The 71,490-nt window shown below is 45.9% G+C and overlaps 2 protein-coding genes across 3 annotated transcripts in view; both read left to right on the forward strand.

The window, feature by feature from the left end:
• Positions 1 to 8,038, forward strand: part of Ppp1r21 (protein phosphatase 1 regulatory subunit 21) — a 61,141-nt gene extending 53,103 nt beyond the window's left edge. Inside the window, exons 20-22 of the mRNA XM_027418002.2 lie at positions 2,428 to 2,526; positions 3,770 to 3,898; positions 7,314 to 8,038. Of these exons, the coding sequence (XP_027273803.1) occupies positions 2,428 to 2,526; positions 3,770 to 3,898; positions 7,314 to 7,343 (258 nt within the window). The 3' untranslated portion in view covers positions 7,344 to 8,038. The remainder of the gene's footprint in view (positions 1 to 2,427; positions 2,527 to 3,769; positions 3,899 to 7,313) is intronic.
• A 9,197-nt stretch (positions 8,039 to 17,235) lies between these two features.
• Ston1 (stonin 1) lies at positions 17,236 to 56,528 on the forward strand. Of its 2 annotated transcripts, XM_027418004.2 has the most exons (5): positions 17,247 to 17,383; positions 40,137 to 40,295; positions 48,686 to 50,650; positions 54,864 to 55,066; positions 55,965 to 56,528. In XM_027418004.2, the coding sequence occupies exons 3-5, from the start codon at positions 48,733 to 48,735 to the stop codon at positions 56,037 to 56,039; spliced, it is 2,196 nt and encodes a 731-aa protein (XP_027273805.1). In that variant the 5' UTR covers positions 17,247 to 17,383; positions 40,137 to 40,295; positions 48,686 to 48,732; the 3' UTR covers positions 56,040 to 56,528. The 2 variants fall into 2 exon arrangements, with proteins under 2 accessions (XP_027273804.1, XP_027273805.1); XM_027418003.2 differs by lacking the exon at positions 40,137 to 40,295 and having other exon boundaries at positions 17,236 to 17,383.
• The last annotated feature ends 14,962 nt before the right edge of the window (positions 56,529 to 71,490 follow it).

Here is a 71,490-nt window from a genome sequence, read left to right on the forward strand (position 1 = left end):
CATGTGCAAAGTGAAAAGTAAAATGCACCTGACCTTTTTGGTTTTACATTTGCTTACTGTGTCTGTGTGGGAATGGCAGCTCATGTAGATACTAGAGAACAGCTTCCAGGAGTTGGCTCTCTTCCACCATGTGGGTTCCAGGGATCAAACTCATTAGGCTTGATGGCACCTTAATCCCTTGAGACATCTCACCAACCCATCTTTAAATTCTTCCCAATGTCTTTGTGTGTTTGTGTGTGTGTGTGTGTGTGTGTGTGGTGTACATGTGCACACATCTGTGCATGCACGTGTGGAATCCAGAGGTCAGCATCCCATACTCCTCCATCATTCTCTAATTCTTCCATACACGGCCTCACACTGAACCAGAGATATTGGTCAGATGGGCTGGCTGGCTAGACCCCAGGCTCCTCTTGTCTCTGCCCTGCCAGATCTGGGATTACAGACATGTGCTGCCATGTCTGGTTCTTTGCATGACTGCTGGGGATCTTAGGTTGCTATGCTCGGCTTGAACAGCAAGCAGTTTACCAATAGAACCATCTCTGCAGCCCAGCGTGATCCCATTTCCAAGAGAGAAGTTTATAGGACTGAGTTTAAATGAGAAAAGGAAAAATTTCTCCTAATTTAACTTATAAGAAATATGAAATATAAGAGATATCTTTTTCATCTTTTCTTCTTCCTTTACTCAATAATTCATATAATTAAAACCCACTATTCACAGCCAGGTGTTGGTGGCACATGCCTTTAATCCCACCATTCGGGAGGCAGAGGCAGGCAGATCTCTGTGAGTTCGAGGCCAGCCTGGTCTCCAGAGTGTGTGCCAGGATAGGCTCCAAAGCTACTCAGAGAAAACCCGGTCTTGAAAAACAAAACACAACAAAACAAACAAACAAACAAAAAAAACATTATTCACTATACATAGAGTTTACAAAGTTGAAGGGGAAGTGAATGAAATATGTACAAATATTAAAGAATGAGGAGGAGGGGCTGGAGAGATGGCTCAGAGGTTAAAAGCACTGACTGCTCTTCCAGAGGTCCTGAGTTCAATTCCCAGCAACCACATGGTGGCTCACAACCATTCATTATGAGATCTGGTGCCCTCTTCTGGTGTACAGATACACGTGGAAGCAAAATGTTGTATACATAATAAATAATTTCTTTTAAAAAAAGATTTAGAAAAAAAAGAATGAGGAGGAAAGGCGGCTGGGTGGGTGCATGCAGGGTCTTTTAGTCTTTTGGTTCACACTTTATAGTAAGAATTTATTAAAGAGACAGGCAGAGAATTCCACCACTTAAGCTGTTACACGGAAAAGGAAGGGATGGCGCCCATTGTGAGATGAAGAGGTTGACAGGCAGCTAGTTGCTAGAGGTAGAACAGGACTTTGTGTTTTTCCGTGTATAGGGAGCTACGGCGCCACCTCTTTTGGTTGGTCACTTGTGACTGCTTGTTACAGCGTTGAGAGTGGGGTCAGCAAACAGGCTTGCTGATGGGGAAACTGTTGTTTCTTGAGCTGTGTGTGCAACTGGCACCATCATTTCTGGTTCCCTGTCTGCACTGGGTTCGTGTTCCAGATGTGACTGTCATCTTCCTGCGGACTGTGCCTTTGTTGCTTTCTCCCTCTTGGTCAGGGTCAGTGCTGAGCACAGAGGGAAGAGGCTGATGTGATCGTACAAAGTGTCCTGAAATTTTCTTGAGAACAAATGAGTAACGAGGGGAATTTTAGGCTGTCTCATTTTCATGAGATCTGCCTATTTTAGTAAATGTTTTCGGCACAATTATGATACGAGAATTTTTAGACTGTCCTAGTTTGTTCTCTGTAAACAGGAAGTAGTGCCTCCCCTCTGTGACTTTACTGGAAAGGACAGTTGGAGATCCTGATGTCCACACAGCATTAAAATGTGTGTCTTGAAATCCTCCTTGCCTGAGCAATAATGTGAAGTAAAATTTCCTTTTTTCCTTCTCATTGCTCTATATTGCATCTTCTGGGTTTGATAAAACTAGAGAAAATATTCGCCTTCCCTGCACAGACAGCGTAAGTCTTTGGGTGGAATTTTAAAGACGTGGCTTCTGCATTGGAGTCTCTAGTGTAGAACTTCAAACCCAGAGCAAGTATTTTAGGTAGGGCCCAAGGTTGGCAGGCACCCTGGAATCGCTTTTGAGGGTAACCAGTGTCCTCTGTCCGTCGGGAGTGTAACTGGAGACTGTTCTTACGTGCTTTGCAATCACTGGAGCTGAGAGAACACTGATGAACTTGGGCTGCTGGCTTTTTTTTTAACCTCATCAAAATAAGGGCGGGGCCTTATCATTCATCCTTGTCCTCGCACCAGGTGTATTCAGCAGAGAGTGAGTGAGTGAGTGATGGCCTTTGGCTTTGGTGACTGTAACGTACTAACCTTCCCAGGGTAAAGTTGGATGTTTTGATTATACAGTGCCGAGCGCTGTCCAAGAGACTAGCCATGGCGGAGAAGTGTAAGGAGACGCTGGCAGAAGAGATGAAGCTAGCCAGTCAGAACAGCAGCAGGCTTCAGGTGAGTTCTTGGATGTGACCTCAGCACTAACATCTTTTCATTGACTGTCCTGAGGGCAGCAAAGCCAGCCTTCCCTTGGCAAGTAGTGATCCCTGGCTTTGAAAACACAGCTTTTTCAAATCACTTGATTTCTGACTCATCTGAAAGTAACATTCCTTACACCAGGCAAAGAGTGGCCATCATCCTTGTTTCTGATTTGAAGTTCATTTCAAATCCTTCCGTGGTCTGCATTTATTTGTACTTACCCATAATTCTTCTTTCTCCTCTTCCTTGTAAACACTCCTCATCACTGCCTATAGGCTTGTTCTATACACATTATTCTGTCTTGATTTAGAAACTGACCTAAATAAACCTAAGAGTGCGGCTGCAAAACATTCCTCCTTCCTCACTGCTGGGTTTCACAGCTTTGCTTTTGCTGGTCATAATCCCAGCACTCAGGAGGCAGAGGCAGAGGTGGTGGATATCTTGAGTTCTAGGCCAGCCTGATCTACAGAGTGAGTTCCAGGATAGCCAGGACTACATAGTGAAACCCTGCTTCAATATGTTTATAAATACATAAGTAGATAAATTAAATTCCAGTTTCAGACCTTGCCTTTCAGGAAGCCTCTGTTGATATCAACATGAGGTAGGCACAGGAAAACCCAGGAACGCAGAAGTCCGTGTTTCAGATCAACTTCTTAGATTACTGAGGAGACATGCAAGAGACTGAGAGCATGAGGCAGGAGTCCCTGGGAAGGTGCAGAAGGCTGGAGTTTGTGCAAGGCCTTTGAAAACCAGGAGTGCTTTGAATCGTCAGTTCACCTCAGACTTTTGACAGTCCTGTGCCCAGCCAAGGATGGAATGCTTATATGTAGTATGCACGGGTACATTTGTGTAAGCACGCATGTGCATCAGACTTGCCAAGTAGAGATCTCCCTGTCTTTCCCCCCCAGTTCTGGGATTCCTAGTGTGCGCCACCTGGCCCAGCTTCTCATTATGTGGGTGTTAAGGATACCTCCTGCTTGCAAAGCAAACACTTCACTGACTAGACAGCTCTCCAGCCCTTAAATAAATTAGGAACGGATTCTTTGAAGCCTGATACATTCCCCCCACCCCGCCCCCTCGTTTCTTTTCTCTTTGTCCTTCCATTTGGCCTGTGCCTTAACTTTGTGTTTGCTGATGAGCTAGGCCATCATGAGAGGTTTCCAGATGCTTGTAATAAAGGAGTGTCTTTGATAGGCCTCTCTTTGCTCCTGCTCTTCAGGATGAGCTGATGACCACCAAGAGGAGCTACGAGGACCAGTTAAGCATGATGAGTGATCACCTGTGCAGCATGAACGAGACCCTGTCCAAACAGAGGGAAGAGATTGACACACTAAAGATGTCCAGTAAGGTGTGTATGGGGAGATGGGGGTTCAGTGCAGCTGTGTGTGAGGACATGGCGGGGTGTTCAGTGAAGTTGTTTGTGGGGGGACATGGGGGTGTTCAGTGCAGCTGTATGGGGTGTTCAGTGCAGCTGTGTGTAGGGACATGGGGGTGTTCAGTGCAGCTGCGATGTGTTTCAAGAGGAAGATTAGAAGTAAACACTTGTGAATCATCTTCTTCACTTCCTTTTTCTGTTCAAAAAGAAAAATCATTTCTTTGATTGAGTCTGAGCTTTGACATTTTTGCTTTTGTATTAGAGTGAGGGGGACAGGCAGATAGCCTCAGGAGGGAGACCACACTGTCTGTATAAGATCCTAATGGTCTTTGGGAAACCTTTGGCAAATTGTTTCATTCAGTAAAATCATTTATTCTCGTTAATTCACAAACAAAAGCCTCACACAGCTTAAGGAAGCCACTGAGACCCTTACTCAGTCCCCAACTCTGCCCCTCTCAGTGAACGTCAAGTTCAGAGACCCAGGCTTCACTTAGGGCTCTGTACTTTCACTGTTACAGTTTTATTCAGTTATCTACACAGCCACACAAAGAAGAGACAGACAGAGCTGAAATTGGCAAAAACAACAACAAACGAAATCAGCTTAACATCCTCTTCCATGCCCCATGTGTCCCCTTGCTGGCCTGTGTCCTCATGTTACCCTGCCTTGATTTCTTTTCTGAGTGTTGTTCATATCCACACGCATACCTATTTACTACAAAGGTGTTCACATTAGAGGCTAGGATCCGTATATGCGGGGAGCATGTGCTGTTTTTCATTTTCAGTTTAGGTCACCTCTGTTGTTAATATTATGCTTCCCAAACCCATCCATTTCCCCGCAAATCTCATTTTTCTTTACAGCTGAATAATATTGTATATTATATATCTCCCAAGTTTTCATTAACTCTTCATCTGTTGATGGGCATCTAGGCTGGTTCTGTTCCCTGGCTATTGCGAATAGAGCAGCAATAAACATGGCTGTGCAGATGTCCCTGCAGCAGGAAATGGCCTTCTTTGGGTACTTGCCCAGGAGTGGAATGGAGCCCTTTATTTATTCTTGTAACTGCCCAGATAACCGAGGAATGCTAACCATCGTATCTCCAGGATTCCTGTTATTTCGTTTCCATAGAGCCTGTGTTGGAGCCAGGAGTAGATACGGGGTAATGTGCTTAGGTTGACATGCATGTACCATGTCTCTGTTAGTGAAGGATAATATGAAGCCTCTTTTCTATGAATGTAAGCTAAATGGCACTGGGCATTCAGTTCTCTCTGTCATCTCAGACAGTCGGTGCATTCCTGTAAGCCAGGCAGTCCGTTACCACCCACTTAGAGCTGAGGAGGCAGTGGAGAGTTGCAGCTGCAGTCTTACACTGGTGGAGTAGGCCCAATCCCTGCTCAGCCAGGTTTACTTGGAGACCATGGCGGGTCGCTACACTGGAGCCTGCATTACACAACCCTCCTCAGCACCGTTTCAGGATATTCACTGACTTTTTCACCATGTGGGGAGGCATTACTGGTGCTTGTCTAGGCCATCTCTGTGTGATGACCAGCCAGTATGTTTCTCATTATGGCTTTTCAGCTACTGTGCTTCAATGTGACCTTGGAGGCAAGAGGTACGGTCCTTCAATACACACACACACACACACACACACACACCACACACACAACACACACACACACACACACACCCTGAAGAGATCATCTTTGGTTTTCACACACACACACACACACACACACACACACACACACACCCTGAAGAGATCATCTTTGGTTTTCTATGACTTCATTTATTGCAGCAGACAATGAGAAATCTAATTGTAGCACCTAGTATTTAAGAAGCAGTGACAGCGACTCCAGAGAAATGCTTTACCCCCTGCATTGCACACATACTGTGTGAGGTGAGCAAGGTGGACTGGAGCTATTGCAGAAATTCTGGAATTTTCAAGTTTTCTCTAAACATGATTCCCTAAAATACCTGGATTATTACATCCAAGTAAGAGACCTCTCTTCATCTTCAGAGGGGTGTTCTTAACCGTTTCTTTGGTCATTCTGTAAGCACTATGTTTTGATTCCTCCTTGCTTTAGTCAGGGTTTCTATTGCTGTGAAGAGACACCATGACCAAAGCAAGTTGGGGGAGGAAAGAGTTTACTGCACTTCCACTTTCATATCACTGTTCATCACTGAAGGAAGTCAGGACAGGAACTCAAGCAGGGCAAGAACATGGAGGCAGGAGCTGATGCAGATGCCATGGAGGGTGCTGCTCACTGGCTTGTTTCCCCTGGCTTGCTCACTCATAATGGGCTGGGCCCTACCCCGTCAATCACTAAGAAAATGCCCCATAGCCTTGCCTGCAGCCTGATCTTATGGAAGCATCTTCTTAATTGATGTTCCCTCTTCGTAGATGACTTTAGTTGTGTCAACTTGACATAAAACTGTTTGGCACACTCTTCTACTTATTAGTAATTTATATCGCTGTAGTGCCCTCTAACAGCCAAGTGAGCACCGTCTCCACTGGATACGGAGTAAACATCTCCACTGTGTGTGCCATAGTCCTGCTCTTAGTATCTGTACTCTGCAAGTGTTGCCCACTTATGGGAAGAAGTGGCTCGTGGGCCTCATCATTTAGGCATGTAATTAAAATGTAGTTCTAAGAAGTGAACCTCTCCAAAGAGAAGAGAATTATGCCAAACCCCATGTTGGAGAGTGTTGTGTACCGATATTCTAAGCACTAAAACAACTTGGGGGTCTCAGAAAACATGGATATTTACATTACAATTACAGTAGCAAAATTATAGTTATGAAGCAGCAGTGAAAATAATTGTATGGTTGGGGTCACCACAGCATGAGGAACTGTATTAAAGGGTGTAGTGTCAGGAAGCTTGAGAACCACTGCTGTCAACCCTGTTTGTTTAAACAACAAAAGCCATATTGGGGCTAAAATTATTTTGCTTCATGAACTCTCATAAGAAAAGGAATTTTGGCCGGGTGATGGCACACGTCTTTAATCCCTGCACTGGGGAGGCAGAGGCAGGCAGATCTCTATGAGTTTGAGGCCAGCCTGGTCTGCAGATTGAGTTCCAGGATAGGCCGGGCTACACAGAGAAACCCTGACTCAGAAAAACCAAAAACAGAAAAAAAGAAAGAAAGGGAATTTTGGTAAGCTGCTTTTCTTTGTTATCTGCCCTCGGTACTGAGAAGGATTGGGTCCATGGAAGTTGGGAGCAGGGAAAGTCAAAAGGTGCAAACAGCTTTGTGATAGGGAATATCAGCTAACATGCAGGTTATCTGTCAGCTGCTCTCTCTCCATCTGGGAAACCAGAGTGTTCCACGGGAGACAGCCTGCTTTCCCTGAAGCTTGTGCTCTTACACTGGCTATTGTTCTTTGCACAGGGAAATTCTAAGAAGAACAGGAATCGATAGTTGGTGAGGAGCTGGATGGTGACTGTGCCCTCCAGACCAGCTGCAGCTGCCGCCCGGAGTCCCAGGGCAGACTCCATGACCAGCGCTGGCCTCTGGGAAGCTGAAGTATCGTTGGACCTAGTAAACTAGCTAGTGTTGTCCGTGACCTTGAGACATTTGAAGTACATTTGTAAACAGCAAGGCAAATACAGAATTTGATGTTGACAGTCTAATGGAAAACAATAGACATAACCATGGATATTGTAGGTTTCCTTATGCTGTTTTTACTGTGCACTTTTTGAAATTAGGATTTAATTTCAGTATGTAAGAACAAATATTTTGTATATTTTCAAACTCAATTATATGGTAATGGATTTGGTATCTATGGAATAGATATATGTTTCTGGATAAAATGCTTAAATTGTCAGATGTCCTTATTTCCTGTATTGCCATCTCTTCTTATAATTGAAAACTGAAAGATGTCTCAGATTCTTTTTAAACGATTCTCTCCCTCTCTCCAGCTCCCCCTTCCTTTCTTCCCTCCCCCATCTCCTCCTCCCTACTTCCCCCTCTTTCCCTCCATCCCTTGGAGGTGACGAGCCTTGAATCCTTTAGAGCCCTTGGGTTTGCTGTCATGTCTGCAGCTGTGCAGTACACTCTGTGTTAGAATAATTGCTAAAGGAAACTCATGTCAATAAATTCATACCCACACAAACCTCTCAGTCTGTCTGTGACAGTGTGATAAAGGAAACTGAAAACACATCCAGTCCCACCCGACCTAAAGGTAAACTTTCTGAGCTCTTGAACAGTTCAGCTTCGAATAGAAGGCCCTTGAATTTTTCTGGGAGCACCCTTTCAAGCAGGGACCCCTTGATCTCTCCTAGACATGTGCCATTCAGTGCAACCTCCTGGATGCCTGTCCCTGAACCCCACTCCTAAGGCCACAAGCAGATGTTTTGTGCTTAGTGGCTTGTCACTGTCTAACAGATAGGAAAATGAAGGTTTAGAAGGCCGAGGCAAGCTGGCCCCAGCCATCTGCATGCACTCCTGAGCCTGCTCGTCAGGTGGACTTTTGGATGGGGCATTCCGATCCAGGTGCTATGTGTCTGCAGGGTAAACTTACTTCTCATTAACCCCATATTTCATCTTCATTCAGAGACCTGTAAAGCTTTAAGTTAGCTTCTCAGAGTCATTGAAAGGCAGGATACAATATTTGCCTTTGACATAATTTTTTTCTTTTTTTTAAAAAAGCCTGGTCTACAAGAGCTAGTTCCAGGACAGCCTTGAAAGCCACAGAGAAACTCTCGAAAAACAAAAACAAAAACAAAAAGTTTTATTTTTATAATAATGTAGGTGTGTGTGTACACATGAGAACAGAGGCCGGAGGCATTGTGTACCCCTGGAGCTGGAGCTTTCGATGGTTGTGAGCAACCAATGGAAGGGACTTAGGTTCTCTGCAAGAGCAGCAGACGCTCTTAACTACCACTCTCTCTCCGGCCCTTGGCATGATTTTTTCTCCTCTGGCTTAAAAGAAATTATTTATTTTTTATGTGTATGGCTGCTTTGCATGCATGTATATACATGTACTACATGTGTGTCTGGAGAGGCCAAGGAGGGCATTGAGTCATTTGGAAGTAGTCATGGCCTGTTGCAAGCTGTCGGTGTGGATCCTCTGCAAAAGTAACAAGTGACCTAAGCACTGAGCCATCTCTCCAGCCCTCTGCCTTCTCTCCGATACAGACCTTGCCAACTCCCAACAAGTTTAGTATACTCATGCCATTAACTTGGTTGTCGTCACTTATTTATAATGAGAGTTTCAGAATGTACACAGATAAGGAAAAAGAGATCCGTATCCCTGTCGGTTATTAGAACTACTTTGCTGATCTTGCTTTACCCCATTGCACACACATTCTTTCTTCCTTGGAGTGTTTTAAGACAAGCCTAAGACACTGGGTTGGCTTTAGTTCTTCTACGTGTGTCAGTGAGTGTGGTAAGCACTGGTTTCTGAAACATCTTATTCATATGATCATTTAGTGCAGGGAATGTGTGCGCTCAGGTGCTGTTCAGTGTGTGTGTGTGTGTGTGTGTGTGTGTGTGTGTGTGTGTGTGTGTTGGGGGAGGCAACACAACAAACAGCTACATCAACTGCCTGGAGAACTGAGTCATGACATAACCATGACATGAACTGACGGGCGTTGGTGGTGCACGCCTTTAATCCCAGCACTTGGGAGGCAGAGGCAGGCGGATCTCTGTGAGTTCGAGGCCAGCCTGGTCTCCAGAGCGAGTGCCAGGATAGGCTCCAAAGCTACACAGAGAAACCCTGTCGACAGAGAGAGAGAGAGAGAGAGAGAGAGAGAGAGGGTGCACATGAGTGCAGGAGGTCAGAGGCGTTAGGCCTCCTGGAACTGGAGTTACAGCAGTTATGAGCTACATGATACGGGTCTGGGAACTGAACTCCGGTCCTCTGCAAGAGCAGTTTATGTTCTTGACTGCTGAGCCATCTTTCTCAGCCCCCAGATTGTCTATAATCAAAGCTATGAGTTTCAGTTTGAGTCAGGCTTTTCTTTTTTTTCTTTCTTTTTCATTTTATATTCCAACCACAGTTCTCCCTCCTCCCACCCCTACCCCCGCCTCCTCCTATGCCACCCTTCATTCACTCTTCCCAAAGGTTAAAGCCTCCCATGGGGAGTCAACAAAACCTGGCACATTAAGTTGAGGCAGGACCAAGCCCCTCTCCCCTGCATTAAGGCTGAGCATGGCATCCCACCATAGGGAATGGGCTCCAAAAAGCCAGCTCATGCACCAGGATAGATCTGGTCCCATTGCCAGGGGCCTCTTAAATAGACCAAGCTATACAACTGTCTTCCACATGTTCAGTCTCACGCAGGCTCCACAGGTGTTCGTCTAGAGTTCATGAGTTCCTACAGCTATCTGGAGTCAGACTATTCTAACATAACAAAAAACAGTCCCCTATTTCACCCACCTCCCACTCTGTAGAGAGAAAACCACTTTCACTCACCTTTTGATCATGCTGATATTCAATGTAAACTTCCCTGTTCAAATGCACATGGCAGCCAAGTCACATAATGTATGACTTTTCCTTTCCTGTATAAATCTGTTTTCTCTGAAGCCAATAAAGACCTTTAAAAAGTGTATTTATTGCAGGGCATTGGTGGCGCACGCCTTTAATCCCAGCACTCGGAAGGCAGAGGCAGGTGGATCTCTGTGAGTTCAAGGCCATCCTGGTCTACAGAGGGAGTGCCAGGATAGACTCCAAAGCTACACAGAGAAACCCTGTCTCGACAAAAGTGTATTTATTGTGGTGCCATATGTTCATTCCTCACCATCTTCCCCAGGTATGTATCTCTCTTTTCAGTGAAGCCAAATTCAGTTGAGCATTCTGTCAAATCATCTTCAAGAAGCCTCAAGCTGGGGATGATGGTGTGTGCTAGAGTCCCAGCTGCTGGCAAGCTGAGGTGGACGGGCCTTTGGGGCCAGACTAGGTGACATGTGAGACTCCATATCAACGAAGCAGGTCTCTCTTGGAGGCTCCTGACTCACTGGGGGCTGTCTTGGTTGCTTCCTGGGCTAACAGATCCGCTGTTCTCCCAAGATTGCCTCACCTTAACATTCTGGACAGTCACTATCTCTCACTCTCAGTTCCAGAAGCCCCTCTCATGACAGCCCTCTACTTACCTCTTCATCCTACTCCCAGAAATGTTCTCTTGTGGCAATAGGCTTCCCTGATGCCTGGAGGCACCGTGCACACTGAAAGCCATGGAAGCATGGAGAAGAGCCTTCAGGCACAGCTTGAGAGACTGATGAATACATATGTGTCTTGTCATGTCGTGTGTCAACGTCACCCTCCATTAAGTTGTCAGATGCAGTGCTGCTGGCTTCTAAAGCTGATAAACTGGACTGTCATATAAAATGGGATTTAACATGAAGATGGCAACATCATTGGCAGATAATGTCTGGGAAAGCATGTGAGAGCCACTCTGACAGGGGTGGGGGGATAGTTTGTTCTGCATCCAGAGGAAGTTTCCATTCTCCAGGCAGCACTGTTGCTTCTGATACCATGGTAAGACACTGTAAGGTTAACTGGCATGACCTTTGACATGACTGCTTCTGGGTTCCTTTTCTGTTGTCACTGTTTATATCTGAAATGCCCCTACATAAAGAGGTTTTCAAAGTGGAGTCAGAACTAGATTGACAACAGGTAGTTTATGAAGGAATAGTACTCACACAAGGGAGCCAGTGACCAGGTTTGCACCAGAGCAGGAGTGACCCACAAGATGCCTCCTAGTCTGCTCAGCCAGGCGGAAGAGAGAAAAAGGGCCGGTGTACACACCTCCCTACTACTTAAACCCTTCTTACATCACTCTGACCACACCCAAGAGGGCGTGGTCAGCAGTACCTCTAAACAGGATTTCTCTCTACTACTACAGGCTCATGCTTTGGATGCTCAGTGCCCATCTTGTGGACCATTTTCAAGGCTGTAGAGTATGAGGTGTAAGACTTACCTGGTGGGAGTGGGTTGCTGGGGTGGGCCCCACAGTCCAGTCTATTCTTTCTGCTTCCTGGACCACAGAGAAATGAACAACCCTGGCACATATTACTGCTGCCAGACTTTCCCTTGCAGGGTGCACTGACATCTCTCCAAACCATTGGCCAAAGTAAAACTTTCCTTTGTTGAGGTTTTTTCTTCCAAGTATTCGGTTATTTCAAGATAGAGGTAACTTAACACCTGCAAAAATAAATAAATAAACAAATAAATAAATAAATAAATAAATAAAACAGCAAGTGAACCAAAGAACCCAGTCTGCAAAGAAATTAAAACAAGCAGAACCAACTAGCGTAAGGCCACAGAATGAGTTGCAACCAAAAGCTTTCTTTGGTTGATGGAAAGACTTCTCCATGGTAAAAATCCCCAGACAGAAAAGGTGCAATTTATAGATCTGTTTTATGCATCATTATCCCTTGGACTTGGTCCTGGTCTTTAAAAATAGTATTTTTAAGATTTATTTATTTCCTTTTATGTGCATGTATGTTAGCCTGCATGCATGGGTGTGTGCACCATGTGCCTCATGATTCTCCTAGAGATCAGAAGATCAGAAGAGAGCCGAGTTATAGGTGGCTGTAACCATGTCAGTGCTGGGAACTGAACCAGGGTCCTCTGCAAGAGCAATAAGTGATCTTAACTGCTCAGCCCTCCCCCGTTTTAAAAGCCCTTAAAAGTCTCTGTAACTTTAACAAGAAGAGAACTATAGACAATGGTAGATGATTCGGAGAAAACATCTGAGAGCCACGCCAACAAGGGTTGTCTATTCTGTGTTTGAAGAGGAAGTTCCTGTTCTCGGCTGAGAGCCATGTCCTCAGATACCATGGTGATGAATGGGGGTCCTGTCAGTAAGCAAATTCCTCTGCCTTACATTTCTGAGCAGTTTGGTAATTAGCTCCAAATTAGGAGGCTAGCTGGCAAGTGTAGTTCTGTTTTTCCAAATCTTTGGAAGAAAAGGCTAGAGGACGTTCGAACAACTTCCCATGAAAAGACTAGGAAAACCCAGCAGAGAAGCATGGTGGAGCCTTCCAGTGGAGGGGCCTCAAAGGGAAGCTAGCCAGGTGGAACCTTATGGTTGGTTTTACTGGAGGCTTTAATTATTCCCGAACTCCACCCCCCTGCTTTCCTAAACACTAGGGAATATAGTGGGATGCCCAGGAGGGAAATCTTCAAGGCCCAAGAATAAAAATAATCCAGCTAACAGAATGTCAGTCACATCCTGCTCAAATATTAAAAAATATTCTCCCTTGGCCTCTCCCTCCCTCCCTTTCTTCCACCATTCCTTCCTTCCTGCTAGGCTTTGGATTCGTGATCTTCCTTCCTCCCTCAGTCTCCTGACTGCTATAGGCATGCATCAGTGCATAGTCTTTCTTATTTAGGTCACCTCTTTAATTGGGTTAGACAGACAATTTTCACATTGTATTTTAATCTATATCATCTACCTCAACATCTGCGGGTACTTGAAACAGGAAGCAGACCTTAGCAGGCAATAGATGCTCATTGGATATTTCTTAGGCATTGGATATTTCTTAGGCACTGAGCCATGGGCCACCTGTAGCCACCAGTCAGTGTATCTCAAGCCATACCAGTCATTTATCTTTATGATAAATGACTGTCAGTTGCTGTCTGGTTGGAATCTATATGGTTGCTTTTGGTTGGCATTCTCAGTGAAGATGTAGGCTTTTTAGCTCAGTAAGTCTGCATCTGAAGTGTAGTTGAATTTCCTTAGAAAAGGATACTTAGCAGTAACTCAGGTCAGCTCAGAATGTTTCATACATGTAAAAAATTTGTGTACCAAGTGATTTCTTCTTTAATACGGTTTCCCCAGAGCTATCACTTTGCCTTGAACGGTTTTTGAAGTCTGAGAGAGGAATAGTGTTCTCATTAACCATTTGAGACTAAGCCTGACCCTTCTCCTGAAGGTCTATTGATCCCAATAGCTTTAGCTGACTTAGGTTTGAAGAATTTTAAAGTATCCAGATGAGTTATCCCCAGGTCCCACTACAGAAACTTTGAAGATCTTGTGATTCTTTTAATCCTGGTGGTCGGGCAGACTGCTTCAACATCTTTTCTATTTACTAGGTTTTGCAAGGTCACAAAGACGATACCAGAAGTGTTTATAACAGAATCCCACTGCTGTGTGAATTCTGGGATCTCCTGGGCAGTTCTCAGTGGTTCCATGAAAAGGCTGTCGGGAAAAGGAAAGCTCTGGATACAAACTAGAAGACTGTTCCTGTTCTCGGGGGGGGGGGGGTCTGTTTATTGTGCAGCAGGGGAAAGGAGCTGGAATAAAATAGGGTCCCAGCTGGTGACATGGCTGTGGTGGCTTTGCTGTGGATAGGCTAAGCTGTTTACCACAAGATTTTAATACAAAAAGGATGCTGCCAGAGAGGCTCACTCCTAGGCAGATACGTGCTGGAGTCTGAAGAAAGAAATCTGTGTTTATGAAAGTAGCAAGCTCCAGAGAGATGCTGAGTCACAGAAGGGGAGGACTGCTCCTAGTTAAAAGATTGAACAGGTTTCAATGAACTGTGGTAGTCTTTAGAAAATTACATGCCCTTTTGCTCCTCAGAAATGTCAAAAGTTTCTGTGAGATTTCTTTCACCAGCTGGGCTACTCCACTAATCAAGGCCATACTGCTTATTTCAAAGATGACGAAATTAAACTGTTGTAGTGGTAGTGACCTTTGCAAGTGTGTTGATTTCTGTATGCCTCTTCTCTTCAGTTAGCCATGGCATTTCTGTGATGGGCTGGCCTCCTTGGAAACTATTGGCAGAAGGCACAGGGACAGCATAACTTAGACACCTTTCTTTCTATCTATCTATCTATCTATCTATCTATCTATCTATCTATCTATCTATCTCTGTCTGTCTGTCTGTCTGTCTGTCTGTCTCTATCATCTGTCATCTGTATCTATCACTATCTTCTATCTCTATCTACCTATCATCTATCTCTCTGTCTTCTATCTCTATATATCTACCTGTCTTTCTATTATCTATCTTGTCTATCATTCTTCTGTCTCTATGTGTCTACCTATCATCTATTTTTTTTTTTTTTGGTGGGGGGTTCGAGACAGGGTTTCTCTGTGGCTTTGGAGGCTGTGCTGGTCTTGTAGACCAGGCTGGTCTTGAACTCACAGAGATCCACCTGCCTCTGCCTCCCGAGTGCTGGAATTAAAAGTGTATGCCACCAACGCCCAGCCTATCATTTATCTTCTCTATGTATCTATCTATGTATCTATGTATCTATGTATCTATGTATCTATCTATCTATCTATCTATCATCTATCTATCTTGTCTATCTATAATCTATCATCTATCTTTCATCTATTTTCTATCTCTATCATATCTATCTACCATCTATCTATCGTCTATGTAATTTGGTTCTCTGGTCTACAGAGATGGTTCTGTGGTTAAGAGCGCCGTGTTGCTCTTACAGAGGACTGGAGTTCAATTCCCAGCCCCCGGGCTGGGAAGCTCAGAACTGCTTGTAACTCCATCCCCAGGGGATCTGATGCCATTTTCTGGCCTCTCTAACTACACACACATGCACGCACCCACACATGGCCATACATATACACAGAACATGGTGCTGCAGTCAAACTCCAGGCTTTGCATGGTAGGAAAGCACCACAGGGCCATATTTATCCAGACCCCGCTTTTTTTTTTTTCTTCCCATCTTTCTCATTACCTCTGCTCTTTTTGCTCTTCAGTCCCCTCACCTCCTTACTAGAAGGCTGACCAGTTCCTGTTTGCTTCTGTAGGAAAATCCCCACCAACATTACCAGGTTTTTACTTCCTATGTTCTGGGCTCCTGCTTGCCAGACCTCAGACCTAGGATCTAGGATGAGGGGAAATGAGGAGGTGAGGGGCACTCCTTCTGCTGTTTGTTTATTTATGTTATTTGTGTTGTGCTCCCAAGTGTAAACACAATTAGAAATCTTATCAGAGAATAGCATCATCCCAATTGTGCCTGACTGTGTGGCATCAGACACACCTATGCCCTCTCTGGAGATCTATTTCTTCCCTGGATCCTGGTGGCTGGACGGAGTACTTGAATATCTTTTCTGTTTTACCAGGTTTTACCAGGCCACCAAAACTACATTTGTAGGAGGGGTTCCCATGTAGAGGGTTTCTTTATGGGGAGGAGGGAGCTGCAGAGCAGTCTTGTGGGAAGAGAGACAGAGGAATAGAGAAGCAGAGAGCTAGAGAGAGAGGGAGGGAGACACACACACACAGGGAGAGAGAGAGAGAGAGAGAAGAGAGAGAGAGAGAGAGAGAGAGAGAGAGAGAGAGAGAAAGAGAGATTGGAGGGAGAAAAGAGGAAGAGGGAGAAGAGGGGGAAAGGTAGGTGTTTTTAAGGGGAACCCCACTGCTGTATGAGTTCATAGAGATGCTCCACCAGGAGTCCCAGCTTCCTCCCACCTGGCAGCCCAGTGCTCAGGTTGAGATGCCCTCTAACTTACACAGTCCTCTTCCCAGGCAGTCCACCCTGTGGGCCACTAAACCAAAATTTCTTAATTGCCATTCTGGGTCCACGCACGGGTATTCATTGGGTGTCCCACTGAGTGTCCATCCCGGGGAATGTAAAAAGAATGGGAACCCACTCGAGTCAGAAGGCCCTGCTTAGAAACCTTTACGATTTCTTTTACACTTCACACTCCATTACATCATTTCCCGCCCTTCCAAACCACCCTAGGGCCTGGAATGTCCTCTTCCTGCACACCCTAGCCAGTCCAACTCAAGTTTCCATTCTGGGATTGGGTGACCTTCCAGGAAAAAGGGTGCCCTACTTCCATTTTTGTTGTTGTGACTGGTTCAGTCTCACTTGGGAAAGAGGCCAAGATGTGCTGACAGTCACCTGTTGGCAGGCAAGGAGTAGAGAAAGTGCTATTCTGGAACCAATGCTTCCCTGTCTCCTGCGCTCCCCCAGAGACGTGCAGGAAGCACTGTGGTATTCCTGCCTTCGGCACAGCCTGGTCCTTCGCTCACTCACCTGGTCATCTGTGAGTGCTGATTTCACCCAGGAAAGAGGGATTTTTAGCATGACCACCCATCCTTTCCTGTGGACCCGGCATAGAGGCTTCCAGAAAAATTTGGTGACCAGTCAGTCCCCCCACCCCCACCCCGCCTCTTCCAGCTTCTGCGGGTTAAGCTACTTCTCTTCCCTTTGGAAACTACAGACTTGCGCGGGACAGCTGGCTCGTGGAGAGGAGAGAATGTCCAATCTCACACTAAAAAAACTTTGTGGGATCCAGGGTGGAGGAAGGACCAAGAAGGGAGGATCCCGCAGGGGAAACGGGGCGGGGACTGAAGGAATGCCCGCGCGATGCCCCCCTCCCCGCAGTCGCCAGGGCCCTCCCTCCCCTTCTCCCTCCCCTTCTTCCTCCCCTTCTTCCTCCCCTTCTCTCTCCCCTTCTCCCTCCCCTTCCTCCCCTCTCCTCTTCCCTATGTGGATGGCCATGGCCGCAGCCAGAGTCGGAGCCCCAGCCGCGCTGCCCGTGAGTGATCAGCCCCAGGGACGGGCAGGAGGAGGCTTGGCGGGAGCCCCTTTTCAGGGTGGGGTCGCCCCCCAGGGTGGGGTCGCTCCAAACGCCTCTGGAGTTTGGGGGCGGGGGCAGAGGACATCTCCTGGGTTGCCCATCCTCGACACCCTACGGGGGCGTCCAGGGCCAATGAGGTTCTGGGCCCCGCAGCAGACTTCTCTCTGTCCTGGGCCTGACTATAAAGAAAGGAAAACCCAAGTGCACGAACAGTTAGGTTCCCGGGCAGGACGGGGAGGGGACTGTAGGGACCCATGCATGGTCTACCCAGACCTGAGCCACAGACCCTGTCCGCCAGAGCTCAGGATCCTCACCCCTAAGATACCCCCCACCACACACACACACACACACACACACACACACACACACACAGCCTTCCTGGCTCTTGCTCCTGGGTCCTGTTCCACACACACACACACACACACACACACACACACACACACACACACACACACACACACACACACACACACACACACACACACACACCACACACACCACACACACACACACACACACACACACACACACACACACACACACACACACACACACACACACACACACAGCCTTCCTGGCTCCTGCTCCTGGGTCACACACCACACACACACACACACACACACACACACACACACACACACACACACACACACACACAGCCTTCCTGGCTCCTGCTCCTGGGTCCTGTTCCTTCTCGCCACTGGGTTCACTTGCATCCCCTCTTGTCCTCTGAGATGACCAGCCAGGCCACGCCATCCAGGCCAAGGGGTCACACAGGTGTCGACACACTCTGCCCTAGTATTTGCTGCAGCAGTGACCTGCTCCGGGACTAGGCACGTGGACCTTGTGGGTGCAGGTGTGAATGAAAATATATTCCTTTTAGGATTCTACTATGTGTATGGCTCAGTAGCACCCATCCTGGATATCTAATTGTCTGTCGTCTGTCTCCTTACCTTCCAACTGAACGTCCCCCCAACAATGACAGCTAATCTAATTGAATGGCAAAGCTCATAAAGAAAAATAAAATGCTAGCCAAAAGATTCTGTTCGGGGCCCATGAGCTAACTCAGGGGCTAAAGGTGATTGCTGCTAAGTCTTGACGACTTCAGTTGGATTGCTGGGGATCCTAGACAGTGCATAGAGAAAATCCACTCCCTCACATTGTTCTCCACATTCAGCCCATGTATGTAGCACACGCTCTGCCCCCTCTATATAAGTGAAACAGACAAACAGACAAAACGCAACGAACAGTAAATAAAAATACCATGCAAAAGGTGATCTTCCAAAAGTAAAGGTTCTGTGTTAGTGGGAGCTTGTTTTTAGACTGCTCTAACCCAGCTATTACAGCCTCCCCCAGGCTAGAGGTTTTAATTTGCCTGACATGCTTGGACAGGAAGGCTGTTGTCTTTCCCATCTGCAGTCATGCAAACAAGTGAAAGAATAATGGAAGAGGCTAAAATGAGGAGGACCACAAACAAAACAAAAAAAGACAGCACACTTATTCTAGCCCCGAGGCTGTAGCTTTAGCTGAGTTCTGATTGGGTGGAAGAGCTGTTTAGTTCATTTGTGTGGTTTTTATGTCGGTTCCTATTATGGCTGAATCAATGTTTCCATGATGGGCTTGGTTCTCTGGGTGCTTCCAGAGAGTCCTCTGAGTCTTGCATAGGACTATGCGGATGGATTTGGGAGTAGTTTCTGTTGTCCTTCTGTTTGTCTTTTAGGGACTGAGTGAGGTTGGTGGGTCTGCATCACCAGCTCAGAATCAGAGCTGCTGGAAGCAGCCAGGGCTTCATCAAAACTGAGCTGTGTGGGAGGAACTGCAGGGGGATTCTGCACCTCACCTTATGTGAGAGATACACACCTCTGTTTCTTGAGGGTGTGTTTATGTGTGTGTGTTGTATGTGTGAGTACATGCTTCTATGGATGGCAGGGGAGGGTGTTGGGTGCCCTGCTCAGTCGCCCTCTCTGCTTTATTTCCTTGAGACAGGGTCTCTCACTGAACCTGGGGCTCATTGGTTTTTCCACCAGACTGTCAAATGCCAGCATCACCCTGTCTCTGCTTAGGCATGCCCTGTTTTTGCCAAGTTGAATGTTTTATGTGGGTGCTGGGGATTGATCTGAACTCAGGTCCTTAAGCTAGCCCTGAAGGAAGACAAGCCTTTGAAATTCTCTACAAACAATGGGATCATAAAACATGCGGCAAACAACCTTTTAAAGCTGGTCAGGGGAGAAATAAAGATTTAAAGACCATGATTAGAAGCAGAATACACAGAGACAGAGACAGAGACAAGGAGGGACAAGAGGACAGGGAAATGAGGGGTGAGATGATCAAAGTACACTTCATATACATATGGCATTGTGATAGAATAAATAAAACAAACAAGGATTTTAAAAGCTGAATTCATTGAAAATGGGGGAGGGGCTTATTTTAAACAGGATATAACTCACTTATGCCCAGTTTGACAGCCTCACATCTGTACAAATCTGTAAGGCTCTGTCAGTGGTCTAGAGCATCGTGAAGTTTTAGGGCCTCCTTCATTACTTTAAATCAAGTAAGCATCGAACTTGTATGGTCTCATGGCTTAGGAAAACAATGCACCTTGATAAGAATCTTCCATTCCTTCCTCTTCCTGAGAATTTTTAATCCTGTATCTAATGCTCTGGAAGTCAACCTTCTCCTGTTTGGAGAAAAACTGCCCATCTGGCCACTTTCCCTTTTGCATCCATTATGGAAAGCATCTAGTTAAACAGGGTAGTCTGCCATGCATCCAGCTGCAAAGGTTGGCTAAGCAGCCTCAGTCTAGGCTCCGTGGCGAGATGCTGGCGATGTCAGAAGACCACAGAAGGGTCCCTGATCTCAGGGTGAGTGTGATGGATGGATGGAGTGTGAGGTGGAGGCCACATCTCTAAATAGCCAGGAGAAAGTCTGCCCCAGTGAGATGGGTTATATAGGTGTTGTGGGACCTACATCTTGAGAGGAGGGCAGGGGTTGTCAAAGAATAAACTTCAACTGCAGGAATGCCACGTGGCCTTTAAACACTACATGGTACAGGATACTGAATCACATAGCAGATGCTTAGAGCATGGGTGGGGTGGGAGGTGAATTTAAATAGCAAGTTGTGGATTAGAAAGTACTACCCTGTTGCTCTTAAAAAATGCACCCAAAAAATTGGAATTATATGCTTTGGAATGGATGGGGGGATTAGAGTTGCTTTTGCTTTTCTTGGTGTGTGTTTGCCAGCGTTACTCAGCTTTTGACAGTAATGCTAGCTAGTATTCAGCGAGTGTTAAAACACCCACACGGAGTATTTCATTTTAAAAGTCTTCAAGGTAAGAACTATTATTATTTTCACTGGGGAGATTCAGAAACCAGGATTAGAGGGGAATTCACCATGGCTAAGCAGGCACTAACTGTGGGAAGCAAGCCTCGAACCTAGGTCAGTGGTGAAAGTCTACACACACCAACCACTACTGTCCATTGTCCCCATACACAAATTATCAATATTATTATGGAAAAATAAAAAAATCTTGCTTTAATAAAGAGTCAAATATTTTGGTTGCTTCTAAAATCTGACTCCCGAATCCTTAGTCTTCCATGGTCCTTTCTCTTTGGGAGTCTTTGAGAATTGCTCCAGACTTACAGCACAATTGGGAAACAGCTCTACCCCGGGAGATGTGTCAAGAAGTCTCTGGAAGCTTCCCAGCCAGACTGGAGTTCCAGGAACCCCATGGGATTCTGGCGCAGGTCCAGTACAAGGCTGTTTTTTTTTTTTTTTTTTTTTTTTTTTTTTTTTTTTTAAGTAGACCAGGCAGGCTATGTCGCCAGAACTGTCCACTTGAGCTTTTGCTGTTCTTTACTGTATTGTGAGTGGAAGGGGTAGAGAATCTCACTGTGTCTTGATGTTCGGTTCTGTGTAAACAGGGTAGTGAGCTTGCACCTGGAAGCCTGGATCTGTGGGTGACCTCATGCACTGGCAAGGTTGGCTGGTATGGAGATAGGGACGTTTGGCATGATTCTGAGACTCGATCCCATAGCGTTGCCCACAGGCAGCCAGGTCGGAGAGGTCACTTTATCTGTCCCCTTTATGGTACCTACCTAATTTCTTCAGAAAAATCAGTTTTGTTTATATGCCACCACCCTCCCTCCCCACCCTCCCCCCCAAAAAAAAAACCCCCCAAAAAACAAAAACTTGCTGACTTAGATGTCAGAAGGGGTCCTCTCTTCTATTTCTGGAAGGTTAATGATTCTAATGATGGTGACTTCATTGAAAATACGTTGTAGCCAGGTGTGGTGGTGCTGCGAGCCTTTAATCCCAGCACTCTGGAGGCAGAGGCAGGTGAATCTCTGTGAGTTCCAGGACAGACTGGTCTACATAGTGAGTTCCAGGACAGCCAGGGCCATGTAGCAAGACCCTGGCTAAGATTGAGTACCACTCTTGCAGAGGGCCTGAGTTTGGTTCCCAGCACTCATGACAGCTGGCTCACAACTACTTGCATCCCAGGCTCCAAGGGATCAGACACCTCTTCTGGCTCCCACGGGCACCTGCACTGACACTGACACGCCCATACCCACCACATACAATATAAATAATAAACAGATAAATCTCAAAAAAAGGAAGAAAAATCGTTATAACGGTGAAGGATCCCGTCCCAAATTATCACACTTAGACTGATATTTGAGATCCTGTTTATATTTAATAAAATAAGAGATTTCTTTCTGGTCTCAGAGGTAGGAATATGAACGTCCCTTTGAGAAGTTTACCTGGGGCCTCTAATGGGTGCTCTGACTCCATTATTTGGTGTTTACCTTTTTTCATTTGGCCAAAGGAAGCTCACAGCCATCTTCTGCAGAAACAGGACTTTCTGGGCCTTTATTTTTTGCCAAATAATGGCACACATTCTCTATTTTCTACCTATTCTTCCTTTTTTAAAAATAAATTTTATTTAAATTAAAAGCAATCTTATTTTACATACCAATCCCAGTTCCTCTCCCTTCCATCCTCCCATTCCCCCACCAACCTCACGTCCCATCCCCCATCCACTCCCCAAGTAGGGTGAGGACTCACACGAGGGATCATCAAAGTCTGTCACATCATTTGGGGCAGGATCTAGGCCCTGCCCCATGTATCTAGGCTGAGAGAGTATCCCTCTATGTGGAGTGGGCTCCCAAAGCCCATTCATGCACTAGGGATAAATATTGTTCTGCTACCAGAGGCCCCATAGGCTGCGCAGGCCTCCCAACTGACACCAGAGGCCTGGTTCGGTCCCCTGCTGGTTCCCCAGCTGTCAGACTGGGGCCAGTGAACTTCCCTTGCTCTACCCATTCTTTCTTATGCTTCCAGTTTGTCACCTGTACCACAGCATTTTACCGTATTTATTCAGTGCATTTAGGTGGCTGCTACTATTCTAAAAATATCTTTATTTTAAATCTTGTGTATATAGGTGTGGTTGTGTCTAGAGAGGACATTGATGGCCTGCCGCTGAGTCACAGACCATGAGTCACCTGTTACTAGGAGTTAGGAACTCAGGTTCTCTACTAAGAGTAGCCATTTCTCCAGTCCTGGGGGAGGTGACTACGGACAGAATCTCCACACATTTCTTTTGAGTTTATTGTTCATCACGTCAGGGTAAATTTACAATCTCTGCCTCTCCTTTTGCCCCCCTCCCCTCCAGGTTTTCCTATAATCCCCAGGCTGGCCTTAAATTAGCTTTGTAACTCAGGCGGATCTCAAACTTGCAACCTATTCCCATCCTCTTGGTTCTGGGATTACATGAAGTTCTCTTGCACAGGCCCCTTAGTAAGTTTTAAATTATTTGTATTCCTGAAAGTATCTTTAGTTTGCTGCCACCCAGACATGGAGAATTCCATGTAAAAACCTCCCTCAGTGTGTGGGAGGCGCTGATGCTACTGCCTTCCCAAACCTATTGCTGGTGGTTAGAAATTTTGATGGAGAATGACTGTCATTTCAAGCAACCTGTCTTCTCTCCAATAGCTCCTAGGGTTTTTTTTTTTCTCATTTTTTTATGTCTAGGTGTGAACTTAGTAAATTTTATTTGATTCACCTGTTAGTCAGTCAGCATTTGTCTTTTCATAGTTGAGTGACCTTACTTTTTTTTTTTTTTTTTTTTTTTTTTTGGTATTTCGAGACAGGGTTTCTCTGTGTAGCTTTGGAGCCTATACTGGCACTCGATCTGGAATGACCTTAGTTTTTTTCTCCATCTCCCATACTTGAAATATAAATAATAACAGTTCCACTCAAAGTATTCTCGGGGAGATAATGCACAAGAAAATGTTAGAATAGCCCCTGACATATAAGGAAGCACAACAGAATCACCATGACTATTACCTTCTTAATTTTAGAAGACTTCATGTCCCCTGTGGGTTTTACCAGCTATGTCAATCACTTTCTGTTTTCCTGCATGCACACAGATAGAGCAAATTCTACTGAGAGTTTTACTGACATTACATTTAATTTATGCTGATGTCCCTCCCACATCTCTAGGAATTAAACCCAGGCATCACACTTGCTACAGTTACGTTACCAGTACTTTTTGTTTTCATTCTGAGATCAGATCTCACTAAATTATGGAGAGTGGCCTTGAACTTACTCTGTATGTGCCCCATGCAGGGCTTGATAGCTGGGATTATAGGCCTGCAGCACAGGCCTGGCTTATATTGACGTCTTAACAAGATTAGATCTTGCTGGGCGATGATGGCACACACCTTTAATCCCAGCACTAGGGAGGCAGAGGCAGGCGGATCTCTATGTGTTTGAGACCAATCTGGTCTACAGACCAAGTTCCAGGACTGGCTCCTAAACTACACAGATGAACCCAGTCTTGAAAAAGACAAAAACAAAAACCAATATTAGATCTTGCTATCACCTTATAAAATACTTATCATCATTCCCCCCTCTCTCTTTCTGTGTGTGTGTGTGTGTGTGTGTGTGTGTGTGTGTGTGTGTGTGTGTGTGTATGATGTGTGTGTTTGGGGGTATGTATATGCTGCAGTATACATGCACAGGTCAGAAGGTAACTTTTAGAGATGGTTCTCTCCTACCTTTGTATGGGTTCTGGGGATAAAGTCCAGATTGTCAGGTTTACACAGCGAGCTCTTTTACCAGCTAAGTAAGCTATCTCTCCAGGTCCTTCCTGTCTCCTCTTATTTAGGTGAGTGATAACTAGCAATTTCTATTACAGATGTCTTATACCACTTTCACGGTCATTGTTTCCTGTAGATTTTGCCCATATTTCCAGTACCTGTTCATCTGTCCGTCAGCCCCTTACAGTCGCCTCAGTGCAGCCTTTTGTCCGATGGGATCAGAGGGTCAGAGGAGGAGGATGTAGCCCCACTGGCCAGGTCCCAGATAGTCTCAACCCTTTCTGCTGCTGGTGCCACCTGCACCCCCATGGAGTGAGCAGACGGGCAGAGCAGGGTTCGCTTCATAGTCCTCCAGAAGCAGGCAGCTTGGCTCCTCATTGGGTGTAGACTCTGGGTGAGGGTGGATCAGCAGGCCCTTGATGGTCAGCAGCACATGTTGGATGCCCAGCTCAGCCATCCAGTCCCACTTGAGCACACTGGCACAGATCTCACCATTGGCACTCGAATTTAGTAGATCCTAGTCAGGAAGTAGCCCTTGGGTAGGGAGGCAGGGAAGTCTTTACCTAGTAGGAGCTTCATAGGAACAGGCCTCCGGCATAGGGGTCCTCTGAGAGTCTTCAATGGTCACCTGCAGGGTGGTGAGGTGCTCCTCACTGGGGAAGAGTTTAATGCCATCGTGTGAGTCTGTGGTCAGTGTTGTTACCTCCTTGTATACCAGGTAGACATGTGGGGAGGCAGGTTCATGACTTCAGCCTGCTGGAGACAGGGAAAGGAAAAGAGCCTTTCACCTGTTAAGATCACAAATGCTTTAAAAGTATTTATTGGGTATTTGCATTCCTTCCTTCCTTCCTTTCTTTTTTTGAGGACTCTTTAGTTTGTTGGCCCATTTATTGATAGGGTATTTTTTTAATTTTGGTGTGTAGTTTTTGTAATTTTTTATGTTTTGTTTTGCATATTCTCTGTATTAAGTTCTTGCCTGAGGCACAGGTAGCAAAGATTTTCTCTTATTCTGCAGGCTGTCTGTTCACTCAGCTAACAGTATGTTTTTGCTGTGCAGAATCTTTTTACCTCCATGTAACCTCATTTGTTAATGCTTGGGGCTATTGCGGTTCTGTTGAGAATTTTTTTTTTTTTTTGCCTATACTGTGTCCTGAAGTGTTTCCCCTTAGCAGTTCTACCAGTTCTAGATTTATTTATTATTGATGTACATCTGTGTATATTTTTGTGAATGTATAAATGTATGTTCAGGTGCTTATGGAGGTCAGAAGAGGATCTCAGATCCCTTGGAGCTGGAGTTCCAGGTAGTTGGGCTAGGAAAAACACTTGAGTCCTTTGGGCAAGCATTAAGTACTCTTAACTGTGGAACTATTTCGCCAGCCCCCTTTCTTCTTAACCTTAAGGAATCAGACTGGCCACAGCCCTCTGTTTCTCTGACCCCACTGCAGCTATCAGTTGCAAGGGTAGGCAAACAGAGGGTAGAGTTTAGCAGGACTGGATTTAAGGCAGGCTTTACCACCGACTAGATGTGCATCCTTTGGCAAGTGATTTAACATCTCTATAAAACCATCAATAGTGTACCTGAATCCAAACGAGATCCCAGGATATAGCAAGCCCTGGGCGTATGTTAATATCCACAAACAGCAGTCACTCCTGCTGCCTATCCTCTGCTTAATTCTTTCTAACAAGGACTGTGCTTCATGGAGTCTAAGGTGAGAGGCCGTGGCCATACCTTCGGATAGGTCCCGTTTTCTCAGTAATCAGTTTAGAATGCTCTTGGATGAGTTTCCTAATAAGGTTTTGAGTTGGCCATTTGGCACCTTTCACCACTTAGCTGCTGGGTTTTTCAGCAGGGTGGCTGTGGCCACCAAAGAGCCACCTTGTCCCTCTAATTGGAACCATCTCTTTGCTTTATCTGCTGGTGGTTTTGTGTCTGAGGGAAACCAAACCCTTGATTTCATTATTTATGCTGATATTTTAGATGCATCTGTCTTCTTGATGCTTCGGGCCCTAGATTTTCCAGGTGGGGCCATGACAGGCCTGAGACATGGGAGGGTGGACATGCATGCAGACATGGCCAGGGGAGGAGGAACTCAGCTAGCTGTTCCTTGAGAATTTAAGGCCGAAGATGTGCCTATTTTATAACCATCGGGGTCCTCTGGCATCTGCATTTATCTGAGAATGATGAATTTTGCAAGAGTCTTATTAGTAACTATGATGATGGGATGGCGAGATGGGGTCGGCACTCGCCATCAAGCTGATGTCGAATTGAATTCAATCCTTGGGACCCACATGGGGGAAGGAGAGAACCGTCTTCTACGAGTTGTCCTCTGACCATGGATGCACCACCCCACTCTCAGCTTACAAACAGATGAATGTAATTTTAAAAGAAGAAACAGTGATGATGATGATAGCTAGGTCTGTTCTTAAGTAGAGGAAAAGATCACTATGAAAACAAAGTGTAATTGGAATTACGGATACATTTCCATTTAAATATCTGTGGCTGACGCACAAAAATAGCTTTTCCACTGTGGAGCTCAGCCAAAGGCTGTGTGGAGACAGCCCTGAGAGTCTAATTTAACACAGCCATGACCTAGGCATTCAGAAACAGGGCTGACACACTGACTGCTGCTCATCCTTTGGAGTGCCTTTCCCCCTAGATCACTGCAACCCATGTTCAAAGCTGATTTGGAGAGATAGAAAAGGGAAGACAAAGTTACAAGCCTTCCTTTCTTTTCCCTTCCCATCTTCTTCCCTTCCCTCCTCCCCCTCTTCCTCCTTCCTCCTCTTCCTTTCTGAGACAGGGTCTTGCTACCGGTCATGGCTGATCCTGAACTCCTCTTCCCTCTGCCTTCTCCAGAGCTGGGATTACAGAAATGCACCACATGCCTAGTGCAAACCTTGTTTACATTGGCCTTGTGTTGGCATTAATACGAATAGAGAAAGGCTTTAATCTTCTACTCTTTACACCTATAAACCCCTCTCCATGTAGCTCCAGGCCTGTCATTCATTTGTGGCTTCAATCAGAGCCTCATATATGTCGTGGATATTTCAGTGCCTTTGCTAGGTGTGGTTTGAGTGTCCAGTCATGGTCGTTCTAAATAGTGTCTATCTGATCAGAGCTCTGCTGAGAACACACGGCAGAGTCAGGGTCCCCAGAGAAGGCGCAGACTTGCGGAGATTATCATTCCCTCTAGTGAGAAGAGAAATCTTGTTTGTCTGTGGACGTCCTTCGAATGTGAACTGTGTATCTGCAAGGGCTGGATTTGCCTCCTCCTCAACCCACACATTCCCCTCTTCTGCCAGATGTTTCCACTTAACCATACACATGTGTGCATGCTGTGCGCCAGCATCACCGCCAGCCAGCTTGTCTGTCTGACAAGAAGGGGAATCTTCCCCCAGCTCCCACCGGGGCGCGGGAGAGGCGGTGGGATGTGCTTTGCTTACAGATGTGTGGCTTCTGCTCACGTGAGACAGGCACTCGCTCCTTTGTTGGCTTCCTAAACTGCCTGTGCCCTTCGTTCTCCACCAGCAGTTCACCCAGCTCCTTAACCCCTTCTCTTCTAGAACTTACTAGTTGTCTTTTTTTTCTTGTGCTGTGTTGCTGGAACTTCTCAATGCTTCCTGGGACCCTGACTTTGCTTTGCTTAGAATGGTTCCACCACCTTTTGATGTGTGTGGCTTAGTCATTCAGCCACCCCTTACTGAACCATTGCTCTGTGCCATTGTCTATTAGGTCTATTAGTAGTGCTCTCTGGGACAGAGTCCCTGTGGGGAGTAGTGAAAGGATGGCAGAGTTTTGGAGACACTGTCCCCAAACTGTGAGAGATACACATGATAAATAATTTCTTCTTTTATTTTAGACTTTGAATAGAAGCATGTAGGGCAAGAGTCTTCATGTCCAACCTTAACTTCTCTCTCAAAGTCTCCACCCACCTCTCCTACTTTTGACCTGACCCGGTCACCCTCCCTTCTGCCCCAATCTGAAATCGTTGTCTTCTTCTTCTTCTTCTTCTTCTTCTTCTTCTTCTTCTTCTTCTTCTTCTTCTTCTTCTCTCTCTCTCTCTCTCTCTCTCTCTCTCTCTCTCTCTCTCTCTCTCTCAATCTTTTCCTCCATCCCTTACTTTCTCCAGTGTCTTCTTATTCTTGCTCTTCTGGCCTGAAACTATGTAAATCAGGTTAGCCTTGAACTCACAGAGATCCACTTGCCTCTGCCTCCCGAGTGCTGAGATTAAAGGCATGTGCCACCATGCCTGGCTATTGTTTATTTATTCTTTCTTTAACCGTTTATGTTTTCTCTGGCTTTAGGATGAAATCAAAGTTGTTACAGTGTTCTTGCCCACCTGTGAGCCTTTTTGGCATTATTCCTGTCACCAACTGTGCCTCTCTAGCTACAGAGTGGGGCTCTCTCCATTTTTGTCTTGCAGACTTGCTCTGTTTTGCCTTATCAGTTATGTCAACCTTCATGGTGTAGCTCAGACGCTGTCTTAGTTACTGTTCTCTTACTGTAAAGAAACACCATGACCAAGGCAAACTTATAAGCGAAAAGCATTATGGACTTCCTTACAATTTTGGAGGGTTTGCTCATTGTCATGGCAGGAAACAGAGAGGCGGCCTGGCACTGGAGCAGCAACTGAGAGCTTTACATCCTGATTTGCAGGCAACAGAGAGAGAAAAGAGGGACAGAAGGAGGGAGACAGAGTGAGAGAGAGAGAGACAGAGAGACAGAGACAGAGAGACAGAGAGGGCAAGAGGAGACAGAGCCTGATGTGGGCTTTTGAAATCTCAAAGCCTGCTTCCAATGACACGACTCCTCCAACAAGGACATGCCTCTTAATCCTTCACAAACAGCTCCACTCCCTGGCAGCTAAAGATTCAAACATATGAGCCTAGGGGGGCCATTTTATTCCAGACTACTACAGATACCCAATTCTTCTTGAAGTCCTTCACAACAGGGGCTTCAAACCCATCCCCAGAATTCTGGACATTTAACTTTTTAAAGAGATGAACTTATTTTGTGTATGTGTGTGTTACGTGTGTAGGCACACATGTAGAAGTCAGATGACAGTCAGTTCTCTCCTAATATGCAGTTTTCTGAGACTGAACTCAGGTCATCAGGTTTGGTGGCAGGCCCTTTTCCCATTGAGCCATCGACAGCCCCAGTTATGGCAGTTATGGGTGTTTATCACCCTCACTCCCACCATTCTTGATTTGGGCCAAGAAGCCCTGCATTTGTCTTCAATGCATTAAGACAGCATTTGAGGGTTGCCCTTACCCAGCGGAGAATTCTCTGATGTTGTATACTGTGAGTTCCTTCACTTCCAGCATTGTTTTAAGGGCGCTGAATAATCATTGTTGAATGTGTTCATGCAGGAGAGAATTCACACACACACACACACACACACACACACACACACACACACACAGGTACACACACACACACACACACACACACACACACATGAATGTGCGCACACACGAAGGCACACACACACTGCATGAGCACATTCCCCAAGACCAGATACCTAGGGGAAGGCTACTTCTTTTTTTTGTTTGTTTGTTTTTTGTATTTTGTTTTTTGTTTTTTCCAGACAGGGTTTCCAGACAGAATAATATGGTCTCTATCACTGGAAGAGTCTATGTAGCTTCTGGCTGAATTCCTAGCCAGGCAAGGTGACTCATGCCTTTAAGCCCAGCATCAAGGAGGCAGAGACTGGAAGCTTGCTGGGGCTCAGTGGTCAACCAGCCTAGCCTAATTGTCTGTGAAAGGTTACACTTCAACAAACATGCTTGTATTTAGCCACCTGTCTATTGCTGTGATACAACACCATAGCCAAAGGCAATCTATGGAAGAAAATTGGGCTTATGGTGTGAGAGGAATGAGAGTCCCTGAAGGTGGTGGGGGGGGGGGGTGGCAGCCCTAGGGAGGCGTGGCATCAGGAGAGGGAAGCTGTGCGATTGCATCCTCAACTGCAAACATGAAGCAGAAAGAGAGAACTTGGAAGTGAAGCAGGACTATGACCTCCCAAAGTCCGCCTCTTATGACCTGTTTCTTCCAGCTCCCCAGACGGAGCCACCAACGGGAACCAAGTGTTCAAAGGAGGGTTGTTTTTCATTCACACCAGCACAAATGTGGACAGTGCCTGAGGAATGACACTAAAACTTCACCTCTGACCTCCACACACGTGCACACAATTGCCCTTTGACTTCCACACCCAAAATGCCTGCCTTTCTCCCCACGTCCTTTGCTTTTCCTTCCATGTTTCTTGGTCATCTCTCCTTTCTGTCCTCTCCATGCGAACTAGTCCCACATTTCCACATGTTCAGTCTTTACTGTTTTGCTTTCCTCGAGTTCTTCGTCTTCCCAGTTTGGGTGGGAATGTGGGTGGCTTGCAAGCTCCATTATGCACATGAAGAAGGATGCCCAGAGAACTGTTAAGTGGAGAGCTTAGTTTACTGGCAGAGCAACTGGGCCAGGACAGTTTCCCGAATTCCCGGCCGGCCTCCGGCCTGGACAGCACGCTCTGTTTGCTAACATCACTGGATTCACACTGCAGCAAAGCCTTTTCTCTCTGTGTGGTCATTGTACCAGAAGAATTTGCTCGGGAGCCAGTCCCAGGCTCTTAGAGATGCAGTCTGAGTCTTCTCAGATAAACAGCATCAGCAGCTTCCAATGCTTCAGACTTCCAAGGCTGTGATCATCTGTCTAATGTTCCCCAAAGTCCCTGAAGGTTGAGAGCCTGTCATTTCCCAGTCAAGACCTGAGGTAGGTGAAGGAGAACGTGTGGAGTTGCTGGTTCCTACCATAAGCCTTTCCAGTAGGTAGCCACACTTCGGGAAAATGATGAAACTGTCTGTCTTCTATGAAAGGCAGTAGGGGCCTTGGAGGTAGCTGTTGTGGTGTTTGGAGGCTTGGAGACATGATAGAACTAATGTGGTCCCTCTGTTACCATTTTTTTCTTCTTCTTTTTCTTTCTTTCTTTTTTTTTTATTATTATTTTGCACTGCCCCCTCCCGGGAGCTGAGGACAGAACCCAGGTCCTTGTGCTTGCTAGGCAAGCACTCTACCGCTGAGCTAAATCCCCAACCCCGATGCTGTCCCAGGAATGTCCCAGGCACCACAGGGCTCAGATGTGTAACTCAACCTGGGTTGCTCCTCTTCACTACTCTCCATGACCTGTACCATGCCAAGGGTCAAGCCCTGCCCTTGTTCCTCTAATGGGAAGCTGAGGCTCTACTGCACCTGAGCCCTGCGGAAAGTGGCCCAAGGATGCTAAATGTGGACCCTCATCCTATGTGCTTAGCCTGGACCCTGCATATCTCCCTCACCAGGCCTCTACCCTTGTAATGAGCAGCGTCTCTTCTCTGAAGTGGCTGTCTCCCTGGTGCTGATCCAGTGCTGTGAGGTCCCATGCTGTCTGGGGTGAATTTCCCCAGCCATCCCTGCTGCCACAGTCCCCTTTCCTTCCCAGAAATAAACAGCTGCTCCCTGTACATTGCTGGGTACAGTACTCTTAGAGATTCCACAAGACATTCTGGGACCAATGGAAATTGACCTGCTGTCAAGTTCTTCACCAAATGTTTCTTGGGCTGTAGGTCCTTAGCCTACACTGGGACAAGGAATCCAGATGTAAGACCCCATCAGTCCCAGGCCTGAGTGGAGATTGGAGGAGACACCTAGGCTTCAGTGACAGGTGCTTTTGAGAGCTCCAGACTGGATTCTGGGCCAGTCACCAAACACACCTACTCTTGAGTTTTCCTGGGAATGTTCCATGCTTCTGCACACTCACCAGGTCCCAGCACCTACCTTGGAACTTTGCTATCCTAACCTTTGACTGCACTGATATAATAACTATTGCTACAGAGAATAGAGATTTTCATCAGTGGTTGGATGGAGGAGCAAATGTGGTATATTCATACAGTAGAATGTTATACAGCCTTAAAAAGGGATGGAATTCGGACATGAATGAGACTTGGAGACATTACACTAAGAGAAATAACCAGACTCAAAGGACAAACAGTATAAGGTTCCTGTGGTAATAGGTCCCAGGACTAGTTAGAGTCATAGAAAAAGAAACTAAAGTGGTAGTTACAGGGGCTGGAAGAGGTAGCAAGAAGTTACTGTCTTGTTAGCACAAAATTTCGGTTAAGAAAGATAAAATTCTGGCAATGGATTGTGGCAGTAGTTTTGTGTGTGTGTGTGTGTGTGTGTGTGTGTGTGTGTGTGCGCGCGCGCGCGCGCGCGCGCGCGTTGGTACAGATGCACATGTGTTAGCATGTGTTTGGAGGTAAGATCTTTGGGTGTAGGTCCTTGCCTTCCACATTGTTTGAGACACTAGGCTTGCTGGTCCTTGGACTTCTAGTGATTCTCCTGCCCCAGTCTCCTACCTCCTCATAGGGGCATGTTGGGATTAAAGGTACTTGAACTACTGTATCTGGCTTCTCAGGACTTGAACTCAGGCCATCAGGCTTGCATAATAAGCATTTTTACCCATAGATCCATTTCCTCAGCCCACAGATGTTCTTATGTGCATTGGTGTTTTGCTTGCGTGTATGTGTATGTGAGGGTGCCAGATCTCTTGGAACTGGAGTTACAGACAGTTGTAAGCTACTATGTGGGTGCTGGGAATTGAACTCATGTCCTCTGTAAGAGTAGACAATGCTCTTAACCCTTAACCACTCACTGAGCCATCTCTGCAGCCCCTCCATGGATGTTCTTGATAACACTTAAAAATGGTAAAAATAGTAACATTTAAGTATATATTTACCATAAAAGTAAAGTTTTAAAGTTAGAGCTGAGCCTTCGTCCTGCAGGGCTGTATCTGTTAGGAGCTTATGGGTCTTGCTGCGCTGGGCTATGCAAAGGTGCCTGGAGTGGCCTTAGACATGCTTCCTGAGCAGGAGTCACTCAGAATTCAGTGGCAGAGCCTGCATCATTAGAATATGAGTGCCACAAGGTTAAATAGAGGCTAATGGGAGAGCCCCTGTTTTGGCAGATCCTGCCATTGGTGTCCGGTTACACACATCTGGCCTATCTTTCCATGCAAAATAATTTCAAAGTCTTCAGTACCTTCTGAAATATGATAAGACTAACATATGGTTTGCAAGTGTTCCCCAAACCTAGAAATATGTATGTTATTAATATCTAGATTTGGGATGAAGATATCAATGAGGCCAATCTTTGATGCCTGGTTTGTAACTAGGTCCTTAACCAATGCCTCAAAAGAAATCTAATTTTGTGATGGCTCAAGCCACTGCATATTTATATGCGTGAGCGCGCGCGCGTGCGCGCGCGCGCACACACACACACGCACACACACACACACACTTGTGGGATTCCATGGGGGTGGTGAAGAGAAAAGCAACCACAATTTTGTTCTTTCGTTTGGTAGGTGGAGCTGATGTATAGATGTGTGAGTTTCTGGTCAGTAGAAGCCAGGTCTGGCCCTGGGAGAACTCAGATTCATTTGTTGTGGGACATGCAGGCAGCCATGATTAGCCAAGACCCGCCTCACTGATGGTCAGTGGGAACTGAATTGTTTCTGGGGTGACTAAGGCCACATGGCAGAACGTCTTCACATTGGTGTTGACGGACACGTGGCCCACTTCAACAGAAGCATGGGCAGAGCCCAGTTACCATTTGGTTCACTGTTGCGTCTCTACCAGGCTCTACCCCTCCTGTTGAAGCGCCCGCGTGGGTCAGGGGCCCGGATTGCTGTCCACCCTCAGGCTTCCGTGGATGTTAGTGGTGTGCAGGCACAGTTTATCCTCCATTGTTGTTTTCTTTGACTTTTCTACCAGGCTAGATGGAACAGGATCCTGTCGCAGAGGTCACCTTTGTGGTCTCCCTCATTGCCTTTTCGCAGATGTTAATTGTCCCAAACCTCTGTGTGCTGTCCCAGAACTCCTTACCCAGGCTGCTCCCAGGTGAGCAGATTTTGCCATGCATCATAGGAAGAATTCCATCTTAGAGAATTGCTACCCTTTCTGGGCCATTTAGCTCCTTGTGCACCCCTGGAGGGCTACTGTTCATAGCCCTGGCGGCTGGGAAACCCAAGATGAAGGTGGCGATAAGCTCAATGTCTGCGTTCTGTCCATCCACATGGTAGAACTTAACAAGCTTGGCTGGGCCTCTTCATTTATTTTTATTTTATATGCATTGGTGTTTTGCCATGGGTGTCAGGTCCCCTAGAACTGAAGTTAACAGACAGTTGTGAACCACCATGTGGATGCTGGGAATTGAACCCATGTCCTCTGGAAGAACAGTCAGTGTTCTCTTAACTGCTCTCTCCCACCCCAGGGCCTTTTTATAAGTGTACCAGTCCCACACATAAAGGGGAACCCTCAGGATATAGTCACCCCTCCACAGGCCTCATCTCTTACTACGGTCACGGTCACGTTGTAGATTACATTTCAAAGTAGAGTGACTGTGTGGTGGGAGACAAGCATTCACCACAGCAGCATCATCATCTCATTTCTCATCTGAGGAAACTGAAGCTCAGGGATTTGAGGTAACTTACTCCAGGCACAGCAGCTGCACCCCAGGATTCTAACGCTGAACTCCCTAACTGTCTGTCACGGCCGGGCATTACAGGGACTGTGGTCTATGGGTGCACAAGTCAGAACTTAGGGGAAGCGCTGAAATCTTCACTCAGTGGAAAGCTGGGTGTGTGTGGTACAAGAGTATACAAACACATAGTGTCTACCTACCCCAGAGCCCAGCCACCAAGGGTCACGGTCTTAGATGACCGTCCCTGTCAACCACAGTCCATAAGTCATTCAGGCTGCTCCCAGGTAAGCAGATTTTGCCATGCATCATAGGAAGAATTCCATCTTAGAGAATTGCTACCCTTTCTGGGCCATTTAGCTCCTTGTGTTTTCTCAAAACACTAAAACAATTACACATTAATTAAGACAAAGTATTTTATACTATTTATATCAATTTTTATAGCAAAGGGATAGATTTTGGTTAGCTCCCCCACCCCCACTAAAATTTAAAGTCTGAGGCTGGTGAATTGGCTCAGTGGGTAAGAGCACTTGTCGCCAAGCCTGGTGACCTGAGTTTGGTCCCTGAGATCTGCAGGCTTTCGGGGGCCTGTCTAACAGGGAATGGTCCAGTCTTGTAGCCCTGAAGACCTGCCTGTGGGCTCAGACCTCATGCAGGGTCAACAGGCTGTGTGTTCCCTTTGCTTCTAGAAGGCACCTTCCTCCCAGACCTCACCACGTAATAACAAAACCCTAAACCCTTCCTCTGTGTTGTCCCCCAAATTGTTCTACACACCCTTGTGGCACACAAGGGTATACACATGTACAGGGACACACACACACACACACACACACACACACACACACACACACACACACAAATAAATAATAAAAAAATTCTATTTAAGTCTTTGTAGATTTTTAGACTTCTAATATGTTTTGCTCATTTTCAGGAGGGGAAGGGGAAAGAAGATTTGCATATCCGAGATGCCTGATCATAACCAGGCCCCTTGAAGCTAGTCTTTTTGAACAGTCTTTTTAAGATTTTTCCGGAAGAATTCAGAATCAAAGGCCAGCAGTCCCGGTTCTCTGGTAACCACAGGGTCCCCAGGGGATAGAGCTCTTTCTTATTTCTCTCTGACTGTGTTTCTCTTTTCCACCAAAGAGCCCACGAAAGCCAAATGCCAGAAGTTGCCCTGAAAGCAGGCCTTGTATGAGGCGCTCACCCCAATGAAGAATGCTTGTCTGTCTCCTGATGGCTAGGGTGGATGGAATTTTCTGGAGAGTAGGCAGCCCTGGGGTCCTTTTTATGCTGCTCCTGAGAGCAGAGGGAGGTAGAATATGAAGAAGGCCGTTCTCAGGACTGCCAGGGACCAGTGAACACGGGAACAAACAAGCTCCTGAAGATGGAGACATGCCAGGGTGGGTCCCATGCAGGACGAAGAGGCCACTTGTTACCTTTGCTCTAGAAGGCCAGCTTGGTCTTACACCTCCCACCTTAGTCTCCCCAGACCTAACCACTTAATCATGATCCCCAACATCTTTGTTGTCCTTGGTCTTAGCCTTGACCTTCCTGTCCCTGTAAAGTGGCCCAGCCTCAACTGTGGGTGCCCTGTGGCTTTCCCCTCTCTCTACTGCAAGGGGCGAACCCTTCCTTTCCTAGAACAGCAAGGCTCTCAACTATGTGTCCAGCCTCTGCTCTTTTTTTTTTCTTATGATACTGTCTTTGGTATTTCTCAGTAGATCTCAGACCTGACCAGTGTGTGGTAAGGAGCGATGACTAGCTGTAGCATATGGTATAGGGAGGAGACAGTTGTGGTCTCATGGCCACAGGCAGAGCACACACTGAGTATTGTGAAGTCTTTTAGAGCCCCACTCTTGGGGAAGTCTGAGCTTCTCACCCTTTACCCCTTCTATCCTTTGGCCAGCAGAGGCCAGGGCTGGAGGGCAGCAGGCTTTAGTGTCATGGCCCGATGAACACTAATAAGAGTTCTAGAAGTTGTCCTCAATGCCTAGAGGGTGCCCTTGCATGCTTGCTCCAGTCAAAGGCAAAAGTTCATTCGATGTGGCAGTTCTTTGGTTCCTTGTCTGGGAAAGCAAAGGTGAAGCTATCCCCTCACTCGGGCTGCTGGTGTGACAAGGAAGGGACACTGTCCTTGGAGCTATGCTAAAAGCCTACGAGTTCAGAGACACCACTGTGGGCCCAGAGCCAAGCCTCAAGGCTGTAATGGAGAAGTTAGCAGCCAACAGAGAAGGCTGAGGTGATCGGAGTTAAAGTTGACAGTGTGTGCTCTAGTTCCCTGTTCTGATGTGTTTCTCCCTCCCTGTGGAGGCTCCTGGGAGCATGGGCTGGCTTCCTTAATTCATTAGAACTTGAATGTTGGAGGAAGTTGCCATGAAGAGACTTGTTGATCCTTCATGTGGGGACTTTGCAAAGGCACTGGATACTGGGTCTTTTTCTTTCTGTCTGTCTTTCTTTTTATTCCCACTCCTACTGACTTCTTATTTGGGAACATAGTGTCTTCCACACTTCTCCCTTTCAGGTCTGGAGGCTAGAAGTCTGGGCCCAGGATGCCAGCATGGTTGGGTTTGGGGTCTCGTAGTCGCATGGTAGACAGACTGTACTAGTTACTCTTTCACTGCTGTGACAAACTACCAGAGAAAAACAAATCAGGGAAGGTCTTATTTGGGCTTTCAGTCTGCGGGTGAGTTAACCTTGGTGGCAGGAGTGTGAGATGGCTGGTCGGTCACATTGCGTTCTTTGTCAGGGAAGATGAGTGCTGGTGCTTAGGTCACTTTTATTTTGTTTGGTGTGATACCCCAGTACATTGATGGTAGCACCCACATTTATGGTGGGTCTTTCTTTTTCAGTTAAAAATTCCTAGAAATACTCTCATAGATACATCCATCCAGTGGTGTGTTTCCATGGTGACTGTAAATCCAGTTAAATTGATAATAAAGATTAACACATCACAGACAGCAAGCTGGTTTCTGATCTCCTCCTCCTCTTCCTTTCCATTCTCTTACACTAATCTGGGGCTGGGGATACAACCCTGTGGTAGAGTTCATGCCTAGCATTGGGGTAGGGCCATGAGTTCTACCCCTAGCACCAGAATGAAACAGGATAACACAACACAGTCAGACAGCTCTTCCCCCAAACAATAACAATTTAAAATCATGTATTAGTATTCAGGCATCTGTACTGGCCTGTCCTTGGGATTCTGACAGGATACACCCTCAGCTGCAGTCACTAAGAAGACCACCTGTGCCTGTTCACTACATTTCCTTTTAAAAGGGCCCTGCCCACCTCCCATTCCCCCTCTATTTCTTTCTCTCCCTCCTCCCTCTGTCTGTTCCCTCCCACCTCACCCCCCTCTCTCTCTCTCTGTCTCTCTCCCTCTCTCTCTCTCTCCTCTCTTCTGCTGCTCCTGTCCCCGGATACTCGTCTCCCCCCTCCTCTTTCCCTTTCCCCCTTTTTATGATCTTTTTCCCTAATTAAACAAAACAAAACAAAACCCCCCACTTGAGCTCTGTTGCATGGCATCTTTCTCTTGCGTGATGTTTTTAAAAATTACAATAATAATGCCTACCCAACTCCAAATTTTTGTTCATATGAAGACCCCTCTGGGGCAGTTTGGTTTACTATCTGCTCATACATGAGGACAGGAATTGACCCCCCCCCACCTCCCCAAGGCAGGGTTTCTCTGTGTAACAGCCCTGGCTGTCCTGGAACTCCTTTTGTAGACCAGGTTGGCCTTGAACTCACAGACATCCGCCTGCCTCTGCCTCCCAAGTGCTGGGATTAAAGGTGTGCATCACCATGCCCTGGTAAGAATGGATTGTAACCAGAAGCAAGGGAAAGATAGTTATCAGCTCTGTTGCCCTGGCTCAGCATGGGCTAGTGCAGCGGAGTCTGGGACCCACAAAGCAGGAGTAGGTGGTCCACTGGTGGTTATGTACCTGCTTAATCAGATTCAGGCCCTGCCCTCACTTGAAGCCTAGGGCCCTGTCTTAGGAGCTAGTAGATACTGTCTTTAGGTAGCCCTGAGTTTTCCTAGGCAGGCACTCTGAGGGGGCCTGTGTCATCCTAAGGATGGGGCCCTAAACATTATGAAGTATTCACATTTGCTCAGGCCTCGATGGGCCCAGTTGATGAAGGGCTTCTTTTAGAAGCAGGCTCTGAACTTGGTAAGAGGTTCCTAGGAGAGCAAACATCTGTCACTCCTCTCGAAGGTGAAGAAATGGATAAACAATAAAACAAGCTTCAGAAAAGAGCCAGCACTCAAACTTGCACTGGAAAAGTTAAGGTTAATTGCCACAAGGGAGTGGTAGGCTGGGGGAAATGGAGCTGAGACCAAAGCTGATAATTTTTGAAGGCGCTGGAGATTATGTTGTGGTTTAACATTGTGCAAATGGTATTTCCTGTCATATGGATAAAACACCACACATGGTTGTGATTGAATAGTGTGGGCTGTACAACATATGTGCTAATAATCTGGCCCGTGCTGCCTGTGGGAGCTCTGCATGACCAGAGCTTGCGGAGGGCAAGGCACACACATGCCCCTTACCTTTCTTTGCTGTTCCCCTTCAAGGGAAAACGTCCCTGGGGATGATCACTACACCATCAAGGCAAATGTTTGGGGGGAAATCTTCATGATGCCCTCAAGGTGGAGTTTGCTTTCCTAATACCAATCCTGTCACAGCAGCTAGAGGGGCATCCTGGCCCTTCCACAGCTCACACCCAGTGGCTTTGCAGAGGCAGCCGGGCATCCAGCTGGTCACAAAGATGCTTTGGAGGAGTTTGGCATGCAGGAATCTGAGAATTCCTTATTTGGGAGAGCAGCCAATGAAACCACACAGATATTGACCTTAAGACATTCTTTCTCTAGATTATGCAGCATTGTTACAGAACAGAGGCACAGAAGGCTAAGCTTGGCCTTGGCAAAAAGCGGGAGGCTGGAGCAGGAGCCCTCCTGAGGCGACAATGGGGTCCAGCCGACAGGAGATGTGGGCAATACATTCCTGAGCTCCTAGGGACCTCTTCAGCTTCTGGTCCTCCTCCAACATCTGTCACTTACGGAGGAACCAGATATTAGGGACTAGTAAGAGAGTCTTTTCCTCTCCACAGACACGCAATGATGTGGGGACAAAGTTTTTAGCCTCATATGACCTGGAGTGCCGCTTCACCAGCCAAAGCGCCCCTCCTCCACCCCCAGTTGGATCCCAACAATCTACAGGAAACCGTAGAACTTTGTATGTTCCTTTGAAAAGCCAAGGAAAAAGGAAGGTAAGATAGAAGGGCTGAGGGCAAAGAAGAACTGGATAGAGGGAGCCCGGGCCAGTGTGGAGCGGAAGGGAGGATTGTGAAGGAGTAAGACAGAATTTGGACAGTCTGGTTAGTACACCAAGATGACAGGGCAGGAAGCCAGGCCCGCCAGGCTAGTCTCAGAAAGGAGCCTGACTGTGGCTAGGATGTTGTTCTTGAGCAGTCTTGGGGGAGATCTGTCCCAGAATTTGCCTTTCCTATAGCCTGTTGTCCCAAGAGCACTTACAGATGAGCATTCGCCCCCTGGCCCATCCTTCTGTTTCTGGCTCCAGGAATGGACTGTTGTAGCTGTGAGCTGTTTCCTCAGCGAAGGGTGTGGTGGTGAGGGATACCCTGCCAGGGGTCATTAGGTCTCTGGATCTTGGGAGTATATGACTTTGGCATCACAGACCTGGTCACAGCCAGGCTCCTCTTCTTGCTGGCTAGGTGACTTTTGGCAAGTAGTTTAACTCCTCTGGCTCCTCTGAAACTAGGTGTAAAGGAGACATGAAGCCCGTAGACAAGCACTTCACGGCAAGTGTTTGCTTTCTCAAACAGAACGCTTGTACTTTCTTCCTAACTCTAACATCCAAGGGCTCTTTGAACTGGGGAAGGTTACATGGAGATTTACTTTAGAACAAGGAGAAAAGTCCACTTGGGGTTATTTGGTCCATGGTATTGAGTTCTGTGTCTCTGCCAAGTGTTTGTGGGTAAAGTAGAAAGTGCTCTCATAAATGAGACATGATCCCTGCTTGAAGAGTCTTCACTCCGACTCTCAAAGAATGTATGGTATTTTCCTTGGACGTGAGTGTTTTTATCCCAGGAATACTTTTTGGTGAGATGCTTTTCTCATAGCAGTTTTCCTTACTCACAAGGCATGCTGCAATGTTATTATAGAGTGGTAAGGCATTGCTGCTTTTATCTCTGTGCCGGGTGTGTGTATGGTGTATGTGTGCACGCACACATGTCAGTGTGTGTGAGCTCAGGTGCTGGTGCCATATTGCGAGTGTGGGGGGCTACAGGACAACCTCTGCCTTCCACTCTGTTTGAGGCAGGGTCTCTCTTGTTTGCCTGTGTATACACCAGGTCGTGCTAGCTGATTATTGAGTTTCCAGGGATTATCTTTTCCTGCCTGTTGTCACCTGATCACAGGAATGCTGGGGGAACCCCCAACCCCCATACACACATACACACAAATACTACTCTGCCTGGCTTTCTGTGAGTTCTGGTATTCAAACTGAGGCCCTCATGCTTGCATGGTAAGCACTTTACCCAGTGAGACATCTCCTTAGCCCGGCGATATTACAATCTTTTTATCTACTTAAAAACAATTAACTCTGCAAGTGTTTGGTTTCTTAACGGACAGAAAGAGGAATGCATTTTTTAATATTCATTGTAACCTATTCTGTTGTTCGTACATCCTTTAGAATGGGGTGGGGATAATTGTTATGTGGATCCCTTAACTTGGAGGGTGTTAAACTCTTGGCATATTGATCTTGGCTTCTGAATGCACCAGTTTTACTTTTTGAGGCGGGCCTCTCAAGCCATGGTTTTCTGTAGCCTTGTTTTCTCTGATGTGAATAGTCAAATGCAGCTACTTTAACTTGTTCTCCAGTTCAGTCAGCCTGGAGCTGTGTCGAAACAGGCTGCTGTGAATAGAATGGTTAACAGTTTTACAGAGAAGCAAACATCTCCCTTAGGAATCTTAAATATCAAAAGTGGATTGCTAGAAATCTCCAACATAATAAATTATCTATCTGTGCCCTAGACAGAAACTTGGTGTGTTGCCTATTTCTGGGCGAGGCTGCAACTGTGTTCTAGGAGTTTGCCCATAATGCAGGCAGACTACACACAGACTTCTGAAGGGTTGAGGCCACAGGGAGGCATGGCTTGACTGGCAGGGAGGGAACTGGAGTCAGGCAGAGGATTTTTTTTTTTTTTTTTTTTTTTTTTTTTTCTGAGGAGGAGGATAGCAGAGACAGGAAGGAACTAGGAGTTCCTGGGCCCTGAACCAACTGGATTCCAGATCTCGGGAAGATGGCCAAATGCTGTGGCTGTAAAGTCTAAATGAGATGTTGCCCAGTGCATGGCTGTCCATGATGACACCTAGGTGTAGGGTGGGGAGCAGGAGGTGTCCTGGTCCAGTGTGACTTCCAACATAGGGAAAATCAACTCCCAACAAAGGTGAAAGGGAGGCTGCAGCCTTTCAGGTTTCTGAAGTAGCTAGGGCAGGTGCTTAGGCCTCTCCTGTCTCCCCTGCTCCCAACCAACAAGATCCCTGGTGCTTCTGCCAGAGGCCAGGCTGTGGGGTAGCGATGGGGGTTGGAGGAAGGGAAGCACTGGGTGGAACCGGCCCCGGTTGTTGACATTGGGCCAAATGACGGGAGGGGGCTGTGGGACAGAAAGATGAGGTCATACCGAGGGAGGGGCGGCAGAGGTAAGGGAGGCGGAACAGTGCAGGGAGGCTGCCAGAGGGGTGGTGGGGACCGAGCACAGATGGAAACAGACCCACCTCCCACTGCGTTCCTGTCGGCGGCGGAGCCCCGGAGTCCTTGGAAGTAGAGACAGGCGGTGGCCTGGGGACCGGGATCGAGGGCCCTTAGCTCGGCTTTGGGGTTCAAGATCGTAGGTATTTTATAAAGTGTGCTAAAAATGGGGGACAGAGGGAGGGCCATTTATAAAGCAATGGGGCTGACCTCCTTGTGTATCTGATAGTCGGTTTCTTTGTCTCACAAAGGGCACAACACGGAGAAATAAACTACACCGATTTTTCTCAAGCTACCCAGGCAAAAGCGAGTGGGCAAACGGCAGGCGTGGATCCCAGCAGGACTGCGCTGCTGACTCTTCTTTCTTCTTACATAATAAACTCGGCTGGAGTAAATATTTGCTGGGTGTCTCTCGCCCTCCGGAGGGCTGTTAGGCCTGGATTCCCTTGGAGGGTGGGTTGAGGATGGGTCTGGGCTCCTGAGCCTCCTGGCGGCTCTGCTGCTTTCCAGGGGCCGTGCTTTGATCATTGCATCTGCAGGGCAGAGCCCGATGGCGAGGTGCCCCCTTCGTGCCACGGTGTGGGTTTAGAGCCCCCGGGAGTGCTCAGAGGCAGAATGAAGGCTGTCTTCAGTCCTCCCCAAGCTCCCTCTTCTCTTTCTTTGTGTCTGCTCTTTTCTAAGCTTGAGTGATTACACACGCAGGGGACCCAGAGAGAAAAGAGGCCTTACCCAAGGGCATCGTGCCAGCAGGTTCTCAGTTTTCCTGTCCAGTGGAGTTCCTGAGACTTTGCTTTCTGATAGCTTTAGAAGGACGGTTAAAAATAATGGACGTAGTTTAGTGGTAGAACATTTGCCAAGTATACCCAAGGCCCTGGATTCGTATTCCCAGAACTGGGGTATCTCAGTATTGAGGCCCTGGAACGGAGTCAGGAACAATTATTTTCGCTTTTGAAAAAAAAAAAAAAAGAAAAGAAAAAGAAAAAATCAGTTGGATATCAGTTGCCATAGAATTGTTTTAGAGTTGGAAAGAGCCCCAGAGATAGCTTCAATGTAACCCCTGGTATCTGGAGAGACTGGGCACACAGCCATGGCAGGGCAGTGCCCAGGATTTGGGTGGCCTCACTGTCTTAGTTAGGGTTTCTACAACACGACCAAAAAGCAAGTGGGGGAGGAAAGGGTTTATTTAGCTTACACTTCAGCATTGCTGTTCATCACTGAAGGAAGTCAGGACAGGAACCCAAGCAGGCAGGGTTCGGGAGGCAGGAGCTAGCAGAGGCCACAGAGGGAGCTGCTTACTGGCTTGCTCCACATGGCTTGCTCAGCCTGCTTTCTTAGAGAACCCAGGACCAGCAACCCAGGGACTGCACCACCCACCCTCCCCCATTGATCACTAGTTGAGAAAATGCCTCAGGGCTGGATCTCATGGAGGCATTTCCTCAGCTGAGGCTCCTTCCTCTCTGATGACTCTAGCTTGTGTCAAGTTGACACAAAACCAGCCAGGACATTCAATAACCTCAGGGATGGGCTCCTTGTAGCACACTTACTGCCTTTGGTGTCATTAGAATAATTTCAGTAATTTATGTCATATTAAAGGAGATGGCATATGCTTAAAAGAAATGGTCACAGAGAAGGCAAATTCACAAAGGAAGGGTAGTGATTTCCAGGGCCCAGGAGAAAGGGAGAAGAAGGTCAAGGGTTTATTTTGGGGGCAAGAAGAGTGTTCTGAAATTGGTGGCAATGAATACACAACTCTGTTATTATTCTAAAAATCACTTAGGTGCACAGTTTTTTGTTTGTTTTTGTTTTGTTTTGTTTTGTTTTTTGCTTTTTTGTTTTGTTTTGGAATGGGCCTATGGTATATGAATTGTATCTCAGTGAGTCCTGATTTTGGTCCTTACTGCTGGGTGACTGAATTTAGGCTGACACAAGAATATTGGTATACACAGTACAGGTTGTTTGATAAGCCATGAGTCAAGACCCTTTTGAATAGTCAGCTTCATATATCAAAGAGGGGGGTTGCAAGTGCCTTATAAATTCATTGGAGTTTTAGCTTTCCCTCACATTTTCCACCCCACTAACAAAATGTCTACATAACAATCATTCCAATGAAGGCTTAGTTATTTGATTCAAAACTAATGAATCACATATTCCCAACCCTCCTACCTGTGTTTCTCATACAGCCCCCCCAAATCCCTGTGTGTGTGTGTGTGTGTGTGTGTGTTGGAAAAGAATGTGAAATCTAGCCTTTGTAGCACAATGTTAAGTGAACAGTACAGAATAGCTGTCCCATTGGTTGGTCTGCACAGTCTCTTGCAATCCTTTTTATTTTTTGAGACTCCCCCTGCAGTGTCTTTTATTTCTATTTTCTAGTTTTTCTTTTTGCCATGTACTGACTGAGCCCCAGGTCTCCCCAAATTGAGATGCTATGTTCTCTGAACAGTAACCCCCATTTGTCCCTCTCCCAGGGCCTGGCACCCACTGCTTCATGGTCCTCTAAGTCTGACTTCAAATATCTTTTGTAAATCGGGCCATAGTGTATATGTCTGCTGCTGGCTTTTCACTTTATATGCAACACCCAAGATCCAGCTGTCTGTGGCAGGTGTCAGAATTAGTATTTATTTATTTATTTATTTATTTATTTATTAGGTATACAGTATTCTGCCTGCCTGGTGCCCAGAAGAGGGCACCAGATCTCATTACAGATGGTTGTGAGCCATCTTGTTGTTGCTGGGAATTGAACTCAGGACCTCTGGAAGAGCAGCCAGTGCTCTTAACCACTGAACAATCTCTCCAGTCTTAGAAATAGTTTTTAAGACCCAGTAATATTCCCTGGTACACATAGACTGTATTTTCTTCTTTCTTAAAGGCCTTCAGTATTTTTGTTTGTTTGTTTTTAATAACGAGTACAGTGTTTAAGGGGTCCTTGTTTGTTACCAGGGTGAAACTGGCCTCCTAAAACAGGTTTGGAAGCATTCCCGCCTCTTCAGCTTTTGGGGAACTTTACAAGGGACATTAATTCTTTTCTGAGTGTTTTGTAGACTTTGGCAGGGAAGCTGTTTTGTCCTGGGCTGCTTCTTTTGGGGAAGTTTTTCATGATGAAACCAGTCTCTCTCACTCAAGTTTATTCATTTTATGTGTTTGGGTGTTTTGCCTGCCTGCATGTACCTGTGGAGGTCAGAAGAGGTCATTGCATCCTCTGGGATTGGAGTTACTGATGGCTGGGAACCACCTTGTGGGCACTGGGAACTGAACCCAGCCCAATGCAAGAGCAGCCAGTGCTCTTAGCTGCTGGGCCAACTCTCCAGGCCAGACTTTCAGTTTCTATGGCTTGGGGTTGGTAGGTTGCATATTTCTAGGAATTTCAACCATCTTCCCCCATGCTACCCCATTTGTTGGTCTGCTCATAGTCTCCTGTAAACCTTTTGTTTTTGTGACTTTCATAGCAAAGTCTTTTGTTTCTAATTTGGAATCTTCCTTTCCCTCCCCCCACTAAATTAGCTAAAGATTTGTCAGTTACTCAAAGTCAGTATCCTTTGTCTGCCTTCTTTTCTCCATCTCACCTCTCCTCTGCTCTTACGCTTGTTTTCCTCCTCTCCTAACCTTGTCTTAGGCTGTCTGTGGCTTCTTCAAGCATAAAGCTGGGTAACCTTTGAATTCACCCTTGTTTTTTAATATAGGCTTTGATTGCTGTAGACTTCTGTGTTACCATGGCTTTCAGTGTGAATTGTGGAAATCTGTGTTTCATTTTCATTTGTCTCATGGTATTTTCTAATTAACACACACACACACATTCACACACACTCTCACACACATATACACACTTATACACACATACACTCACACACATGCACACTCACACACATACTCACACACATGCAAGCACACATACACTCACACGCTCACACACACACACACACACACACACACACACACAGAGACACACTCATATGCGTGCACACACATTCATACACACATATACCCAACTTCCTTTTTGAAATTGTGTGACTATGCAGTGTCATTATCTATTTAGATTGTTTATTTGCCAATTTCCGTATATTGGTGAATCTTCAGAGTTTTCCTTTTGCTATCGACTTCTAGGCAACCTTGTAGGCAAAAATACTTGCATTATTTTAGTCTTCCTAAATTTAAGGCTTCTTTTGTGGTCTATCATGACCTACTCGGGCAAGCATTCTGTGTCCACTTTAGTCTGTGCTGGATTGTGTGTATGCGTCTGGCAGGACCACGGAGGGTTGTTGTTCAAGCCCTCTTTGTAAAAAAACATTAACCATCCATCTAGATACTATCTCCAATGTAGAAAGTGAGATACCGAATTTCCTAATGTTATATTTAGCTATCTGATTCCTCTTTCATGTCTGCCCGTATTTGTTTTCCTTTTTCTTGGTGTTCTGATGCTAGGCTCTGGAACATTTACAATTATTTTATCTTCCTTGTGCACTGACCCTTTCATTGGTATACAATGTGCCTTTTGTGTTTGTAACTTTATTATTATTATTATTATTATTATTATTATTATTATTGGTTTTTCCAAGACAGGGTTTCTCTGTGTAGCCCTGGCTGTCCTAGAACTCGCTCTCTAGACCAGACTGGCCTCCAACTCAGAGGTCTGCCTGCCTTTGCCTATAAAGTGCTGGGATCAAAGGCCTGCACCACTACTGCCAAGCTATTTGTTTGTTTTAAAAATATTTTACTTTTTTATTTTTTGTGTATGAGTAATTTGCCCATTTGCATGTATGAGCACAACATGCATACCTGGTACCCATGGAGGTCAGAGAAGGGAGCTGGTCGGATCCCATGGAACTGGAGTGACAGATGCTTGTGAGCCGCCATGGGGTGTGGGAAACAAACCCAGGACTACTGCAAGAGCAACAAGTGCTCTTAACTGCTGAGCCATCTCTCCAGCCCCTGTGTGTTTTTGTTTTATGAGACTGAGGCTTGCCCTGTAGCTCAGGTCAGGCTGAATGCATTAGGTAGCCCAGGCTGGCATTGAATTAATTAGGTTTCGCCTGTCTCAGCTTCCCACATGCTGTAAGTATGAGCCACAATGCCTGGCGTTGTAACTTTTTGACTTTAAATTTGTTTTGTGTGATACAAGTGTGACTCCTGTGTTAGTCAGCTTTCTGTCACTATAACAAAATACCCAGATAATGAACTTAGAAAGAAAGGAAGGCAGATCTCTGTGAGTTGGAGACTAGCCTCGTCTACAGAGCAAGTGCCAGGATAGGCTCCAAAACTACACAGAGAAACCCTGTCTTGAAAATGCAAATAAAAAAAAAAGAAAGAAAGGAAGGAAGGAAGGAAGGGAGGAAGGAAGGACCTATACTGGTTCACGATTTTAAAGGCGTTGTCTATGGCCAATTGGCCCATGAACTTTGGGTACAACATAATGGGAGTATGGAAAGGAGGTAACCCATCTACCTCATGGTGTCAGAGAAAAAGGGGAAAGGCGGGATTTCCACATTCCCCTTACAGGGTTCACCCTCCAGTGACCCAACTTCCTTCCAGTAAGCTCTCCTTCCTAAAGTCTGTTGTGCCAGGGGCTGAGGACAGTGCCTACAATGCATGTACCCTGGGGGACAGTTTAGACGCACCCTCTGGCCTCTTCCAGGGGCAGTTCAGATCCACACTCTGACCCCTTTCCTCCCACTCTACTTTGGTTTCCATCTCCCTTCATTTCCAGCGGATGGGCGTTCTTACCTTATTGTTTTTGTTCATTCATCTGCCAAGAATGGCCACTTGTAAGCTTGGTTTTTTTGTACACAGTAAACATGTATGCTTTCCACACCCAGGTCTTTGTCAAGAAGACAGAACTCTAGCATCTTGGTTTTCAACCTTTATTTGATCTTAGATTGTCTTTCTCCTTTGCAGAAACAATGTCCCTGACTCTTTGACCAGGCCACAAGCCCGCCCTGAAGATGTGTTCTACAAACCCAGGCAGCTGGGTCACCTTCGATGAGGACCCTGCTTTTCAGTCTTCTCAAAAGGCGAAGGATTTCTCTCTGGAGACCCAAAGTGTTTGCAGACCAAATGGACTGAAGCTGAACCTTCCTGGCCTCAGGGACTTCCCTAGTACTTCCTCTTCCGCCAGCAGCACGCCCCTCTCCTCTCCCATGGTCGACTTTTACTTCAGTCCGGGACCTCCAAGCAACTCACCTCTTTCTACACCCACCAAAGACTTCCCGGGCTTCCCCGGCATCCCTAAAGCAGGGTCTCATGTGCTTTATCCTATTCCAGAATGTTCTTCAAGCAGCCCCCCCAAAACCGCAGGAGGAACAGGTCCTTCGTTATCACTGACTAAGCCAACCTGCTCACCCCAGGCCTCATTACCTAGTGACCACTTGGGCGCCCAACTGACTCCCAAAGCTGGTCTTGAAGATGACGCCAGCCCTCAGCGGGCCCCAAGCGAGACTCTGCAGTTTGAATATTTTCGAGACGACTGTGCATTTTCCAATCCATTTTGGAAAGATGAAGGTAGCAGTTCTCAGTTCCCCTTCGACTCCCTGGCAGGCAGAAAGCCGTTCTCATCAAGGGACAAGGAAGTATCCATGGATCAAAAGAGTCTTAACCAATGCTCACTCAACTACATCTGCGAGAAGCTTGAACACCTGCAGTCGGCCGAGACCCAAGACCCTCCTGGGAATTTGTCTAGGCAGAGTCTGTCTGCTGGAGACACCTCCCCTTCTTTTGTCCCACATACTCTCTTCCGGAGTCAGCCCAGAGATGGATGGTCCTTCATGCTGAGGATTCCCGAGAAGAAGAACATGATGTCTTCCCGGCAGTGGGGACCCATTTTCCTGAAGGTTCTGCCAGGAGGGATCCTGCAGATGTACTATGAGCAGGGTCTGGAAAAGCCATTCAAAGAGTTCCAGCTTGATCCACATTGCAGACTTTCTGAACCCAAACTCGAGAACTTCAGCATGGCGGGGAAAATCCACACCGTGAAGGTGGAACACGTGTCTTACTCGGAGAAAAGGAAATACCATTCCAAGACGGAAGTGGTTCGCGAGCCCGAGGTAGAGCAGATGCTGAAGCTGGGGTCCACGGATCACGGTGATTTCCTTGAGTTCCTAACCACTGTGGAGGAGGAGCTGATAAAGCTGCCCATTGTTGCAAAGCCAAGGAAGAACTACGAGGAACAAGAAATCTACCTGGACATCGTTGACAACTTTTGGGGTAAAGTAACCAAAGGAGACGGGAAATTGGTCGAAAGTGCTGTGATAACTCAGATTTCTTGCCTCTGCTTCGTGAATGGGCCGGCACAATGTTTTCTAACCTTGAATGACCTTGAACTGCAGAAACGAGATGAATGCTGTTTTGAGAAAGAACCGGATAAAAGGGGCATTGATATTCTTAACTACCATTTCCATTCGTGTGTGAAAGCTGAAGAATTCCGACAGTCCAGAGTCATTAAGTTCGTGCCACTGGATGCTTGCCGGTTCGAGCTCATGCGTTTCAAAACCTCCTACGAAGGGGACGAGCTTCCTTTTTCTGTGAAGTCCGTAGTGGCTGTCCAGGGGGCATATGTGGAACTCCAGGCCTTTGTCAACATGACCCCGGGGCTTCAGAGGTCACCGCATGCCAGTTCCTTGAGGTGCTGTGAAAATATCATGATTCACTTTCCTGTCCCAGCCCAATGGATCAAGGCCCTCTGGACCAGGAACCTTCAGAGGCAGAAATCCCTGAAAGCCAAAATGAACCGTCGGGCATGTCTGGGGAGTTTACAGGAACCAGAATCTGAACCCATCATTCAGGTCACTGTGGGGTCAGCAAAATATGAGAGCGCCTACCGGGCTGTGGTGTGGAAGATAGATCGGCTTCCGGACAAAAACTCAAGTAAATATCCAATGCCTAGGCTGATTTCCATAGGAAACTGCTTAGTGTTTTCACGCATGTCCTTGGGCCCAAAGCAGGCAGAGGCGGATGGTAGCTTGAGAGCTGAGGGCACACCAGCACAGCCAGGCGGGAGGTGGGATAGCTAGCCAAACAGCTGGTTTGTTTTCTCTCTGTTTATTTTTCAAGTCATGCCCGATGACTTTAACTTCTGCCTCTTTAATATAAAAAGAAATGGCATCCTAGTTTACAGATTTTCTGTGGTGGTACCAAGGAAATGTTTATAGGAATGGAGGGAGGGAAAGGAAGGAAGAAAAGAAGAGAGAGAGGGAGGGAGGGAGGGAGGGAGAGCGAGCATCCTTTGGCTCCCAGGAAGATCATCACCTCATCCTCCATGGTTCTGTAGTTAATGCAGTTCACTTGTGAATGGGCTGGACTGAGCCCGCACCATGGTGCCTCTGGGTAGCTCCTTCTGGGTTGGTCTCACCTGCTGGGAAGTTCTGGTTCCATTTCTGAACAGAATTTCCTGGAGGAAATTAGTGTAAATTTATGGGAGGAAGGCGTGAAGGGCTGAGTCCTCCTCGAATAATCCATCCTTGCTGATCCAATCAGTTTACACCATGGATTCTTGGACCATCCAGTGCTGTTGATGGGATTATTTTCATTAGTAATGTACAGTCACTACTTTTCACTCTGCACAGACGTTATATCTAGTTCCAGAAGCTGTCTTAGCACCAATGGAAAATGGCAGAGACCAGGGTGTCTCTCAACCCTCAGGGACAGTCTCTGGGTTCCCCACATGTACAGCCACCTGCCTGCTTTCCTATTTTCTGATTTTTGCAGTGTGAGATTAAAAAAGGACAATTAGATTTCAAAATCGACCCCTGAGAACATGTTATTAAGATCTCCAAACTGGCTAGCCCCAGACACGGAGAAGGTTTAACCTGCTTCAGCAGCCTAGTTATCTGACAACCAGGTACATGATCTCTGTGCCTTATGTCAGTCACTGACATGTCCACTGCATGGGAGCTGAGCAGCCCATACCATCAGAGGCCATTGTGACTAGACTATCCCAGTACTGCCTAGCCTTTTCCCCAGCTATCTTGGCATTGTCATGGGCAAATCTTGTGGCTGATCAGATCAAGGCTGAGTGAAATGTGGCATCCGTGAAGGAGAGTGTTAGGTGTCTGGTAGGCTGGGGACTACCTTTCTGCACAGGGCACTTGGGCTCCTCAGCCTCCCAAGTTGGCATCTGGTACCTGCTGAATCCTGTCTGTAGCTCAAACTCTAGTTGGTTACATTAGCAAGTTGTAAGACATGGGCAAAGACCGGTCCAGGAAGCAGGTACCCCATCGGCTGGGCCTGCTCTTCCTCTTACATCATTCAGGTCTATAAGGAAGTGGTCATCACCCTGGGGGCACATCTCCTGGGGAGTGATTCAAACATACTGGTTCTGGATCCCGGGGATACTGCTGTAATCTGCATGAAGCGTTCTTTAAAATAGTCCGGTGTTCAAAACACCCACAGTCTCTCTCTCTCTCTCTCTCTCTCTCTCTCTCTCTCTCTCTCTCTCTCTCTCTCTCTCTCGTTTCCTTTGATGTTCATAGCACAGAGAAGAAGTCCAAGGTGCACTGATAGTCCCCACCCCCTCCCCCAAGGACCAGAGGTTCCTGGGGACTGGTTAAATGGGGATACTGATCTTTATCTCCTACCCTGGCCAGACACGCACAGGAAAGGTCTGACTGAATAACAAATGGATGGATTCATCAACTCAGATCTTCCCAAATTTGCCCCCAGTTCATCTCCACTCCCCAGTGTTCTGCTAGAGTGAACGCAGATTAAAAGCGAAAGAGCTCCTTGATCAAGAGGGAAAGATTGGGAGAGAAAGACAATGGTGTAGCCACGGGGATTTAGAAAGGGTTGCCGGAGTGGGTCTCACCAGCAACCGCGGCTTCCCCCCCCCCCCCCCGCATCATCTTAGTTCTTTCCCTCGCGATTGGGGCCTCCTACATCCATTTTCTTCAGCTCTTAGTAGCTCAGTTTCAGATGTGGAATCCATTAGGTCAGGAGAAATTGGCTATCAACAGGACCTAAAGAGACTTGGTGGTTTGCTTTCCCATTCCTGAGTTGAGGAGTTACGCTGGAAGAATAATTACTAAGGCCCGGCAGTGCCCCCTCGTGGTCGGCACCGAGATGACAGGCTTTTCTCTATCACTTCTAAGTTTGACAGGACTTAGGCAAGGAACCTGGTGTCTTTAGTTCAAAGTGTGAATAAGAGTGTGCTAGTAAACACTGTAGAGTGGCCAAAATCTTGGGAAAAAGACAACAGAAAACTTGGGATAAAAATACTTTTATCACCATCTTTTTAGGAAAAATGGTAGAAGTGTTGTTTCTATCATTTAAAAAAGTATCCCCCCCACCCTGTTTCACTGGGAAACTTCCCTAATAGTTTTTTTTTCCTGAACAATGCAAACATCAAATTAAATAAACTTCAGTAGCATTCCCAAGTCTAAATGTGTAGAATCCACAGTTCTCTGATTGGCAAAGTATAGTCATTGGCTTTAAAATCCAATGGCACTTGGCAAAGTGTTAAGGTCGGCTGTCTCTGCCACTGCCCAGTATGTCTGCTGGTTGGTTATCCTCACAACTGTGTGAGACCCTCGTTGGGGAAACTGAGGTTCAGAGAATTGGGTGGCTTGCCTAGGATCACACAAGTCTTAAGTAGCAGAGCTGGGTCTAGAGTTTGTGTTCTAAAACAGTAATAGAAGAGAAAGGTTGCATCCTATCCGCTGGAAGTCTAGACAGGAGGAAAGATTGTGAGAACTCCACTCATCCCCGTGTCTGTCTGTCTGCCTATCTGTCCCCCTTATCCCCCCCCCCTCTGTAGTCTCACCTGCAGTGATATGGGCAGCTTACGGCCCCTCAGAGGCCACTGTTGTCCCATCCTCTGTGTTAGTGCTGTGGAGTGAGCATTGGCTGCCTGATTGATGGGTGATTTCTCTAGTCCTTTTACAGCTTCAGAATTTGATCAGTCTCCCCACAAGAAACAGGTTGTAAGGAATGAAAGGCAATTTATCTTTTAAAATAAATCTTTTTATTTAAAAAAGCAAAATCTTTTAAACTCATGTTTTTGTGCCTAGGGCTATCCTCTGATGAAAATGTTTTTCTCTTGAGTTGTATCAGTGGCACAGGAATTTAATCCAGCTTTTGAAATTACTGTTTTGTTTTTTTAAGTTACATTTATTTAAAGGTAGATTAAACTGGATACGATTAGATTCCAGGAACAATGTGGGATGACCACAGGACATTTGTGAAGTTACGATAGGGACACACACACTTGAATGTGTTTGTTGTTTGTTTTGAGGTAAGGTCTTAGGCTGACCTCAAACTCAGATGTTAGTCTAGAATGACCTTACACCCTAGTCCTCTTCCACTACCTCTTAAGCGCTGGCATTACAGGTGTGTGCCTGACTCTGAAATATTAATCCATTGAAACTCCCTCCCTCTCACATACTGTAATTCCCACCTAAACTTTCTGAGTATACCCAGTACTCTTGGGTCTGACACAGGGCCTGCCACAGCATAAGGTAGATCTCCATGTCAATGCCCTTCACCAAGAACAGATATTAGACTGAAGTATTGAAGGCTTGTACACCCATCTCTCTGCTGTATTATCTGGTCTAGTAAAAGATTTTCAGGATAATGAGTAGCAATTTTGGTAGTGAAAAAAAAAATCCATTCCACTAAAACAGAAAGTATATCAAAAGTTCAAGCCTAACTTTTAAAAGTCACGGTTTCAAAACCATGTGACCTAATATGAAGTCCATCTGCATTATCTAAAAATAAACACTGGTTTAAAGAAATGACTGGGTAATCGTGGAAACTTATCCAGTCTGCTCGGGAGAAAGGCTTCAAGGGGGCTGAATCACACTGCGGTCAAATAATTCTGTTTCATATAAATATTGCTCTTATCTTTCGATTAGAGAGCCTTTGTGACATTTGTGACTAAAGCCATCGTTGATCTGTGTGGGGATGAAGTGACAGTGCTGGAGTGACTTCAAGAACTAGTGCATCAAGCATGACTCTGGACTCTTCCCACTTGGTGCACAGTTGATGCTTGCCAACGGGACTGTTACTACATCGAGAAGCGAGTGCTGTAGACTTTTCCTTTGCTATTGCACCACTCTGACGCTGTGGGTTGACTTCTTTCTTCTAGGTCCTGATCAGCCCCATTGTCTGTCATACAAACTAGAACTTGGATCAGACCAGGAGATTCCCTCCGATTGGTATCCATTTGCTACTGTCCAGTTTTCAATGCCTGAAGCCTCTGCCTCGGGGACAGAGGTGAGGTCCCTGGGAGTGGACAGCGATGTCCAGCCTCAGAAGCATGTGTGTCAGCGGGCTTGCTACAGCATCCAGGTATCTCAAGTGCCCTGGTTCAAGTTAGGGTTTCTCGACCTTGGGTGGGGTCTGGTCAATTTGCCCCTTAAGAACCAGTCAGTTAGAAGCCAGACAATGGTGGCAAACGCCTTTAATCGCAGCACTCAGGAGGCAGAGGCAGGTGGATCTCTGTGAGTTCCAGACCAGCCTGGTTTACAAGAGCTAGTTCTAGGACAGCCTCCAAAGCCACAGAGAAACCCTGTCTTGAAAAACAAAACAAAAACAAAAAACAAAACAAAAACAACAAAAAAGAATCAGTTAGTCTGTGTCTGCCTGTCTTTCCCCTTCTTCCTTCTCACTCCAATGATATTTGGCAACAGAAAGGCTCAGAGTTTAGCCATGGAAACTTTGCTAACCATTGACATCCCTTGAGAAATCTGTGTGGTGGATCCACTGATTTCTTTCCTTACTGATAAAGTTAAGAAGGGCAGCTGGTACGCTGTGCCCTCCCCTCTGCCCCAAAGGTCACCCCCCAGGCCCCAGCTCCTAGCAACTGTATTTCAGAAGAAATTGGCTTTGCCCATGACGTGTCTACTCTTGGGGTTAGCCTGTTCCAGTGACAGGGAAAGGCACCCACTGAATGTTCTTCTGTAGGACCATCCCCGTGTCAGCTTCCCAGAGCATGGCAGGTTTAAAAGAAAAAATTGTGATGAAAGCTATGATTTCAGAGAGCTTCAGACTTGATTCTAAAAGGAAGGATTTGGGGGCTTGGTTCCCCCAAAACAAGAGTGCCTCACTTTAGAACTGGTGTCGCTCCATGGATGGACTATCTGTGTCCACAGGGTGAGGTGTCTATGTCCACATCAGGCATAAACAGTACCGGAGAGCTGTCGTCGGTGTTGTCTGACCCTGACAGTGCATTGCTTTCTCCTAACAGGTGGAAATAGAAAGGAAGTGGATCCAGATAGACGGAGAAGACCCAGATAAAGCTGGTGACTGTGTGACTCAGTGAACCATGATGTCCTGTGGGTCAAACTGGCAACCCACTGCTGGGGCAGGAAGTTCTGCTACTGTATAGTGGGACTTTGTTCTGAGTAGCAGACTGAGGCCAGAGATCCAGTGGCGAGTCTGAAGAAACATGTGTCCCACAGCAGACTGTGTGCACGTTACTCTTCTGGTATATTTTTGCTCTGGGGATATGAGCAGGAATGTGTCTGTGGCTTGTGCCAGTTACATCGTGTTGAAACAGAGGCACTCACATCTAACATGAGACCTGCTGGCCAGTTTGCCTGAAGGATGTTTGGGTTTTGATTACCCAGTGACTTTGTTTTGTTGTCTGGGTTTTGTGATTTCCCCATCTCTTCTTGCTTTGTGTGTTAGTGTGGTGGTTTGAATAAGAGTGGCCCCCATAGGCTCATAAATTTGAATGCTTAGTAACCAGGGAGTAGACCTGTTTGAAAGGATTAGAAGGATTAGGAGGTATAGCCTGATTGGAGTAGGTGTGACCTTGTTGGAGGAAGTGTTTCTCAGGGGGGCGGGCTTTGAGCTTTCAAAAGCCCATGCCAGGCCCCCACCCCCTCCCCTCTGCCTGCGGATCTGGATGTAGCTCTCAGCTACTGCTCTAGCACCATGAGTACCCTCAAGCTCCTGCCATGCTCCTGACAAGATGACAATGTACTAACCCTCTGAAAATGTAAGCAAGCCAGTGAGCAGCACTCCTCCATGGTCTCCGCATCAGCTCCTGCCTCCAGGTTCCTGCTCTGCTTGAGTCCCTGTCCTGACTTCCTTCAATAATAAACAGTGATGTGGAAGTGTAAGCTGAATAAGCCCTTCCCTCCCTAACTTGTTTTTGTCATGGTGTCTCATCACAGCAATAGAAACCCTAATTAGGACTGTTAGCATGTGGACCACCAAGGAAGGCAACCGAAGGAGACAGAACCCCAAGTATGTGGTGTCTTCTTGTTCAGCTCTGAGATGCAGTTAGTTTCTCTTACTGTGGCGTCATTTTCAAAATGTCTTTGTATTCTAATTTGTGATCCAAAGAAATTATTCCCATTGATAGAGATGCATATTTTGGAATGAGTCACCAAGATACAGTGCCTTTTGGTCTGGGGATGAGAGGGCTTCCTTTCAAATTTTTTTTCAAATTCCTTTCAATATTTATGTACATTAAAGATGAACTTTTAAAGTTCATGAATACAGTTTTCTGAAAGTAGCAACCCGAGGACTGTGTTTGGCAACAGTGTTTCCTGTTACTAATGCGACCTTCTTGCTAGGAGGCTAAGCCCAGGCTGGATGCTGTGTGTTGGTGCCACCACTCCTCAGACTCATTCCAATTCTGCTTCATGGTGAGAGTTTTCTTGTGCTGGAGTGATGGCCCAGCTGTTAAAGGCTAGGTTCACAACCGAAAAACATGAGCGTGTTTTCTTTAGAAGATGTGCAACATGAAAGACACTGTATAATTCTAGCTATATTTCTACAAGGAGACAATTCAACTCGTCCAAGTTAGAAGAATGACTTGATGGTCAGTCCCATGTTTAGTGAGATGCCGGTGGCATTAGCAGCTAGGGACTAGGGACACTGCCTGGCATTTCCTTTAGTGCTTACCATGACAAGTCAGAATCTTAAAATTTATGAAGTTGATGTTCTGAGGATTTTTTTTTTTCTGAAAAACAGAGCCCTCCATGTCATGTTAATGCCTGTTCAAGCTGTGTTGAGCCTAATCTGAGACTAGAAACTTTTTTCTCCACTCACCAGGCTTGTTTTGAGTCAGAAAGCTGTTCTAAACCACACTGACTTGTTGGCCTACAGAATTTATTTCATGCATTTGTCTTGTGTTGTGTTTATTTTTGTCTATTCAAATAGATTAAGACAAATGTTCACGATGGTTTGTATCCATCTATTTTATTATTGTTACTTTACTGTGAAGGCGCAGAAAACAGAAGTCAATGCTAAAAAATGGATTGTATGGCTCTATTTTAACTGTGTGATACATGGCTCACAATATTTGCTTGAGGCTCCTTGCCAATGTATAGAACACATATGTATGCAAGTGTATGTTTTATAAAAATCCCACCACCTTTCCTTGTATTCCGGAGTAGGTATACTTTCTCTTCAGTGATGTTGGGAAATCCCAGGGAAGTTAGCTGGATTAATTACATCTTTTTCTCTGATGTGCTTTATGGCTTCCTGACCATGAAGAACTCACAGTGGATACAGGTGAACCTAATGCATAGTCTATGTCAAAAAAGAAATCCAGCAAAGGTCCAAGGCGTTCCTCCTCCTGCCTAGAAGGTTGGCTAATATGTGTGGGTCACACTGCTGAGGTCTTTAAGTCACAAGCCACCCAGACTTCAGGACCGCCTCAAGCTTCAGCAGCAGAAGACTGCCACAAGCCCAAATTGAGTTTCTGGAACAATGTTGATAACATTAACAGCGGGGTGTGACTGCATAAATGTTAATTTGCACATCTATCGAGGACCTTAGATATCCATTAGTTGGAGTTAAATTAACATCAGGGATGGGAGGCTTTTAAATACAGTTCTTCTGACCTTAGAAATGACTGGGGGTCAAATGTAACTCCTGAGCTCTTGTGTGAAAACTTACCAGGGCTTTAGAGGATGAAAAAAGTAAAATCTCTTCTAAGGAGGCCAGCAGTGATCTTCAAAAGCCCTGGCTTTTAAAGGAGGCGGGGAGGAAATTGGAGAAGAAACGCTTCTTTGTAATCTTTTAATTTAGATAACTTCTTTATGTGTGTGACCACTTTGGAGTCTGTGGCCAACTTCAAGGACAGTACCAGTTTATAACTTGTTCTTCTGCCTTTACTGCCCTGGTCTGTTCATCTAGCCAGCACAAGGCCACATTAACTGGGCTTGTAAGTTCATGGGTTGATTGTTACATGATTGATTATGCAGGTCTGAGTGCAAGAACACTTCCCATGTCAGTGGGAACAGCTAAGTTTAATCAGTTACAAAAGATGAACGACACACTCTCCAGCTTGCCTTTAGGCCTGGTGTGTATATCAGAGAACTGTAGTACCTTTCATTCAGGAGCTGTGTTTATGAACTACCCTTTCTTACAAGTTCACTTAGATGGTTTTTCCTTAACAATGATTGTTATGTTTTACTCAAAATATTACTTTTTGACCTGTCGTTATAAATGCAGAACACATTGAACTTTGATAATCCTATAACAAAGTATTTTGTAGATTACATATTGATTTTTATAAAAGTAAAGATGTATTTTAAATGGTTCTTACTGTGCGGTAGACTTATATCTTTTGCTAGGCCTGGGGCTTTTTTTTTTTAAGGTGTGAAATCAATTTCAGTAACCTTAAACAATTGACTGTCTGTCAGATATGTGCACATAACTTCACCATTATGGAGTCCCTTGACACGAAATCTTGGCATAGCCTAGGAAATGAATATCAACAAGCTCTTATTGATCACATTATAATAGCAGAGTCCAAAAAGATTTATTTTATTATGCCTGTGCATGTATGCCATACATACATGCAGTTGCCATAGAGGCCAGAGGGGTGCTGGATCACCAGAGGCTGAAGTCACAGGCAGTTATGAGCCTCTGGATATGGGTGCGTGGGAACTGAACTCTGGTCCTCTGAAAGAACTGTATAGATTCTTAAATGCTGTATAATCTCTCTAGTCCCAAGGATGATTTTAAAAAATAATCATGACACATAAAGATAGGGAACTGACCTGAATGCCTCCTCTCTGAGGACAGACTTTCGTGGTCCTAGAGGGTACCCTAGCTTCCAAATGAAGGAGGAAACCAACAGTTATACCCAGCTATGATGCCTAAGCACAGTAGACCAGCATGCACAGTAACCCTAAGGGTACAGTTCTAATATGTGTACGTTGGTGGAAACCAGCAGCTCTCTAATTGGATGTAAGATCTGCTCAATGAGAGGGAAACCATGTCTGGTACTGGAAACTCAGTGCTGGTGAGGTCATGGGTATTGGAGGAGAACCTGTAACCACTGCTTTACTGAACCAGAATAATCCCTAATGGCAATCTAAGCATTTGTCTCTGCATTAGTCAGTGCTCTATTGCTGTGAAGAGACACTGCAACTCTTATAAACGAAGGCATTTAATTGGGACTGGCTTATTGTTTCAGAGGTTCAGTCCATTATCAGCATGGCAGGAAGCATGGTGGCATGCAGACAGACATGGTGCTGGAGAAGAAGCTGAGAATTCTACATACAGATTGTTAGGCAGCAGGAAGAGAGAGAGCCTCTGGGCCTGTCTTGGGCTTCTGAAACCTCAAAGCCCACCCCTGGTGACACACTTCCTCCACCAAGGCCACCCTTACCCCCAACAAGGCCACCCCTTCTAACCCTTTCAAATAATGCCACTCCCTAAGCATTCAAATATACGAGCCTAAGGAGGCCATTCTTCTTCAAACCACCACAATCTTTGTACCCACAGATAAGCGTAGTCCAAAGTCCTTATCAAGGAAACTTCTCTTTGCAATAGATGGAGACCACGATAAAAACCACAACCAATTAAAATGCAGAGTTGTGGAGTCTAGTCCCAAGGGGGAGGTATATCTACAAAGATATCCTACACCTGAGGCTCAGGGAACATTGCAGAAGAGGGGGCAGAAAAAGTGTAAGAGCCAAAAATTAGGGAGTTCACTGTGAAATTGTTTCCCAGTAACATTGAAGCTACTAACCCATAAAGACTCACCAACATGACTACCCAAACCTGAACTGAACAAACGTGACACGGACAGACATGCCAAAGCGGACAGAGACAAGCCCACGAGGCCTCAACCCTACATAAAGAACTACCCACAACAGAAGAAAGCTGGTAAAGGGAGGGGTGGCATGAGACTGAGCACACCAATTGGTTACCCAGTACCAAATGATCGGCAGTAAAAACATACATGGTGACATGCTGATGGGGCAGGTTACACTAGTAATAAATACTTATATATGTTAAACATGCAATAACAATGATAAAAGAAGCAATGGATTTGAAAACTAGCCAGAAGGAATATATGGGAAGACTTGGAGGGAGAAAAAAAAAGAAGGGAGAAATGTAATCATACTCTCAAAAAAAGGAAAGGGGTTGGAGAGATGGCTCAGAGGTTAAGAGCACTAGCTGCTCTTCCGGAGGCCCTGAGTTCAATTCCCAGCAACCACATGGGGGCTCACAACCATCCGTTATGAGATCTGGTGCCCTCCTCTGGAGTGCAGGCTGAACACTGTATACATAATAAATAAATAAATCTTTAAAAAAAAGTAAAGAAAAAAACAGTGATGATATAACCATGACATAAAAGGATCTGGAATGAGCATATGAACAAGATTTTATTCTGGTTAACTCATTAACTGCTGAGGGAACTGGTGAGATGTGTTTAAAAGGACCTCAAGAGGCATCAAAGGACAGAGACACAAGCAAGATGTAAAGATGTCTGAAATGAAGTCACAAACATGCTAGATCAATGGTTCTCAAGCTGTGGTCGAAAACCTTTTGGGGTTGTCGAATGACCCTTTCACAGGGGTCAAATGTCAGATATCCTTTATAGCCAATATTTACAAGTTGTGACTGTCTGAGGGTTTCAATTGCTGTGACGAAACCCCATGACCAAAAAGCAAGTTGGGGAGGAAAGGGTTTATTCAGCTTCTACTTCCACATCACTGCTCATTACTGAAGGAAGTCAGGACAGGAACTCAAGCAGGGCAGGGACCTGGAGGCAGGAGGGGAGCTGCTTACTGGCTTGCTTCTCATGGCTTGCTTCTCATGGCTTGCTTCTCATGGCTTGCTTCTCATGGCTTGCTTCTCATGGCTTGCTTCTCATGGCTTGCTTCTCATGGCTTGCTCAGACTGCTTTCTTATAGAACCCAGGATCACCTGCCGGGGGACTGCACCGCCCATCGTGGGCTGGGCCCTCCCCATTGATCACTAATTGAGAAAACGCCTTACAGCTGGATCTCATGGAGGCTTTTCCTCGGCTGAAGCTCCTTCTTCTGAAGACTCTAGCTTGTGTCAAGTTGACACACAAAACTAGCCAGTACAATAATAGTAGCAAAATTACAGTAATGAAGTAGCAATGAAAATAATTTTGTGGTTGAGGTTGTCTTAGTCAGGGTTTCTGTTGCTGTGAAGAAACATCGTGACCATGGCAACTCTTAAAATGGAAAACATTTAATTGGGGTGGCTCACTTACAGTTCAGAGGTTTAGTCCATTGTCATCATGGTGGGACATGGCAGTGTGCAGGCAGACATGGTGCTGGAGAGGAGCTGAGAGCTCCACATCTTGTGCAGGCAACAAGAAGGGGTCTGATACACTGAGCAGTATTTTGAGCATATATGAGGCCAAAGCCCACCCTCCTCCAACCAGACTATACCTTCTAATAGTGCCACTCCCTATGTGCTTATGGGGACCAATTACATTCAAACCACCACACGGGGCACCACACCATGAGGAACTGACTTAAAAGGTTGAAGCAAAAGGAAGCTTGAGAGCCACTGTGCTTGATGCTCTGAGCCACCAGTGGACAATGGTCGATAATTCCTCTAACCTTAACACAATTAATATGCATTTCTGTGGACAAGGATCCTGTTCATTAACATCAGTTTTCTTTGACTTCCAGACTTGACAAACAATTCTAAGATAAGCTGTGTTTTTTGTCAACTTGACACACGCGAGAGTCATCTGGGAAGAGGAAACCTTAATTGAGAAAATGCCTCTATATGATTGGGCTGTAGGCAAATCTGGGGACATTTTCTTGATTCATGACTCATGTGGGAGGGTCTAGATCACTGTGATACCACTCCTGGGCAGGTGATCTTGGGATATATATATATATCAATATATATATATATATATATATATATATATATATATATATATATATATCAAGCTAAGCAAATGATGGAGAGTAAGCCTGTAGTGATATGTTATTTATAATTTATTAAAACTTGACTGAAGATTCAGAAAAATAAAGTCAGCCACAAGTCTTAGAAGCCAGGCACATACCTTTAATGCCAGCGGCCAGAAGCTAAGAGGTGGTGGTACACATCTTTAATTCTAGGACTCAAGATTAAGAGGTAGACAAGAGTTCTGTGAGTCCAAGACCACCCAGATCTACACCAGAGTGAATCAATCTGAGTGAATCCCAGCATTAAGGAAGTATATAAGACAGAAGCAAGGTCTCAGAGAGGCGTTAATTCTCCAGTCACACGGAGGAGAGGTTACAGTCTGAGGCTTGGTGAGAGCTGGTGAGAGCGCCACTTCCGCCCCCACCTGGGGTATCCCAGGGATTAAACTCAGGATGTCAGGCTTGATGGCTAGTACCTGTAGGACCATCTTTCATGCTCTACCATTTTTTCCTTGAGAGTAGGACAGGATCAGCCCATTGAGCCTGAGGTAGGTAAGTGGCCAGCTGCTTTGCTTTTCTGATATTCAGCTTGAAGCCTGAACTCCAATATCAGTCTCTGGGTCATTTATTTATTTGTGTTACACAAGCCAGTAAGCAGCACTGCTCCATGACCTCTGCATTGGCTCCCACCTCCAGATTCCTGCCCTGACTTCCCTGGATGATGGACCGTGTTGGGAAGGGTCGGACAAATAAACCCTTTCCTCCTCAAGTTGTTCCTTGTTTTTGTCTCAGCTCTAGAAACCAAACTAAGACATAAGGAAAAGTGTTGATGGCGCTTCACTTAACCAGCTGGATAGTTCCAAAGTCCATCACCATTTTTCTGTTTCTCTCTGTCTCTGTCTCTCTGTCTGTTTCTGTCTCTGTCTCTGTCTTTCTTTTTTTCTAGACAGGGTTTCTCTGTGTAGCCCTGGCTGTCCTGGAACTCTATCTGTAGACCAGGCTGGCCTTGAACTCACAGAGATATGCTTGCTTTTGTCTCTCTCCCCGCCACTCCCCCCGCCCCCCACCTGGGGTATCCCAGGGATTAAACTCAGGTTGTCAGGCTTGATGGCTAGTACCTGTAGGACCATCTTTCATGCTCTACCATTTTTTCCTTGAGAGTAGGACAAACTTTGTCTACAGAATGGACTCATGCAATGCTGTAATGTATAAAGTGTATTTAAAAACAACATTTTTAAAGTTTAGGAAACCACTGTTAGACAATTGGTACAGAGATTACTTCGGATAAGGTGTGAGAGATGGGCAAGATTTGGCTAGGCCATGACAGACATGAAGGCAACTTGGTACTGTTTAAAGCCATTGGGAGGGGAAAATGATCTCCATCCCACATCTTATCAGAAAGTAGGTATTTGCTGAAGTCAGTTTTTATTTACATAAGGCTGGTATCTCAAAGCAGCATCTGAGGGATGCTGAGATGTTTCAGTGAGTAAAGGCTCTGAATGATAATCCTGATTATCATTATTTGAGGGGTGTGTGTGTGTGTGTGTGTGTGTGTGTGTGTGTGTGTGTGTGTGGTGTGGTGTGTATCTGTGGTATTTAGTGTGTATACATATATATGTGTATGTGTGTGTGGTATGTGTGTGTCTGTGTGTATCATGTGTCTGTTGTGTATGTGTGTGTATGGTATCTCTCTGTGTGTGGTGTGTATGTGTGAGTGTATATATGTGGTGTGTGTGTGTGTGTGTGTGTGTGTGTGTGTGTGTGTGTGTGCTCGGGTGGGGAGGTTGAGACAAGTCTCACTGATTTCTTGAACTCGCTAGGTAGACCAGGCTGGCTTTGAACTCATAGAGTGCTGGGATTAAAGGTGTGGACCTGGTTGATTATCCAGTTTCAGCCACAGGACCCACCTGGTGGAAGGAAAGAACCTACTCCCGCTCCCCCATGCTGTCCTGGGACCACCATATGTGAATTATTGTACACTTCCCACTAATAAGCAAGCACGCAAGTGAATAAATAAATAAGAAAAACAAAACTAGACAAATTAAAAAAACTCAAAGCCAGAACACCACACCCCAACCCTGCACCGGCCTTTCATAGGGACCAGGCTGCGGGTGTTATCTTAGACACCCCCTTGGAGTTCTGCCACATTTTAGATAGATAGATGGCCATTTCTATGTCATGTGGTCTATATCCTTCCCTTTACCCGGGAGTAGCTACTCCATCCCAAGGCCCCTTCAGACTAAGCCTAACCCAGGGAGCTAGTGTGGGGCTGTGTGCATTTGGTGAGGTATTGGCGTTTACCAGTGTGGGTCTGGGTGACCCTGTCATGAATTTAACCTGATTACCTGCATTTTTCCATGGGTTATATTAGGCAAGGATATCTTTCTTGTTATAAGTAAATTAGTAAGTCCCTGCTATAGTTGATATTGGAATGAATTTACCTATAATTTTTGGAATATTGGGGTTGAACCCAGGCTCTGACAGACAGTTGGTAAGCACTCTGCCTCAAATGATATCATCTGAAAACCATAATTAATTTTAAAAAAGGATAGCTGCTGGTTACGGAGCAACTAGTTGAGTTCCAAAATAAAACCTATTTGTGTGCCTTTAAAATCATTGTTGTCCATGTTTTGGAGGAAGAAATGAAAGCTGCCATTCCACTTTGAGGTTCTCCACTTGCCTTCCAGGTATTGGCACCAGTGTGGTGTTCCAGACATCAAGAGGAAATGCCACTTTTAAAGTGACACGATTGTGCGTTGACCTGTTCCTAAGAAACCATCTTTGTTCTATCCACAACCCTTAGAAGTCCAAAAAATGCTACTTGCAGTACACACTCTAAACAGCAGATGGCGATGTCAGACAAGACGCTGCGCAACCCCCGCCCCCCTCCGAGTCGGGAGCAGCGCCAGAGCTTGGTGCTTGTATTTTGATTAATAAAAGATCTTGAGGGCACTTTATAAGCATTTCAAAGCATTGTGAGTCCGGCGGAGCATAATTAAAATTAATGCAGTAGACAATCTTTAAAGTCTTCCTAATGCCGTGTCTAAAAATGCTGTTGAATACAATTTTACACATCCCAAAGATTTAAATACTACGCTTATCTCCAAACATTTCTAACTATTAAAGGGACAGAAAAATGGTGTCCTTTTTCTTCATTTTCAAACAATCAGTTATATGCTAAATCCTCCTACTTAAAAATACTTGTAAAATAATCCATCAATCCCTTTTCATGTGTCTCAGGGTCGGAGCATGTAAATGCATGCGTGCCAAGTGCTCCAAGCTACCTTGACTCAGGGGCCAGCCTTTGTTCTCTTGGTCCTTAGAAAGCTTTCTCCCACACCCAGAGAGCTTCCAGGGTGGATATGATCATTCCTTATAAGGCACATTTGAACGTTTTCTTTCTAAAATTCTTTACATCATGAGTAAACCTGCAAATGTAGCCGAGCCATTCCCAAAGGTGCATTCCACACTGCGAGGCCGAGAAGGGGTGCCGTGTCATGTCCAGTGGCCTCAAAACGCGTTGTCGTTGCAATTAGACATCTTGATGGATTTACCATCTTGCGCTTGCTATTTCTTAGCTACCTGGGATAACAATGACACAACAGTGAACATCTGCCCATATATAAATGGGTATATAACACGGGAGGAGCGGGGCAATCAGCCGCTAGCAACTCGTGATTATTGCTATGCAGGAGAATAAAGCAGGCCAAGGCCACAGAGAGTGGCATAAGGAGGTTGCCATGACATCTTCCAAGAGCGATCCAGATCCTGCAGGGTAGAGGGAATCCAGCAGAGGGCGCTGCAGGAGCACAGACGCGGAAACCGCGCGCCTCTCACTAGCAAACAGAGCAGATCCCAGGGAGTGAGGGACACCCCAGGAAGCTGGAGGAAGGTGGAGCAGATCTGAGAGGTCGTGAGAGGGCTGGGATGCAGATGTGCCAGGGCTTCCTGGGGGAGTCGTCAGAACTTCAGGTGTTGTTTGATGTGCTCAGGTTTATGTTACGATAACCCGTGAAGTGCAGTGGCGGTGAAGTGGAGACTATACATGTAGACATAGCAGTTATGAGATTGTTGAAATAACTCAGTGTTTCTTAATTTGTTCCCGTGGCTGCAACAAAATACCTTAGACTGTGTAAAATGATAGCGAATAGAGACTTATGTCTCATTGTTCGATGGTTAGTCCTCTGGTGCTCCATCTTTAGGAACAGGATTAATGTCCCTAGTGTTCCTTTAAAGATACTTGAAGGGGGCGTTTTTTTCCCCCCCTTCCACTATGTAATCACATAATAAGGAGGCACAGCTGATGTGGAAAGGAAGTAACCACCCTTGAGCATCCCTCCCGGCCTTTTCATCTCAGCCGCTTGAAGGAATTCCAGGACGACACAAGCCTTTGGCTCAGGAGGTGATGGGAGAAGGGCGGTACTTAAATTCACAACACATCTGAGCTATAGAAAGAAGAGCACTTATTGATGGATCAAATGCGGGCTGTGAAGGATAGAAGGAAAACAAAGATGACCCCTACATTTCTGGCCTGAGCAACTAAAGAATGGTGCCCTCTTGTATGGAAATGGTGTTTGCGGGGAGTAGGTAGCCAGGCAGACAGTGGGGGTGGGGGAAGAGAAGTGAGTGCCGGTGTGTATATCTACCTCTTTTGAGGTTAGGGACATCCTGACTGGGTGGGCTGGGAGTTAGAATTAGTAACCCAGGAAGTCACTGCTGTGTCTTGGTAGCTGTGTTTTCTGACTATTAAGATCCCCCCCCCCCCCACTGACTCGGAATCCTTGGGGCAACAGTTTGGCTCTTCCCACCATATCAGAAATTAAGATGCCAGGGTACTCTCTCAGTGAGCACACATACCCACTAAAGAGCGTGGGTTAGCGTGGAAGGGGAAACTGCAAGGACGTCTTGATCTTGGGGCACGGAGGAGTGGTAGGGTGGGGTGAGACAAAGATGGCACCTAAAGGGAGGGATTTTTCGCCATAGGAGGGAAAAGGCCATACAAAGCTTTTTAAAAGTCCACTTGCTCAGAACCTAATGGACTGATTTATTCTTAGCCAACTGATGTTTTGCTATTGGTGTGTGTGCACTCATGGGTGTGGGCGTGTGTATGTTATAATGTGATGTAGAGGTCAGAGGATAACTTTCTCAGTTTCCCTCCCTGTTTGCTGTTGTTTGCTACTGCATAGGCCAAGCTAGCTGGCCATTGGTTGCACAAGACTTAGAGGCATTTGCTTTGCTGCGTCTGGCATGTATTTATTTGTTTATCTCTTATTTGACTGGGTTCTGGGAATCTAAACTTAGGTTACCAGGCTTTGCACAGCAAGTGTTTTAGCGACTGATCTGTCGTTCCTGCCTGGTCTTACTCATTATTATGGAATTTTACCTTCCTGCCATAACTTAGGTTATGGTCATTGCGTCTTTTGTTGTTAGCGCTGAGCAGGAGAACTTTCAATTTTCCTCCCAGCCCCTGCCACCCACACCATGTAGCGTTCACAGGTTAGGTGCTTTGGGTGTGCTAGCTCATATTTCTTCAGAGCTCTGATGGACTTTTGCTCCTGATGTTACAGTCATTACAGTTCCAAAATCAGTTTAGCCATTGCTTCAATCATTTCCCATTTCGTTTTAAATTTTTTGCCTCGACTGAGCTTTGTGTGGAGTGTCGATGTCATGTCATGTTATACAGTAGCCTTACTTTGTGTTTTGTTATTGAATTCAAAGTAATGATGAAGTAGTTGATGAGTTTCAGCCTTCAGAATACACATCACTTCTTACAGGATATGAAAATAAATACATTTAGTTGATAGTTTTTCTTTTAATAGAATATTTTCTTTGACAATTTCATCATGTAAACAATGTATCCTGATCATAACCACACTCAGCTATCCCCTTCCAATCCCCCCAAAAGTTGGCTACTAAACATCTTCTTACTCCCTTCATGTCCTGCCCCACCCACTGAATCTCAGAACGCTGCTCCCTCTCACTCTGCCATCCTCCCCCCACTACCCTGCCTGCAGTGCTCCCTCAGACTTTGGAGGGGTGACGTAGATGCTGATGTGGGATGAGCATTCAGTAGTCACTTATTCTCTGCTGCACTGACCAGTTATGAGTCGCAGCATTAACTGCTGGCCACTCAAGAGACAAGTTTCTCTGGCCCAAGTTAAGGGCAATATATATATATATTGACAATATATATATATATTGACAACATTTCCATTTAGTAAGATAACAGTAGTAGATTCCCCCTAGGGCCTATGACTGTTTAAGTCATGGACTTTTGACCAGGTTAGCAATACTGGACATAAGTTTCCTCCTGTGGCTTAGTCCTCAGATCCAAAAGCAGTTGGTTATCAGTATGGCTTTTCCCCCCAGTAGCTTGCATCATTGAACTTTCCAGTGATATGAAACTTAGATGATGAAGTTTTCAGATCTGTTCCAGCTTGATTTTATATGTTATCTTGGAAGAGAGAACTTCAGTCAAGAAATGCCTCCCCAGATTGGCCAGTAGGCAAGTCTGTGGGATATTTTCTTGATTAATGGTTGGTATTGGAGGTCTATTGTGGGTGGGGCCACCCCTGGGTAAGGTTGTCCTGGGTGGTACAGGAAAGCAGGCCGAGCAAGCCTTGGGGAGCAAGCCAGTCGGTACCACCGTTCCATGGCCTCTGCATCAGCTCCTGCCTCGAGGTTCCTACCTTCAGTTCCTGCCCTGACTTCTCTCAGTGAAGGAACTATAAGATGAAATGAAGCCATTCCTCTCCAAGTTGCTATCAGCCATGGTGTTTATCACAGTAATAAAAAACAAAGCAGGGCAGGTGGCATTGAGTGCGATGACACCTCTGCCACAGAAGGCAGGGCTGGCCGCAGAGTCTGCTGAGATCAGACTAGATGTGAACCAAGTGTGACCCTGTTGCTCTTTGAGCTTTCTAACTTCTACCTGGTCCTCAGCTCTTAGCCACACATATATATGTGTAGCAGTTGAAGTCAGCAGCTCACATGTATGGTGTGATAAATGTGATGTAACACCCGCAGGCTCTCAGCATAGCATAGTATCATCGCTAACAAATCATGGAAGAATTTAGAGTCATTTCAAAGCTGTATAGCAAAACAATTTGCTACTAAAATAGAATGGAAGCTAGCTTAAAAATATTAGAACTGGGGTTGGGGAGATAGTGCAGTGGTTAAAATTCTTGTCCTGTATGTGCAAAAACTAGAGTTTGGATCCCAAGGACCCATGCACAAAGCTGGGCAGCAGCCCATCTGCAATCTCAGCCCACACCTGCAATCCCAGCACACACCTACAATCCCAGCCCACAGCTGCAATCCCAGCACACACCTGCAATCCCAGTCCACACCTGCAATCCCAGCCCACACCTGCAAGCTCAGTCCACATCTGCAAGCCCAGCACACACCTGTAATCCCAGCACACACCTGCAAGCCCAGCACACAGAAGGCAGAGACAGGGGGATCTCCAGAGCCTCAGAAGTTGCAAAAATATTATCACTCTAATACAGTAATGTATAAAATAACCAATCAAAACCTAACAAACTAAAGTATCTCTTGCAATTCACAAATTTACAAACCGCAAGCAAACGCTCCATGAAGTCATGGAGAATGGCAGAATTGATGTTCCCGAAACTCTATCACATCATGTTTGCAATGACTGTTTTATTAGAAACCCATGCTTTCAATCCAAGGATATGTAATGTCAAAGAGAAGCAGGAAAACTGCAGTGAGCTGCTCCAGACCATTCCAGACTCCTTGAGTGAACATGCATACTTGAGTCCTTGGGTGTTGGGGTCTAGCTGGGGACCTGGGGTTTCTCCATATAATCACATGTAAACACAACATTTACTAAATGCTAAGAAGATATACTTGTCTGAGTTTTAGGTGAGTTATTAAAAGTCCATAGTAAGTTCAGCAACCATTTAGAGTGGACGACAAGGAGGAGATCAAGGAGGGGGTGGTGAACATTTTATCGTGGGTGTTGCTTAGAATCAAGAGCACGTGGTGCTAATCAAACGTGGACTGACTTTGAGTTGCTTTATTATCATGTTTAAATTATCAACAGACCATCCATCCCATGATTGCCTGTGTCAGGGTCGAATGCCCACACACTCCCATCCTTGGCGAATTTATGCATATTAACAGTGGCTCAGTAGTGAAAGGAAAATCAATGATGCAGAAAGAGAGAGAGGAGAGAGAGGAGAGAGAGAGAGAGAGAGAGAGAGAGAGAGAGAGAGAGAGAGAGACAGAGAGAGAGAGACAGAGAGAGACAGAGAGAGACAGAGACAGACACAGAGACAGAGACAGAGACAGAGACAGAGAGATATTCCAGCACTGCACCTCTGAGCAGACAAGAGGGCATGGGAGTGAAGGGCACTATCAGAGAAGCTGACTTAGGTCAGAGTACAGTTCTCCACCGGCGAGGGGAAGGTGGACTGGTCCCATTCAGAGAAATGTGAGCACAAAGGGCTCTTTCTTGGTTCCTTTTCCAGCAGTGGATCTGTGTTCACAGACTTGTCACCATAGTCAGGGTGTGAGTTCATTAAGCAGTCCTTCTGACTGGCTGGTGCCATCTTTGTTTGAAACGTTGGTCATCTCTTCCAATGAATTCTTTTA

This window comes from Cricetulus griseus, chromosome 5 (genome assembly GCF_003668045.3).
Source record: "Cricetulus griseus strain 17A/GY chromosome 5, alternate assembly CriGri-PICRH-1.0, whole genome shotgun sequence".
Taxonomy (NCBI): Eukaryota; Metazoa; Chordata; class Mammalia; order Rodentia; family Cricetidae; genus Cricetulus; species Cricetulus griseus.

Bases quoted from the DNA above. Each gene is read 5' to 3' on its own strand.
- Ston1 (XM_027418003.2), top strand. From the start codon at position 48,733: ATGTGTTCTACAAACCCAGGCAGCTGGGTCACCTTCGATGAGGACCCT. The intron at 50,651-54,863 runs GTAAATATCCAA...TCTTTCTTCTAG, and splicing joins GCTTCCGGACAAAAACTCAA to GTCCTGATCAGCCCCATTGT. The intron at 55,067-55,964 runs GTATCTCAAGTG...TTCTCCTAACAG, and splicing joins GGGCTTGCTACAGCATCCAG to GTGGAAATAGAAAGGAAGTG.